At 45.0% G+C, this 70,113-nt stretch overlaps 3 protein-coding genes across 9 annotated transcripts; 2 read left to right on the forward strand and 1 right to left on the reverse strand.

Moving 5' to 3' along the window:
* The first annotated feature begins 8,659 nt into the window (after positions 1-8,659).
* On the forward strand, positions 8,660-19,993 carry THPO (thrombopoietin). 3 transcript variants are annotated; one of them, XM_088131963.1, is made up of 6 exons: positions 8,660-8,771; positions 10,808-11,068; positions 13,193-13,320; positions 15,275-15,361; positions 16,217-16,381; positions 17,825-19,993. In XM_088131963.1, the coding sequence occupies exons 2-6, from the start codon at positions 11,056-11,058 to the stop codon at positions 18,038-18,040; spliced, it is 609 nt and encodes a 202-aa protein (XP_087988089.1). In that variant the 5' UTR covers positions 8,660-8,771; positions 10,808-11,055; the 3' UTR covers positions 18,041-19,993. The 3 variants fall into 3 exon arrangements, with proteins under 3 accessions (XP_087988089.1, XP_087988090.1, XP_087988088.1); XM_088131964.1 differs by lacking the exon at positions 8,660-8,771 and adding an exon at positions 8,798-9,043 and having other exon boundaries at positions 10,808-11,033; XM_088131962.1 differs by lacking the exon at positions 8,660-8,771 and adding an exon at positions 8,803-9,043.
* Positions 19,994-20,044: 51 nt separating this feature from the next.
* Positions 20,045-25,292, reverse strand: POLR2H (RNA polymerase II, I and III subunit H). Of its 2 annotated transcripts, none has more exons than XM_015890590.3 (5): positions 25,228-25,251; positions 23,570-23,653; positions 22,939-23,032; positions 21,544-21,627; positions 20,045-20,661 (listed from the first exon to the last, which is right to left on the reverse strand). In XM_015890590.3, exons 2-5 carry the CDS (start codon positions 23,616-23,618, stop codon positions 20,544-20,546), a joined length of 345 nt encoding a protein of 114 aa, XP_015746076.1. In that variant the 5' UTR covers positions 23,619-23,653; positions 25,228-25,251; the 3' UTR covers positions 20,045-20,543. The 2 variants fall into 2 exon arrangements, with proteins under 2 accessions (XP_015746076.1, XP_007441985.1); XM_007441923.4 differs by having other exon boundaries at positions 20,046-20,661; positions 25,046-25,292.
* Positions 25,293-29,238: 3,946 nt separating this feature from the next.
* LOC103062741 (major facilitator superfamily domain-containing protein 8-like) lies at positions 29,239-58,983 on the forward strand. Of its 4 annotated transcripts, XM_088131911.1 has the most exons (13): positions 40,303-40,441; positions 40,521-40,701; positions 42,102-42,289; positions 42,617-42,679; positions 43,875-43,994; positions 45,042-45,121; positions 45,996-46,314; positions 47,697-47,770; positions 48,862-48,945; positions 50,364-50,493; positions 51,612-51,734; positions 56,736-56,866; positions 58,349-58,983. In XM_088131911.1, exons 4-13 carry the CDS (start codon positions 42,625-42,627, stop codon positions 58,436-58,438), a joined length of 1,206 nt encoding a protein of 401 aa, XP_087988037.1. In that variant the 5' UTR covers positions 40,303-40,441; positions 40,521-40,701; positions 42,102-42,289; positions 42,617-42,624; the 3' UTR covers positions 58,439-58,983. The 4 variants fall into 4 exon arrangements, with proteins under 4 accessions (XP_087988035.1, XP_087988037.1, XP_087988036.1 ...); XM_088131909.1 differs by lacking the exons at positions 40,521-40,701; positions 42,102-42,289 and adding an exon at positions 29,239-29,602 and having other exon boundaries at positions 40,256-40,441; XM_088131910.1 differs by lacking the exon at positions 42,102-42,289.
* Positions 58,984-70,113: the final 11,130 nt, after the last annotated feature.

Raw genomic sequence — 70,113 nt, forward strand, 5'->3', positions numbered from 1 at the left:
TATGGTCAGTGAAGAGAAACAATTTCGTTTACTAGGCCACAGGTTCTTGATTGAGCCTTCTCCCTGTTGCCAACTCAGGGTTACTTCAGCTTGTGTAGATGTTTTCTTACAATGGCACGTTCAGTGGTTCACATCTATGGGGTGGCATCTCTTAGGTTTGGTATGAATGTGGCTTACATGTGTATGCGGGGGTACCTTTTACCCCTACATTCCCCCATTTCTTTCCCACCCCCTTCAGACATGCAACATGGTGGAGGAGTTAAAGCAGTGTTTCTCAACCTTGTCAACTTTAAGAGGGGGGGACTTCAACTCCCAGAATCCCCCAGCCAGCCAGCCAGCCTCTGGGAGTTGAAGTCCACACGTCCTAAAGTTGCTAAGGTTGAGAAACCCTGAACTATATTGGTGAGAAACCCTGGACTATACTGTTGCCAAGAAAAATCCTGGGAGTTGAAGTCCAGACATGCAACTTGGTGGAGGAGATAAAGCAGTGTTTCTCAACCTTGGTAATAAGAATTGGGATATCACTGTCTACATTGAACAGAACAGAAAGAACAACACAATTTACACCAACATTACGCATAAACCGAAAGAGAAGCATAAGAAAACAAAGCAAAAAGAACAATTGGATATACATGACAACAACTGATGTTTCAAACTAGCATCTATACTTTGCACAAGAGCTCCTTGAGTTAACTACTGGGCTTGCGTGTACCCTAGAGCAACCTCAGTTTTAATGCAATGCATATACTCTTAGACGTGGCAATCGTATTCGCAAAGCAATGAATTCCTTTGCTGTAATCCAAGAAAAGGCTTTCGAAGGAGGGATGCTCCTGAGTACCACTTCCTTAGACATAAGCACACCATCAGTCTTGGCGATAACCTGGAAGCCTCTCTGAGGTTCTCAACAAACTGTCATCAAAATTAATAGCATTTCCTTTTATCCCATTTCTCTTACCTTGGGGGACATGGGTTTGAGGTGTTGACAAATAAAATCCAATAATCCTACAAACCCTCTATTTGGAAGCTAAAGCCAAAATAGTAACAATATTCCTTCGGTATGGATCTGATGCCGTTCTAAATCCCTTAGCTATTAATGACTCCAGCTAAGGTGATTTTTTCCCTTAGTCTTTGAGTAGCTTCTCCCCTTACAGTATCTTCTTCCCAGAGAAGTCCATCTGCTGGGAGACCAGTGGGCTTCCTAGGGTGGTTGGTTGGCCACTGGGAGAACAAACTGCCGAACTAGATGGGCCAGGGGTCTGATCCAGCAGGACATGGCTTATGCTCTTATGTTCAAGTGGGTTGGGTGCAGACCACATGGCGGGCCATCAGACAAACAAACAAAAACATTATTCAGGCTTATTTTTAGGTATTTCTTCACAAAAAATTTAAACAACCCCATTGTGAGACTCCATGTTGTATGTACCCACCTTGAATCTTCCCAAACTGGTTAATTGCATTGTGTGAACACAGCCACAGTATGCAGACAAGTGTTTTGCTTTTTTTAAGTTTCAACACGCATCCTTCCATGCATTCTAAAGTGATGCAGGATCTTAGGATTGTATTACCATTGCTGCATTCTGAATATTTGGACTTCAGCTGGGCTTGGAAGGTAAGCAGGGTCAGCCTTGGCTAGCACTTGGATGGGAGACCTCCAGGGAGTCCCAGGACGGTAGGCTAGGCTGAGCAGTCAGCAGACAGTCCAGAAGAAGGTCAAGGCAAGCCACTTCTGGAACGTACTCAAAAAACCTACATCCAAGTGTCCATGAAGTCACCAAAGGGGTCAAATCTGATGTGAGGGAGGTTTGCTTAAGTCTCTCTCCAGCTTATCCCAGAAGACTTCCATCGGGGCCTTGAGGCATCACAAGAGATGGCTATGATGCCAAAAAAGCCACGGAAGAGACTCTGTCATGATGCTTAGAATCAGAAGGAACCTGTAGCACCTTTTCAGACTAACGCTTTTTTTTAAAGGCCTAAACCTTTGTGAGCTTCAGTTCACTTCACCAAATGCAGGCAGTGGCTACTCTAAGACTAACGCCACTTTCCTACAAAGTTGACAATGCCCAGGAACCTGTTGGCATTCTGCTCAGTCTAGATTTGGAAAGCCCCCTCAAGCCTACAAATTCTCTTCTACTTACTTGCCCTTTTGCACCAATATGATCCATACTCTAATCTAGGTTGAAGGGGTTCCTCCTCCTCCTCTCACTTCCATCTCACATACTTGGCACCTGGCAGGATCTTTTAGCTCCCTGCAAACAGAGTGCAAAGTGGTGCCAGCCCATAAGCAGAACAATCCCATCAGCAGCTATTACCAGGCCCACCTCTTGGGCAGGACATTGCCCCCGGGGAGACCAATCAGCCAGAAAAGAGGACCCTGCAGATTTCCTTTGCTCTGCAGGGAAACCGGGTATGCTAATTTCTAGGTGGAGTTGCCAATTTCCATGTAGAGATGCAAATTTGGAAAGAGTGGTTTGGATGCAGGGACTTGAGTTATACCTTTGTAGTCTCTCTGAAATCAGAAAGGGAGGGAGTCAGCCTTAACAAACTCAGTTACCAGAATTTAAATAAATGAACAAGACCAACTCTCTTTAATGGGAAAGTGGGCTGGGGGTCAGCTGGGTGTCATATTCAGAATACCCCACTCCCTAATAGCTTGCAGCTGGACAATCCCTCAGTCAGAGAGGCCTTCTTCCCCAGCTAGTCTGGGAGGGAACGATGGGAACTGGTGATTGATTACATCTCATCAAGTCGGTGTTGACTCTTAGCAACCATGTAGATTTTCTCCAGGAGGATCTGTCCCAACCTGATCCTTCAGATCTTCCAACAGCGCACCCATCACCACGTATCAAGTCCATTCACCTTGACATTATGCTCAATTCTATTATGAACTTAATGGTTTCAAAATGTCATGTTTTGGACGGGAGGTTGCCTGCAGGCTGCCAGAGGTCCACCTTTACGGTAAAGGAACAAGCCATGCCAATCTACTGCCTTCTGAATACATTAAACTACATCGATCGAGTGATTGATTGACTATGTGCCATCAAGTTGGTGTTGACTCTTAGCAATCACATAGATCAGTGTTGTCCAAACTTGGCCACTTTAAGATGAGTGGACTTCAACTCCCAGAATTCTGGGACTGATATAGATAGATTTTCTTCAGGAGAATCAGTCTCCAGCCTGGCCCTTCAGGTGCCCCAACTGCCGCTATAATTGAGTCCATCCACCTTGCTGCTGGTTATCCTCTTCTTTTCTTTCCTGCGGTCCAAACATATCTGCATAAAGCCAGAATAGAAGATGTGCGGCCTTCAAAATGAGACTTGTCCTTCGGAAAGCAGAAGAGCGGGACAAAGCTGGCAAAAATGCCTATTTCTTAGGGCATAGTATGCTTTGCTAGCTCATTTTTTCCAACGTGTTGTGCACACAGAAGCACAGCAATTCCAGTTCAGGCTGTGGTCTTATACCCTGGGATGAAGTGCAGAACTTCATATCTACAAAGAAAACTGCAGAAAATTCTAGCATTTGCTGTGGGGTCCTGGGAAAATCATGCTGTACCAGACTGGAACTTATTGTTCATTTATGATTTTTGGGTTTCTTTCCACTTTCCCTTTCCTAGCCAACAGACTATCCAGGCAGTTCCTTGTGGCTAAATAATGCATGCTTTTCCTTTCTCCCAGAAGGAAGATACCCAGCTAAACTTTGGAAGCATTAAATACAGACACAGTGGAGGCACATAAGCCCTGCCAATATTTATGTGGAAGTGATGGAGCTAGTACCACCCAGATGGAGAACATGGGCTGCCAAAGACATGTTGCTATTTTTTTTAGTCTTTCTTCCCGCAAAAGTTCCACTGTTTGGGTTAGTGGTAATGCTGCAGACCAGGCTGTGAACTGAACAGAAAACTCTCTTGCCTGTCCAAATTTTGTCCCTAAAGTGAACAGAAGCTTGATCTGCCAAAAACAGGCCAGCACCGTGTTCAGAAAAAGGAAAGGAAAAGACCAGCTCAGGATCAGATGGACCTCTACATCAGTCTTTCTCAACCTCAGCAACTTTAAGTTGTGTGGAGTTCAACTCCCAGAATTCCCCAGCCAGCCATGCTGGCTGGGGAATACTGGGAGTTGAAGTCCACACATCTTCAAGTTGCTGGGGCTGAAAAACACTGACTTAATATTATGTATAAGCTTGCATCCCATCAAGAAAGATCAAGGGAACTAGATTCCTGGCACTATTTTTCTGTTCTAGATATGGGCTACTGACCTGAGTGGCCGTCAGGAGTCTGCTGAGGCTAAAAAAATCCCTCTCAGTTCATCATTAGCTGCTAAGAGCTGCAGGCCACGCTGTTGTTAAAGGATAGTGTTAGGAACCAATGGAAACTTGACCCTCTGGCTCCCAGGTTAATCTTTATTTGCTGCACTGAGGTCCTTTCTTGGGGGGCTGAAGGTGGGGTACCAAAGAAGGCCTCCCCTAATTTTCTCTCTCAAGCAGCACCTCTGGGAGAAAGGCTCAGCGGAGTGAAAGGAACTGACTCCGTTCTGGGAATGGGTGGGGGGCGTGAACCTGGGTGTGCCCAAGCCAAATTCAACCTCTGAGCCCCAACACCTCGCTGGTCCTTTGAAAGATGGCTTTTCTTCCCCTTGACGTTTCTTGCAATTGGGGCGGGGTAAAGCTATGGTCAAAATGCATTCAAGAAATGTACTCAAGCCCAATGCACCTCACAGGGTGGTTGTGGGGAAAATAGGAGGAGGAAGGACTGTTAGGAATGTTCGCCGCCTTGAGTTATTTATAAAAATCATAAAGGTGGGATTACAAAGAAAAAAATCCAAAAAAGAGTGTTGGGGATAGGAGAGTAGAGAAGATGCTGAGATGGGGTGAGCCATCCCCGGCTTCTGCAGCCTCCTATCTCGGCAGGAACGCCAGAGGAAAAATGGGTATTAATGCTCCAGTGCTGCTCTTCAGTTGTTTATTCTGATTGCTTTCAGCTCAGCCTCGTATTGTGCAATTGCTCTGCCTTATTCCCAAAGTTTCTTTGGGTGAGTGTGTTTGTAAGTGCGTAGATGACAGCTTCCATGTCTATCCCATTGTCCCTCTTTTTTCCTTTCCACAGGAAATCTACTCAGAGGAGACTGAATCCAAGCAATTTCTTTCTGCCTGAAGAAAGGGAAAGAAAAAAAAATCTTTCGAGGGCTCCTTGCAGGTGAGTCTCAATTTGGTTTGCATGCAGACCCAATGCAGACCTCCTGTGCTTATCTCTCCGTAGTTAGTAAAAGATGGAATTGCAGGGGGGGGGGGCAGAGGAGTAATTCGCTCCTATGCTTGCTACATGGTTATCACTAAATTAATGCAAAATTGTTGGAATGAATAGAACACATCAACCCCAATCTTTGCAATGTGGATTCGCTTTATCCCTCTGCCTGGGGCCTCTAAACTTTCAAGGACTTGAAACCAGATTTTGGCACCTCCACTTAAATTGAGCGTATAAATCACACCCAGATCATTAACAGCCCTCTTTGCCTTTCTCACCAGGAGCACTCCTGCCCATTAGTAGCCAATCAGGGCTGCCAACTTTGGGATCGGAGCTGGCATTAACAGGTGATAAAGCTTATCTCCATGGAAAAATGTAATTTATTTTCTGACATTTTGGGAGTGGGGGGGTGGATAAGAGGAAGGGATGTCCTTATTTTTTCAGGTTTTTAGTCTGAGAAAAAAACCATGAAGGGTGGGGGAATAGTGATATAAACTATATTAAACTTATTCTGGGCTTGTACTCGTTTGTAATTTCACAGGGGGAGGGGCAGATTTTATGTTTGCAGATTCTGTTTTGATTTTTGTTTTACTAGAACTCCCAGGTTGTAGCCTAATGCAACTGATACAGAGGTAAAATTCTCCCCCCACGCCCAAAATTCTCGGTCAAGTCAAAACTCATTGATGACCATTTAATTTTTCTTGGGAACAGTATAGTTCAGGGTTTCTCAGCCTTAGCAACTTTCAGACCGGTGGACTTCAACTCCCAGAATTCCCCAGCCAGCATGCTGGCTGGGGAATTCTGGGAGTTGAAGTCCACCGGTCTGAAAGTTGTTAAGATTGAGAAATCCTGATATAGTTTGTTGTTAGCTTCAGGAACTCTTTTTCCCAACTTCTCAGTCAGAGTCACAATCCTGGGATTTCTTGAGAATGCTCTAAGTCCTGTTTAGCTTTCCAAGATTAACCAAGGCTGGCAAGGCTCTTTGATTTTTCTGAATGCACTCAGAATTCCCCATTTTATTTTATTTTTTTTCTAATTTGAAAATTAGAGCTCAACACTGGCTAGGGAATTCTGGGGGCTGGAGTCTACACGTTTTATAGTTGCTGAGATTGAGAGAGACGGTCTTGGACGATGGACGTGCCAAGCTGCTTCTCTACTGCTGTCAAGAAACCTATCCAGATGTCCATGAAGTCACCAGGAGACCCTTTGCCTCCCCTCAAACATGACTCTGATTTAAAGCCGCTTAGGGATGAATGAGACTGGGAAACGTGATCGGAGAACGTTAAACTTTTCTAATTAGGCAGCTGTTGGCGCATAAAGAAGAGAATGAGCAAAGAATTAAAGGAAGGAACATGTGCATCAAATTTGCATGAATTTGCTGTGCACAAATTGGAGCTGAACTTAGTTAAGAGCCCAATTTGAAGGGGAATGTCCCCTCATTTAAACTCTGGTTCTGGTTTCTCCTAATCTGAAAGCAACATTCATTTGCTGCCCTCTGCTGCCGTGCTGCGATATTGCTGATCAGATTAAACATTGCTTTGCTCCCTTGTGATGTCAGAACGGCATTCTTCTCCAACCTAGAAACTCCAAATATAATGGACTGTTATCCCCATAATTCTTGCTCAAATTGGCCCATCCGGCACCGTGAAATGGGGTATTCTTAGTGGCAGGAATTGCAGCATTGATTTCCTTATCCGGATGATGTTCTGGATAGATCTGGGCGGAGAAATCTCCTGAATTTTCCCCAATCTTTTATTTTCATTGCAGAGAATCTGCTTCCAAAACGCTTTCAAAGCAGAAATGGATTTCAGTGCAATTTCCTTGGGTGGGATGGGGTTATTTTGCACTTCTAATGACAAGGTGGCCATGGGAGGAGGGCGGATGGGGGAGCATCCCATCTTTTAAGCACAGTCCTCTCTGCAGCACTCTGCAGCCAGCTACTTCTCTGCTGTGCACATGTCCATTCAGACCTGTGGCAAGAAACCACAGGTCTGAATGGACATGTGCACAGCAGAGAACTAGCTGGCTGCAGAGTGCCGCAGAGAGGACTGTATAGTCGACGGTGCTACACTCCCAGCTAAACATCCTGCCTTCGTTTGTGAAATACTTGGGGGACTCTTCTCAAAGTCAGGAAAATCATTGATCGCATTTCTCAGTTCACGGATTTGCTGGCTAATTCCAAAAGGCTGTTTAGGCCCAGATTTGATTACTGAATTCTTAAGGAGCCAGAGACATCCAGTGCTGTGTGAATAAGAGGGTATCCTGTAGATTCTGCAGTCTATAATATCCCCAACGTTGGCAAGGTGCAGAACTATTGTTACTGCTCAAATTATCCTACTTTGGACAAATTATGCAAAGACCTACTTTTCTGGAGAAGGCTGTTATGCTGGGAAAGGTGGAAGGAAAGAGAAGAAGAGGACGACCAGCAGCAAGGTGGGGGGGCTCAGTTATAGCAGCGACAGATGCACCGTTGGAAGACCTGAAGGACCATGTTAGGGACAGATCGTCATGGAGAATGTCTATGCGGTCACTAAGAGTCGAAAATGACTTGATGGCATGTAATCAATCAATCAATCAATCAATCATTACTCCAGGAGTAATACTGTTTGGAGGCCCCTTCACCGTTAACCAGGGAGTTGTACATGGTCTTTTACCGTTCTACAGTTCTGGAGTTCACAAAGTCTTCGGCTCCTTTTTGCCAGTTGGAGACACAGTAAGAGGAGAGCCATGTTCATTTACAGTAGCGTAGCTCAACATCGGAAAAAGACTAGTAGCAGCTTTTCTGATTAACAAATTGTATCAAAAGGCATCAGCTTGGGTGAACAGCAGATCCTTTCAACGGATGAAATGCACAAAGTACCCATGAAAGTTTATGTCTTTTGATACAATTTGTTAGTCGAAGCAGGGGCTGGCAGATGGACGACTCCTGGTTTTTCCCCGTTGGGTGACCCAACTGTGTTGTATGGATTGGATCAGATTGACTTGGGCTGTTTGGACTGGAGATGCTATTAAACTCCGCTGTATCTGCTGGACACAGACTGGGGAAAGCTGGCCATCCGCCATAATACATTTGCCAGTCTTCGAAGTGCCCGAGACTCTGCCATGCTTACGCAGTAGCAGACTCACAGAGTTATCTGTCTAGACACCATTGGGTCTTAAATCAGATTTCCAAAGGGATCCTTCCCTTCAACATGAAGCTTTTAGCCAGCTGGAACAAGCTGATTTCCTACCCCAACCCTTTGCTCGCTCGGAAATCCTGCTTCTAACTTAGTTTGCTCTGGGGACTCATCTCACATGATCCAGAGGGACGCTGGCAGGGGCCCAGCTGCAACACCACTGTATGCGTGGGCTACAGCAGCTTCAGGGTGCCAGGGCAGCGAGGTGGTTGACCCTTCTTACGATTCACTGTCCCTTCTTGCTCCCTTGCAGCGGCGTTTCCTCCCCGCTCCTCTCCTGGTCCTTAGATCATTCTGGAGCGTCACCGAGGCTTCCGGGTCTCCCCTGATTTTACCCCGGCTCTCATGGTGCGCAATCTGTAAGTCTCAGAGCAGGACTAAGGTCAATGTTGGCTCGGCAGAGTCAGCTGCAGAGAGGAGGCTGGGATATATTTGCATGGCTGGTCAACGGGCAGGAAAAGAAGAGGCTTGGCCTCTGCCGGAAGCACCCGCTGCATCTGCAAATGTGGGCCGCGGGGAGAGAGCAAATGGGTTGGTACTATACACAGAAGGAAGTGCAAGGGTGTCGGGGGTACAAGAGGGCAAATTTCAGGAGAACAACATGGACGAGGCATGCAGGGATCGGAGATATGTGAGTCAGATTTCACCTTTGCGTGGTTCCTTGATTCACTCTCCAGCAGCTTCAGATAAGGGTAGGGCACTGTCCTTGGTAAGCCACTGGTTTCGGCCACGGATCAAGGACATCAACCTGAGCTGGGGGCTTCCAATAGCTTTGCACAGGCTGGTGTGTTTAATGTCCCCCCTGCCCCAGCCCCACATTCCCAGCGACAAGAGGAGGGGTATCCCCGTGAGTGAACTGCAGCCTGTTCTTTCATTTACGCCAAATCATCGGAGCGCCCAATATTAGAACAGTGCAGGGCAGAATTTCATGACAATGATAAGTTCTTATCACCATCTCTAAAGCCACACGGAAGATAAGAAGCAGGAACCGTTATGGTATTCTCGGCTGCTCTTTTATGTCGTTTTTGTTGTTTTGAATTCTGGCTGTTTTTATCGTTTTGATTCTGTTTTAATGGTAAGCCCCCCCCACCCCCGAGTCATGCATATGAGATGGGCAGCTTATAAATTTAATAAAATAAAATAACTGAGAATAGAAGAAAACCAGAATAAACACCAACCTGGCCTTGATTGTAATTAGAATGATTGTTGAACTAAAAGTAAATAAGCTATGGCTTGTGGGGAAGAACATTCTAGCCGGTCTTCATGTTATTTAGGACCTATAGCTTGGTTATATTCAGACATTACACTTAAACCTAGTTAGTAAATGAAGCCATTTTCTGGATTGGCACAATACGTGGAATCATGAGCTACCTAAATAGACTACATTCAGGGACGTGCAAAAAAGTTGAGGTGGTGGCTACAACAGTGGGATTGAAACTCTTCCTGGTTTTTATGTGTGTCACATGTAAAAACTAGGCAAATTGATGATACTGTCACAGCTGCCATCTTGACTCTTTTGACCATATCCTATGGACATCCCTGACGACATTTGTATAGCATATTGTCCCATAAAGCGAACAAACAAGGTCTTTATAGATTGAACCCGATGAGCTCCCCCAAGGCTTTCTTAATTATCTCCCTGATTGTCCCCAGTTTATTTAAATAATTATCCCAATTTGTTCAGTTAATAAAAACCCTAGATGTTCATTTAAACCCCCACAAAGTTTCATTTGAGCCAGTTTGGTGTCATGGTTAAGGCAGTGTTTCTCAGTTCTGGGAGTTGAAGTCCACACGTCTTCAAGTTGCCAAGGTTGAGAAACATTGGGATAAGGCATCCAACTAGAAACCGGGAGACCCTGAGTTCTAGTCCTGCCTTGGCACAAAGCCAGCTGGGTGACCTTGGGCCAGTCACTCTCTCTCAGCCCTAGGAAGGAGGCAAGGGCAAACCCCTTCTGAAAAGGCTTGCCAAGAAAACTGCAGGGACTCGTCCAGGCAGTCTCCGAGTATTGGACACACTTGAATGGATTAAAAAAAAAAATCATTTAAGAGACTTCTGTCACTTTGTCCTGGACATTCTGGAGTGGGTAGATCCCAGAGACAGCCAGGGCAAGGGCCAGCTTTGGGGACATCTGTAAGTGGCACCAACGTCCCATATTATTACGGCGGCAGTGCTGGGCACCCCAAATTTCTCTGCGTTTCGCTAAGAAGCGGACCAGGCGCCGTGGGGCTGCCCTTGGGGTCTCATAGCCTGGGGCTGGAGCATGTCAGCAGGATCCTTGCGGAGGGCTGCTGGTGGCAGACACAGGCTCTGCTGGCCTCATCCATCAGCTGCGAGCCAAGACGGAAATAACTGGAAGCAGGAAGCCTTCCTGACCGCCCCGTGTTCCTTCTCTAGCGCCTTGGCCCAGAGGTCACCACCACCAGTAGCAGCAGCACAACAGGAAGCTGCGCAACCCTGACTTGGAAAGCTGGAACTACGCAGAGCGCTGGGCAGAGGAGCCAGCGACCTCCCGGGTCTCCCCTCCGCGCAGCAGCCTCCCTGGGCTGTGTGGCCAAACCGCCTTCAATGGACGCCAGGCAGGAGCTGGCGAGCAGCTGCTGTCCCCCAGCAGGACGAGGTGGTGACCAGATGGACAGGGTGGCATGGAGCTGAACCGTGAGTGCCAGGCTGGCTGGGCAGGACACCCCAAAGTGTTAGGGAGGGAGGCGGGCCAGGAGTCCCAGTGGAAGGGCTAGAAGTTGCCTCTTCCCTGGAAGCCTGGCGAGACATGGGTGTTCAGCAGTCCAGGGGAAAGGCACTCTGCACGTGAGCTGATGCCAGATGGCAACAACCCAGGAGGAGCCCCCAACTGAGAAGTACCACCCCTGCCCCCCGCCAAGACTGAATGTTAACCCTTTATATGAAGTTTCCAAGTGGAGAATGACTCCATCCAGAATCCAGAAAATTAGGTTTGGGGATAGAATTAGGAATCTGTAATTCCGCTTCACCAAAGATGGGATCTTCAAGATATGATGGGCTTCTTCTCCCATCATCCCCAGTTAACACAGCCACCTCCGCTGGGGATGATGGAAGTTTAAATCTAACGGCTTTGTAGGGGTTTCTGCAGTGTGGTCAAAAAAGTCAAGATGGCGTCCACAACAGTGCAATTGAAATGCTACCTGTTTCTTGCACATAAAAAATCCAGCCCAAGCTTGAATTGCATTGTCATGGCTGCCATTTTGACTTTTTTGACCGCTCCCTGCAGACACCCTTGTTGCCTTGCCTGCCAAACTACAGTACCCATCATCCCAGGCTGGGTGAGAGCCAGGATGATTATTTAAGTGGAAACCAAGCTGCCTTTTTGTTTTGAAACTAGGTGCACCTGATCCAGTAATGATCAAAAGAAGAGCCAGAAGTTTAAAGTGTGCAGTCTGAAGTTCTGCTCAATTAAGTAGGATTGATTCATTCCTACATAATTAAATATATATTTTAAAAAATGTAGGATTGTGACCTTATGTTGGCATCTGAGGCCCCTAATTTTTTGCATGTTAATATAGTTTTAACATTATGTCAATATCCATGCGACCTGGGCTGATCTCAAAAAGTTAAGCAGGGAGTAATTGGATGGGAGACCACCAGGACATCCTAGGGCTATAGGCTAGGCTGGGAAACTGAAAAACGTCTCAGACTAAAGGAATGTCAAACCTCTTCCATGTTGTTGGCCAAGAAAACTGCATGAATCTGTCCCGTCAATCATCAGGAGTTGAGCTTGACTCTAAGGAGAGTGGATCTTTACTATAGCATTTCTTTTACTAAGAGGAAAAGACTTCCTGATGTGAAGGATCAGAATCAGGTGGAAGCAAAACCATTCATCCTTGCCATCTGTACCATCCTGACCCAGTGACTCAGTTGTCCTCTGTCCTTACTTGGACCCCTAGTCCTTAGTCCAGTGTTTCTCAACCTTGGCCACTTTAAGAAGTGTGGACTTCAACTCCCAGGATTCCCCATGCTGGCTGGGGAATCCTGGGAGTTGAAGTCCACACGTCTCAAAGTGGCCAAGGTTGAGAAACACTGCTTTAGTCTAACTAGGCCCCAGTTGATCCCTCCAGGCACCTCCCCAGTCTTCTGATCCCTTATGTCTCCAGTGACCTGGAGGATGAGGATGGTGAGGTCTGGAAAGGAGATTCACTGGGCTAGCGGAGAGTTGATGGCCCTCAAGCCATCGTGGTGCCAACGGACATCAGGAATAGTTGATTAGATTTATATTCTGCTTTTTGTTCAGGAGCTCAAGACCATTTCTCTTGGCCCTCACCCTGCCCTATCTGAATTTCCTTCCAGGTTTTTTAGAATTAAACAAGGGGGAAGTTCGCCAGCACCATTTTTATTCCCCGAGGTCCCTTATAGAGTCATCCTTAGAAAAATCAACATGGATGGGGATTGACCCTGAGCTTGGTTGGGAAGTGTGCCTTCCTGCTCAGAAAACAAAATGCCACAAAAGAGCCAAAAAACAGTGCAAATAGACAAAGGTCAGTTGTGGTGGTATTGGGTTGAAGAGCACGTGTGGATGGAAAACCGCCATCAGTGTTTGCCTTCTGCTAAAGGTAGGCTTGGGACTGGTTGTACCTGTACATTTCAGCCATTTGCAGATCAGGCAAGCCAATGGACATCAGGAATGGTTGATTAGATTTATTTCCGTTTTGTGAGAGTGCCCACCATGTGAGAGCGTCCACCATCCAACCCCAGCAGAACATAGTTGGTGAGTCCTTCTCTGGTCTACCTGCTGTTCATTGTCTCCTCCAGGGCTGCTGGTCTTCGCTGTATTCCTGTTCCAGATGAGACTGTCCGGGATGTGGCCCACGCAGCTTGTATGTGACAGGCGACTGATCCAGAAATATGTGACTGAAGCTGTGGAAATGGAGGAAACGTTGGTGAGGAAACACCTGTTTGTCTGTCCTGAGGGCTGAGCTCCAAGGGACCCATTTCCTCCTCCTCAGCCTGCTTCAGATGCTTTGGAGGACTTCTCCAACCCTAAATGTCCTTCCCTTACAAAGGAACAATCATGGAGTTCTTGCAAGACCAATCTTCTACTCCCAGGGATGGTCTCCCTGAGTCTGTAGGATTGCAGGGATGATCCTTGGATAATCTTAGGACATTCATTGGTTGACTTTATTAAGACAACGGCAAGGGTGACGTGCTGTCTGTACCTGCTAAGCCAGTGTTTGTGTTTGCCCTACACAAATGCCCTAGTTAGATGGGGTAATTCCAGCTGCTGTGAAGGTGGATGGGTGGCTAATCCCTTTGGCTCAGGGAGATAAGCGTGTTCTTAGCCCCCAACAGGAGCGTGGGAAGTTCAAGAAGATGAGGCTGGCACCTCCCTAAGGAATCCACAGTGTTGTGGCTGGCTGGCTTGGGAACTAGGGTTCAGCCTGGGGAGATTTCTGTCCTGAGGTTGAAGCTAATAAATGCAACAGAACTATATTTGCATTGTCTCGTGGAGTTCGTTGGGCTGAACCTGACAGCGAGAGAGAATTCCTAGAGAGACTCTATTTTGCTCTAGGACAGTGCTTCTCAACCTTGGCGACTTTAAGATATGTGGACTTCAGCTCCCAGAATTCCCTAGCCAGCATGGTTAGGGTTAGGGTTAGGGTTAGGGAGTTGGCTGGCTAGGAAATTCTGGGAGTTGAAGTCCACATATCTTAAACTCGCCAAGGTTGAGAAACACTGCTCTAGAATCTTGGTTTTCCTGCTGGCAATAAGCAAAGGGGGTTAATTCTCTGTTATTTTTCTTGTTTTAGCAGTACTGGGATAGGCTAGTTTAGTCTGAAACAGCTATGGGCTGTTTGGGCTAAAACTAAGCACTTTAACCTGTACTCAAAGAATCAATGGTTTTTGCATGACACAATCTCACTCACAGCCAGTTAAATGTAATCATATGAACAGGGGCAGAGTCACCACTAGGACAGGTGATGGACAGTGTTATGTATGTATCTATTTATATATCACATTTATATCCCTTTGCAATTATATGCCAACTCTCGGCAGCTCTCAGCATGAAAAAAAACTATAAACAATCATAACAATTAAAAATACAAACCCAACAGAAATAGTTTTGAACTCAGAATTGTACCAGAGCAACTGTAAGGCCAACTTCCATGTTGCGCAAATGTTTTATACGATCTGAAGAGAAGCCGGAACCAGCACACATTCAAACCTGCAGTGAAACATAGGACAGTCATAGCGCCTAAGCTCATCCTATTAGACAAGGTAGAGCTGCAGAGCCACCGAAAATACAAGTTATTCTCTGTGCCTCCCAAATTCTTTTTGACCACTTGTGCATCACTGCCTTCTGACCAATGAGAAAGGACGGCCTTGATCTGGTTTATGTGATTTTGTGCTGCCAGATCCAGCAGTAATGAGTTGTAAGTAGGAAAGTATCTAGTTGGGGAATGAACCTATCAGCCTAACCTGTCTCTCAGGACTTTGGGGAGGATGAAGGACCTATGCAGGTTGCCTTGTTCCTTGAGGAAAAGAGATGATTTCTCTGGGACTCAAAAAGACCAAAAACAGAGCATAAAGTTGCCAGGATGCCCCAGGAAGCTTCATAAAGCACAGCCCACTGGAAATGAAGTGTTAATCACCAAATTTACACCCCCTCCCCCAGAAAAATAGACCCAAAGGGCAGGGGGAAATCTAACAGCCAAGTTTTATAAATCCTATTGTCCAGTGTTCTTGGAAACCTGGAAACTCACAGAGATTTTGTCTGCCTGAATGTTGGATTTATACTTCCATTTCAGTTTCCTGAAAAGTGTGTAGATAAAAGGCAGAAGTGGGATTTAGCCTGACCAGGGTCGATCTTCCTTTGCTTTTTTCCTGTCTCTGCAGAGCCAGTGCCAAGAGCTTCCTCTGCTCTTAGAACCTGTGCATTTACCCTTGGTGGGTTTTAACCTCGGAAAGTGGAAAACAAAGACAGTGAGTATGTAAAGTCTGTATAGATTGAGGAAGAACCAACACAACTCGCAGGGTGCTTTGGGCTTCACTTCCTAGGCCAGTTGGATCAATGTTTCCAACCTAAAACACTGGCTGGGGAACTCTGGGATTTGAAGTCCACACATCTTAAAGTTGCCAGGGTGGAGAAACCAAGTTAAATGTACACAACTGTAATGGGCAGAAGAAATAACCTTGAGGAACAGGAGGAAGAGCTGTATCCAAGACAACGTTTAGATAAAAGAAATTTGAGTCTGGGGCAGAACTGTAACCTGAGTAAGCGTCTTAGACAAGACCCTCCCTAGTTCTAATGTATATAAAGTGGCGGGGGGGGGGAGGCCCATTCAGACTTGCAAGATTCTGTTACTATAACTTATAATAAAAGTAGTATTAGCATGCATAACTTTGGTTTCCTAGTCTGGTCTACATTGGGGGGCGGATAACAACTAGGTGTTGCAGTTTTAAGCATGATGTGTGGGTACCGTTTCCATGGATTAATGATAATTTTGTTTCGGATGCTGAAATTCTTCTGCAATATAAAACAAAAAGGCTGATGGTACTGCAGCTAAAATAATCACATTCTTCCAGTCCTGCCCGTTAGGTTTTGAGAACATCCCCTGATCTGATCCCACCTTTTCCAGCAAATAGAGCAGTGTTTCTCAACCTTGGCCACTTGATGATGTGTGGATTTCAACTCCCAGAATTCCCCAGCCAGCATACTGGCTGGGGAATTCTGGGAGTTGAAGTCCACACATTGTCAAGTGGCCAAGATTGAGAAACACTGAAATAGAGAGTGCTAGAGATGAGAAAAAAATGGCCAAGTTGCTGATTCTATTTCAGAATGAAGTCAAAACACAGGAAGTCCTCCAGGTGTTGGTTAAACTGGTGGATGGCATAGCGGCTGCCCAGCGAGGGATAAATCAGGGCTGCATCCTTGTACGTCTTGAGCAGCTTTATGAGAAAGCCAGCTTCTTCCTTCTGCACTTAAGGAACTTCCAAGGGCAGGTGAGCCAGTCCCAGGATTTGGAGGGGTGTGTGTGTGTGTGTCTCTGAAGAAGCCATTGAGTCACGAGAAGTATCTGAACTCAGAAAGATAATTGGTTCTATATTTGTTGATTTAGAGAATGTATGAAGTTGAGTTATGGAAACTGAAAATATGGAGTTGATGGCTGGCTGCTGAATGCAGTGAGTGGTATCTGATGGAAATAAACCATGCCTGAAAGTAAATGAAATACTTAGCTAATAAGTCAACACTGAACAAGGAGTTAAGACGAGAATGTGTGACATCTCCTGGGTTGTTTAATGACAGAATGGGTGGAGATGAAGGGGAAGACCGAGAAAGTCACAGCCAGATGAAAGTGTGGAGATTCTGGAATAGGGAGAAGTGAGAAACTTTAGCAATGTATGAAGTGTGATATATAGTTGCGGTGTAGGCAAGGATGTTTGCTGAAAGATATGGAGAGATATGGTGAATGGTGTTGGTATAATCATAGGGCGTGATGAGAATTTGAGCAAATGTTGGGTGCTTCCCTCCTCATCAATGGCATCTTATTAATTCCATGCCAGCTGGCGTGTCTTAGAATATATTTTCTTTTCATAGGCTGCATTTACATTTACAGGTAGTCCTCGCTTAACAACCACAATTGGCACTGGCAACTGTCACTAAGTGTCATTAAGCGAGGCAATACATGACTGTGACTTATTTCACTGCCAGCTTCTCCATTGACTCTGCTTGTCAGAAGCTGGCTGTAAAGCATGTAAATGGGAATCATGTGACCATGGGAAACTGCGATCGTCATAAATGCCCACTGGTTGCAAAGCACCCAAATCTTGATCATGTGACCAGAGGATGCAGCGATGGTCATAAGTCCGAGGACTGGTTGTAGTTACTTTTTCAGAGCTGTTGTTAACTTTGAGCGGTCACTAAATAGGGCAGCCATTAAGCAAGGGCTACCTGTATTTATTGATCATGTTTATATATTGCTAGACTCAGAAACTGTTTCTGGGGACACTATAATGCATGACACTCTTAACCTGGTTATTGAATGTACTTACTTTTTTTAGTGTGTGCAGCCAACCAGCCATCACCAACTCAGGGTCTGCTTCATACAACATACTTGGTGAAAATGTAGTTGGCTGATTGTGGTTGCATTGGGTGTATATAACTGGCTTAACATTTATAAGCAATCAGGAAACCCCTTTTCTTCCCTTAGCTGCTAAAAGTGTTTTTCAAAGTTTAATATGTGTGGACTTCAACTCCCAGAATCCCCTAGCCAGCATGCTGGCTGGGGAATTCTGGGAGTTGAAGTCCACACATATTAAAGTTGCCATGTTTGAAAACCTGTGCTAGAGCAATGGAGCATTCCATCTGGCCCAGCCACCTTTCAGCTCCTGGCCACGCAAAGGTTGCTCAACAGGCAGCACGACTGTTTTCTTTTCTTGCCCTAGGAACAGAGCACAACTATGCAGCCAGAAAGTGTACCTGCCCTGATTTCAACGAGGAACCTTAGGACTGTCTTCTGGACCTACGTGCAGCTCTTGCGAGGGAAACTGAACTTCCTCTTCTATGACCTCTGGAAAGACTCCTGTGCTGAGGGCCATCAATATGGGGCTGCCATCCCTCCTCAGCACCTTCCCCATTTGGTCGCATCAAGTGGGCAGTGAGTAATCCTGCAGGTGGCTGGCTTGAGACATCCGTAGTTCAGCCATCGGAGGAAAAGGCCACCTGGAAGCCAGGGGTGGAAAAGCAGGGCTGACCAAATCCTCGGAGTGGGAAGCCTTGGGGCCAACATGTGAGGGAGAAAAAGGGGGTGTTGTGATGACCTGGAGGTCCCAGTCCTCTGCATTTAGTACCAGCTTGCTTTAGGTGCCTGCAAAACCCCAACCCAACCCAACCCAAGGCTTAGAGTTGAGCAAGTCTGATTCTACCCTTAAGGGAATCAAAGCCTCAGCGTCCTTCTCATCTGGTCTGGTTGGTGGCCGTTTGGAATAAGCAGCTCCAATGAACTCTATGGAAACGCGGTGGAGAAGATGAGTATATTCAGCCCATTTTGCTTGATTGATTCTGCGCCATCAAGTCAGAGTCAGCTTAGTGACCCCAATCTCTTGATAGCTTATCTTATACACCAACCTCGTCTTCATAATGAGAGATTATTATCTTATTAACTACTCATTCAGGGGGAAGAAGATATTTTGGGCCTTGGAACAGAACCTCTACAAGGTCCCCCTTATTTTTATAGCTGAACCCCAGGATTTTTAAAAAAATGCAAATATACACTGGGATTTTTTCAAAGACCAGAAGTGAAACCCAGAGCATCTCTTGGCAAGCTATCGATCCCGATTCCAGCTCTATCTTCCTGCCTGTGGACCCCATTTGAGTGAATTATGAAAACCACATCTAGGCAGTAACATTTGGAGGTGCCAATGAACTTGAGAGTTGGGTGGCAAAATTTTGCTTGGATGTCTTCACTTTATACCAAGAAGCTGCCTCAGGGGGCAGGAAAGGAGCAGTGGAGTGTTTCTGATTAAGGACCCATAGCTTATTTGGATAATTTGGGGCAAAGTATCCAAAACTTTGGGTTCTCCTTCTGCTCCACTTGTCCTCCCCTCCTGCAAAGCTGTGCTCAGAGCTGTGAGTAAAGCAGAATGGATGGCTTTTATCAGCAGACTCTGTGTGGGAGGAACCCCCCCCCCCATGTTGCAAAGTAAATACAATTCAGGTGCATGTGGTTCCAGCCCATAATTCTCCCCAGGAGTGACATCCCAACCAGGTATCGATCAGGGGGCCAGCGAGGAAGGAACGAAACCTGCTATTATTGCTGTTACATGAAGCAAGATCAGTAATGACCTTATTCAATTTTTAAAAAAATAAATATGATGGGATATATATTTAATCAGCATATCAAGACCTGGGAGGATAAACAGGGTACTGAACTCTTATTGCTGCTTCGGCAGTGACACATGTTGTAAAAAGCTTTGGGAGAATTATACACTTGTGAAGCTTACCCTTTTTCTTGCTTGTGTACCAAGATCATAAACCAGCTTTCTATAATATGACATCATCTCCATTGGCTGTATTATAATTCCTGCCATCCCCAACCAGCATAAAAGGAGACCTTTTCAGATACAGGTCCTTGAGACAACTTCATAAAAAAAAAAAAAATCATTGCCACACATTTCTATCTCACTTTTCCTTTGACATTTTAAAACGTGATAGGAACTTTCTCCATTGTATCTTTACTACCCTGTGAGAATAATTGACCTGAGAGACAAACTGTCTCCAAGTCTTTCTTGAACTCTTTGCTCAAGGACTTGAACCCAAGTCTCCTTGGTCCCACATTCAACAGCTTAACCACCATACCACCTTGGCTCCCACGATCCTTTCCTGTTGGCCATGGGAGCTGTGGCTGATGAGCACAGAAGTCCCAAGCATCTGAAGGGCACCCGAGCGGCTTTCTTAGTCAATCTGCACGATCAACAGAAAACTGGGGAAAGCTGTGAGAAGATTAAGGATTGGTTATTGTTAAGGATATGGTTATCCTGTTAATAAATAGGGGACTGTTAAGGATATGTTAAGGATATGGTTATCTATGTTAATAAAAGAGATACGGGAGCTGCTATCCTGTGTACAGGTAGATCTGACAACTTGTCTTATGCTGAAATCCAGACAACCATGAAAATCCAAAATGTTTATTTGAGGTTTAAAAAAAAAAAAAAGCAAAGATCGACCTGTAGGAGTCTGACTCAGAAGCGACCTCTCTTTATGGTTTCAATTAAAACATCAGAGAAAATGGCCTCAGCTCACCAGAAGTGGCAGTGTTGCATTTGTAGAAAAATGACCTTCCTGCATTGTGAACAGAGTGGCTCATCAGAGCCCTATAGTTTCCAGCACCAGGAAATGTTGCTCCTCCGCTTAAGGAGGAATGCTGCCATGCAGCTTGGGATCTACTTCCTAACTGCAAGGGGCACTAGGCAAATGTTATGGAGATAAAATGTCCTCCTTGTGGCTGCTCAGATGGTGGAGAACATTTGAAGGATGCTTCTGATTCACTGCCAAGCTTCAGTCCGTACGCTTCTGGGGGAGGCAGAGGAAGCAGCAGATCCATGTTATCTTCCATAACGTCTGAGCTGCTAAGACAGCCTCCAACCGTTTGGCAGTGGAAGCTGGTCAGAAGGCTAATTTCTTCATCAGGAGGTAGACCCTTGAATCTACTTCAAAGCCATGCAAGTTGTTGGCATCTCCCTGGAGTCTCATGAGCAGGCCACCGTAGGAGACATAGGCAGAGCTGGAGGAGGGGAGAGAAGGGTGAGATAGAGGAGGCAGCCTCCTCCCAGCTGCAAGGGCAGAAACAAAACTTCCTGCGTAGATCATGCTGCCATACGCTAGATCATGATACATGCCCCATCATCATACAGGCTGTCCTCTGCCATGCAGCCTTTTAGAGCACTGTTCTTCAATCTTGTGTCCTCCAGAGGTGTTGGGTATCACCTCTGTAAAATTTAGCCATCCCCTAGTCATACTACCTAGGAAATAAGGGAGCTGAAGACCCAGCAATGTGGCAAGTATCAGGTTAGGGATAGCATCTTCCACAGTCAGCCTTTCCCATTATCTGCAATCTGACCCTTTATTTAACTGAAGATGCAAAAAGTAGAATCTTCTTCATGGATGTTCTTACCCAACTGGATGGGTCACACATTACTCTAAGCCATAATGCAGATTGTTTGGTTCTAGCATGTCAAGCCATGGCTTATGGCTTTAGACTATGAGCAAAAGTACCATCTAAAAACAGACAGGACTCATAAGCTCAGAAAGGCTAATGCAGCTTGAGAAGTCCCTACTCCAGGCAACTGTACACGTCTGCTGCCTTGGCTGGTTACTTGCAGGCAAGACAATTTGTGGAAAATTCCTTCGGTGGAGGGAGTACAAGGGAGTGAAGTTGGCCAGCTATCTACTCCTGAAGCTTTTGCTTGATGGCCAAGTGATGAAGTAGTACCGGCTGGATTCACTCGCTGTGCTAAGCCGCTGTGCTTAACCATGATTGGCTTACTAAATATCGCTGGCAAGGTTCACACAACATCCTCAGCCAAAACCAAACCAATCAAATTATGGCTTTGTGTGATGTCAAAACACGATCACTCATCAACCTATTTCAGAAGAGGACACTTACAGGCGTGTGGCTGCTTCTGTTGACGTCTCATCACCCTCAATCCTGTACACCTTCCCATACATCACGTATTCAAACTGGTCCGCCCTGTAGGTAAGAAGAGCCAGCCAAGAGAAGGGACCGTACATTAAAATGGTTTTGTGCTGTGCTGTATAGCAGAAACACCGAAAACGAAGAATGAGCGTGTTTAGCAGCAAAACAAAATTCAAGCCTTCCATCTGTGACATACAGACATCTAAATATTTCTGCACTTTGTGAAACAGCAATTTTTTCCCCTTGGATTCTTACATATCATTCTACCGAACAGGTTGTACATAGTTAAGACTGCATTATCTCAAGTTCCATCCTCGTTCAGCCACGAAGATCACTGAATAACAGGACTCCAGCATGTTCTCTCAGCCAAACCTACCTCACAGGATTGGCATGAAAATTAGAGGTAGAGGAGGGGAAGGGAGACATTCATAGATTAGTTTGACCACATTAGAGTCAAGGTGGCAATACTTGTTCCTCTAGATCAGGGGTTCTCAACCTTTTTTGCTTAAGGTCCCCTTTTGAGCCTCACTGACTTCTGTGATTCCACTCATAGTTGCTGTTAGCTTGAAAAAAAAGGTCCTGATACCCCTGACAGTTACGTTTGGGTGGCTCCCTAGAAATATGGTGTGGCCCCCGCTGAGAATCACTTCTCTAGATATTGTTGGACTGCAATGTCCATCGTCCTTTACTACTGGCCATACTTGGTATGAGGTTAGTAGGTCAGACATTACCCATCCCAGCCTGGAGAAAAGAGGGGAACAGCACTGCAAACCTGGCAAGGCAAACAGCACCAGCATTTTTAGCTCCTGCTCTACAGTTCAGGAGAAGTTGATAACCAAGGAAATGCCAGAAGAATGTTACAAAATGCAAGGTTTGGGCAATGCCTTGTAGGCAAGGCACAAATGAACATTATAGCCAGTGAGGGTGGTGTGTTTACTCTTAAAATAATTATGGCTCATCCAGTTGCTCATGAAGCAATACCCTCCCCAAAAGCCAGTTTTCTAATCTCTGCTTGCAAGCCTAACCCCCCCACCCAAAAAAGCAATCACTCATTCAAAGCACTGATTATGCAATTTTTTTTTTTTTTTGCTGTTCTCTATTAAAAGCAGGGGAACCAACTCTCCTCATGTAGCTGAATTCCAATTTTTAGCACCCAGATTATGTGGCCTGTGGTAAGAAATGCTGATATGTACAGCTCTGCAGCTGGAGGAAAAACAGGTCCCTCGCTATTTCTCCACCAGCTCTGAAAACTCAACTCAAAACTTCGATGAGGAGACCGAACAATCAGATCTGTGACAAGAAAAATAGCTGCATTTTCTTTATATTGGCGCCCACCCTAGCTCTGCAGAAAAGCCTTTTTGTTACCTGGAGGGTCTATCATCTGTAGGATTATATTCGCCATCATCCAAGGTCCCATCTTCGTACAAAGTGCTGGCAATCACAAGGCGGAATTTGTCTCCTGAAATGCAAGGAAGAATGAACATTAGAAGTGAAATACAAAATGCAAAAGAAACAACAAAAATAGAAAGACTGTGAGTCCAACTTGCCAAAAGTAGCACAGTAGTGTGCAAATCTAGAACGGCAAGATCCATAATAAAATGTGGAGGAGGTCCAAGTGCAAGACTGCAAAAAACTGTACAGGAATGACCAGAACAAGGCTTGAAGTAAGCATACCAAGAAATATTGGGGGACAAACACTGGAATATATTAGTTTGCACAACACTTATTAAGTCAGTGAAAGACATGCTAAGTTTGATCAGGGTTTTCTGAGTGTGACTTAGCATGTTGTGTTGAGCCAAGCCTGTTTGATTTGTTCATGATTCAATGCATTGTGCAAACCCAGAAAATTCTAGATGGCTGCTATTAGAAACAGTTCTTTCAGTAATAAGCAAAATCTTTATGTGCAGATCTGAATTTTTTTGCAGGGAAAAACATCATCCAAACATGTTTTATAATGATATAGGAACTCAAGAAACACTGCCAGGTGCATGCTTACCAAGATCAACTGGATAGATCTGTACATTCACATCGAGGATCAGATCCATTTTGAAGGACTCACTCTCACAGTGCAGCCGGGAAACTAAAGACATGCCAGGATGTTTGTTATTAGAAGGTGAAATCTTCAAGAAAGATATTTACTCCTCAAATGTCACTCCAAAGGTATGTAAGGGTTAAAGAAAAGCACCAAAAGTTGTGTCTTTTCATAAGGAATATGTTGAAGCCTCGATTCAGAAATCAGGGATGGGAACCTGAAGCTGTATTTTTTTTTTTAAAGGAAGGAGTCAGCACAGACTTTCAAGCCTTAATCTCATCTACAAGGAATCAATCACAAGGCTTTGGGCTGGAAAATATAGTCTCCAAGTCATCCAAGGTTTATAGGGCTTGCTGAAAACAATTCAACATTGTTAAACTGAACACAATAAAATTCTTGGATTTCCATTTGTTTGGTTAACTGATATCACAAGTTGCAGGAGTACCTATGCACAGCCACATCTGAAGGCTGCAAAAATCACAGCCTCACTGAGGGAAGAGCACTCGAACCCTATTCTTAGAATGAGGATGATCAGTCGTATTTTCTTCTACAAGGATCAACTAGGGGATTGGGAGCACCTACATATACAGTACAGAGTAAAGTTGATATTAGTTGTTCTTACAATAAATTCTTCCTCCAAGAAACATAGTGTGACTAGATTGATTAAAATGGGGACTTATTTTATTTACAAGGCTCATAGGCTGCTCCAACCAACTAAAGTAAATACATGCTAATCAAAGAGTAAAACCAGGTTTATACTTCATAAAATGACCATATATATTGGGAACCAAACATTCCAAAAACACATTTAAAAGTAATTACTCATCCAGCACCCCTATCCCAAGGCATGATGGAATAGCCAAGTCTTCATAAATTATCTGATTTATATTGTACCTTGGTAAAAGTGTATAATCATTAATAATAATAATAATAATGATGATAATTCCTTTTTATCCCTACAACCACCCTGTGAGGCAGGCTACATAAGTAGAAAATATTCTGTCCCCTATACAGTATTGCCCAAATGAAATCAGTCGTTTTCAACCTGCTCCTTTCCAGAATTCAGTGGCCCAAAAGAGTCATGTTTCCAAACTGTGCTCCGTCCATGGGGTCTTCACGGTCACGTTTAGGTCGTTTGGTGGGCAACAACCCATAAACCGACTTCCCAATTTAAGGAATTCTCGGAACTGTATTCTCAAACTTTGGAATAGTAGTTTAGCAGTTCGCCTCAAATCAAAACATCCAGAGACACAAACCTCCTTCGGAGGTCCTCTGGCTGCTCAGCACCGCGAAGCCTGCCCTACCTCACAGGGCTGTTGTTGAGGATAAAGCAAGGAGGGGCAGAACCACCCAAGCCTCCTTGGGAGCAGAACAAGCAGGGCATGAGCAAACGGCGGGACAGCGGGGGGGAGGAGAAGGGAGACGGTCGCACAGCCCCACCCCGGTCGAATTTCTTGCCCTCGGGGTCGATGTCCTTCACATCAAAGATGTCCTCGAAGAGGATGCCCGCCATGGCGAGGAGGAAGAGCAGGCGAAATGCAAGATTTAAATAAGGAGGGGGCGAGCCGAAGGACACGCCGCCCCTCTGCTAGGCGCCAGAGCAGCTACACGACTCCACGCGCACGCATGCGACGCGTCCACACATCCAGAGACTGCACGCCCGGAAATTCGCTCCTCCGCTTCCGGCGCAGGCGCCTGCCGGTGACGTCAGAAGCTTGAAGCTGGTCCGGTCATATTGTTCCCGGGAGGAGGGCGCGAGATGGGAAAAGAGCGGCGCCTCCAGAGGGACTAGAGCTGCGCACGCGCAGACGTTGCCGTGACGCTCGTATCTAAAGGAATTGCCCCGCCCCTTTTAAGGCTCCAATGAAAATCTCGAATGTTTTATTCCTGTTGAAAAGCCTATTATCTTTACTGGGGGAACGTCTGCTAATTGCACCTGAAATGTGGATTAAATGAATGAGCTTTATTTTGCAAAGGTTCCTCCTGATAGGCAGCCTTGGCTGAGGATGATGGGAGTTGTAGTGCCACCCTGGTGCAAGACTGCCTCCAAGGAAGCTCGCTTTACAAGAGTGCCTAACCCAGCAGGTTGGCAGCGGCCCTCCTCCACAAAGCTCATGGAAGAATAGGCAGCAGGAGGAACCAACAGGAGGCTATGTATGGATCAGACATAATGTCCAGGGTTCATCCTCAGACTCCAAGGGCTATGCTGGAAGCTAAGCTTTGAAAAATGTTTAACTCTTTTCCAAAATATGAAATACTTTGAAAAGAAATTCAGGTGCCCTGATGTGTGTTACCTACAAAGATCAGAACTGTGCAAGCCAGCGTATTCCCTGTGATACTCTATGGAAGCGAAAGTTGGACTTTGAAGAAGCAAGATGGGAAGAGTATGGACACCCTCATCAATCTGGAGTTCTCACTTGAGGCACGAATGACCAGGCTCAAATGATTGCACTCTGGACATAGCATGCAAAGACCCTGGAGAAGACTCTGATGCTGGGAAAGGTGGAAGGAAAGAGAAGAAGAGGACAACCAGAAGAGGTGATGAGTTGGGAGTCCTGAAAGAACAGGCTAGGGATAGATCGTCATGGAGAAAATCTGCATGACTGCTAAGAGTTGATACTGGCTTGATAGCACATAATCCATCATATTAAAATTGACAATTTGGCAGTTTCTAGTCCTCCCCACCCCCTCAACCATGGGGTGGTTAACCAAATTCATTGTGGTTAATGGTTAACCAAATTCATTGTGTAACTTTGGGCCTTTCTCTCTCTCTCTCTCTCTCAGCTCAACCTACTCCACTGGATCATTGCTGTGGGGAGGAAATGGAGGAGGGAATGCTATGTATGCCACCCTGGGCTCCAGAGCAAAGGCAGGAATATAAATCTAACCACCAATAAATAGACTTCTGGGGAGTGGACCCATGGCTTATGCCTGTTCAGGGGAAGAAATGCCTCCAGCCCTTTGGTGTTCCTGTTCTGCATCTCATCTTAAGATACACTTGTAGTTCTTTACAACTGAATGAACTCAGTGCTGCTATGTGCAGTGGCTGGACAGGACCTTGGAAAAGCCTCCAACCATCCTGCATCCTACCTGAAACTACAGAATCGAGGGGTATCCAGAAAAAGGCGCGAAGCGTCACTGTGTGCCTGATGGACTTTTGGCGGAGCCCCAAATCAGTTATGACAGCTTGCCACGAGTCAACACTGAACTGCAACTCTTGAGTACTGAGTCAAGCCAATAATGTGTGTTTCTTCTCCAGGCTCCTTAGCACAGGGTTGGGCCAGGGGCAGCCCCTTTCTGTGGCCTTCAGAGGCCCCCAGCCATGATCGCTGAAAACCGACAGCACAGTCCTCACAAGGTGGGAAGCAAAGGAAAATGGTATGCCCCAACTAGAAAGCAAAGACAGTTGCCAAAATTCACACCTCAAGAGTAACCCTATCTGCACTGGGGACGTGGCCTCCGTCATTCTGTAGCCCTGACCTCCTCCAGATAGCTATTAAGAGATTGCCCAGCTGTGATTTAGCAACTGAAATCTGACAAGTAGTGTTTTCTCCACCTTCAAATGTTTACACCAGTGTTGTCCAAACTTGGCCACTTTAAGATGAGTGGACTTCAACTCCCAGAATTCTGGGAGTTGAAGTCCACTCATCTTAAAGTGGCCAAGTTTGGACAACACTGGTTTACACCAATACAGGCTTTACCTGTGGATTTATTTTTTTTTCATTTTGACAGTGCAGTTAGGGACTTTAGAGAAAGGCTAAAATTAAAAGTCTCCATCTGTTTTACGCTAGAGCTATTTGTTGGCTTCCTGCCTAGGACTTCTGCACAGGCAGAAATTTCTCAAGAAAGCCATCTCTTACCTTGCATCTATATGGGATAATACACAAATATTTCTCCCTATTGAATTTCCACCCTGAACACAATCCTCTGGGTGGGCATATTCAGCGCATTAACTACAATTTAATTAACCAGGGTGGATTACTAACCACACTGATACAAGTCCACATACCACCCCAAGCCATAAATCACGAATTACAAAGCAGGAGAGGTAGATTTGCGCATCATGATTTCCCAATATGGAATTTATATGGATTATGATGTAGTGTGTTGTGCGATCCCAAGCCAGGACTGATTTATTCTGTAATAAATGGAATAAGCCTGCTTTTTCAAAGTGTTTTTCCCCCAGGCATTGGCTGAGGATTTTTATGAGCCCATCTTGAATGCTTTTGGTTGTTAAATTGCCTTGGCACAATACTGTATGTTTTATTATACGGTATATACATTATTATATTTTTATTATTATAGTTTTCATCAAGCTTTTTGTAATATATATTTTTGGGCAACTCAAGTTGGTGAACATACCTAATATTCCTGCCTCCTATTTTCTCCACAACAACGTGAGGTGGGTTGGGCTGAGACAGAGTGACGGGGCACAGGCCACTACGGAATATGTGTCTACCGGTCTAGATTCCTTTTTGGGTTTGTGTGTGTATGGATAATATTTGTATATGTGTGTGTCGGTCTATACACCCCCCCCCATATCCATATATATTCACACACATACAAATGTATCCATATATATAAACACACACACACACAAATATCGATATATAGTATATACCTACACACACACAAATATGCACATATACAAACATATTCCATATATATACACATATACACACACACACAATAAACACAAACATACAACTGAGAGCCAGTTTGGTCTAGTGGTGAAGGCCCCAGGCTAGAAAGCAGGAGGTAGTGAGTTCTAGTCCCACCTTAGGCATGAAAGCCAGCTGGGTGATTTTGGGGCAGACACTCTCTCTCAGCCCACCTCACAGGGTGGTTGTTGTGGGGAAAATAGGAGGAGGGAGTATTAGGTATGTTCATTGCCTTGAGAATGAATGAATGAATGAATGAATGAATGAATGAATGAATGAATGAATGAATGAATATACAGAAATATATACAAATATACACAAATATATTCCATATATATATATATATATATATATATACACACACACACACACACACACATATATACAGTATACACACACACACACAAATATACACATATTCCATTTATATGTATATGTATATACACAAAAACATTCTACACACATACATATATATAAAATATTCACAAATATACACAAATAAATGCAATCTTATTTTATATATATATATATATACACACACACACACACACACACACACAATAAACACAAACATACTCCATATAAATATATAAATATATACACACATACAAATATACACTAACATTCCATATATATACACACACATACATACACAAAGATGCACAAATATATTACATACACACGCACATAATATACACAAATATACACAAACATATGCCACTATATATATATATATATATATATAAACACACACACACACAAATGTATACACACACACACACACACACACAGAAATATCCACATATACAAATATGTGTATATACATTGGGAATTACGCATTTGGGACCGATGCGCGCGGGTATCCCCTGGGCTCTTTCTGTCCTTCGCCTTCCGGCGGCCACGGAGGCCGAGCCTGCCAACCGGGGCCCAGGCCCGCCCGCCCGCGCCCCTCACTCCAAAGCCTGCGGGGCGGCAAAGGGCGCCGCTCGGGCCGAGGGTCTCCGCCTGGGCGCGGAGGGCGGGAAGTTTCCCCGGCCGCCCGCTCCGCTCCGTTCCGCGGGCGCTCCAGGGCCGCGAGGGCGCGCCGGGTCGGGGGGAGGTGCCGGGCCAGGTGCGCCGCGGGGCGGAGACGGAGGCGGCCGCCGACCTTTGAGCGCCCGGCCGAGGGCGGCCCAGCGGCGCCTAACCCGGGCCGCCCGGCCGCTGCCCCCTCCCGCTGCGCATCTCTTGCCGGGGAGCGCAGCACCGCCCGGCGCAGCGATGGATCCCCAACGGAAGAAGAAACGGACCGGGTTCACCATCGGGCTCCTCTTCCTCTCGGGAGGGATCGAGTACGGTAGGTTGCCCGGGGGAGACGGCGGCGGGAGGGGGCGCCTCGGCGCAGCTTTTCCTCGGGTTTAGCCTCGCTGTTCGCCAGCGGGACGGCCTCTCCCGGCCGCACGGACTCCGGGCCCCTCTGCAGAGCTCCGGGCAGGGGACGGCGGGCTGCAACTTTAACCCGGGAGGGGTCAGAGGCTCTTCAGTGGGGCACCTTCGCCCCTGCAGTGCAGGTGCCTCCGAGTATCCCCAGATTTAAGAGGGGGGCTGGAAGGAATCCTTCACGGCTTCCCTGGGTCTCCGCTCCCCCAAAGGCTTGGGGCAGTGTTTCTCAACCGTGGCGGCTTGAAGATGGGTGGACTTCAACTCCCAGAATTCCCCAGCCAGCACGGCTGGCTGGGGAATTCTGGGAGTTGAAGTCCACCCATCTTCAAGCCGCCACGGTTGAGAAACCCTGGCTTGGAGGATCAACTTTCTTAAAATTGTAGGTCTGTGGCCGCACACAACGTTTAATTTAATCCATTTCTGGATGGCCAAAATACTTGTATCTGTAAAGGAACTAATAAGGTTTCTCCCTTGCTTCCCCTAACTGAATACAGGCAGTCCCCAGTTTAAGAACGAGTTCCGTTCCCAGGGTCTGTCCTTAAGTCGAATTTGTACGTAAGCCAGAACGGTATCATTGCATAATACTGTAAGGGTAATATTATGTAACAAACTCGAATCATTGTGTATTCAACTTGGATTTTTCTACCTTAGGCTCCGTTCTTAACTAGGGGTCATCTGTAAACTGGGCGTTCTTAGTCTGGGGACTACCTGTATGCCCTAAGAGTTGCCCTAAGAGTTACCCACGATAGGGACACAAGTCACCCAACAGCTTAGCATTGCAAAATAAGGAGCTCGATTTACGGTGGCATACTTTTTAGGTACAAAGAAACATGTTTCTACTTGACCTTATTAAGGGTTATGTGGCTACAGGCAGAAATGTTGTCATTTCTGTTGGTTTGCAAGCTTCAGAATCTGTATTGTGACTTCCTTTCCACCCCTACGTTTCTGAAATGTTTAAGGGTCCCTAATTTGTTGTCTGAGAGCCTGTCCCTTACTCCAAAGATGAAGGTTCTCCATCCATCCTCGAGTTGACAGAAAATTAAATCAGTGTGAAGTGCCCTTCTTGATCATCTATTCTGCCTTTGCTACCTCTGTTCCCAAGTGTGAAAAGACACTTGATTTCTCTTGAAGATAATAGGAGATAAAGCTTAACTGATTTTATGCATTTTGAGGCTGACCTTGGACAGAGTTGGAATAAGGGAGAAAACACTAGTTTAATGCTGGTACCATTAGGGACAACTTAAGTCTGTCCCATGCCTGGGCTGGGGACAAGATGAAGCCAACATCACTGGGACACAGTAGAAAAACGATGTTAGGAAAGGAGATTGGAACAACTGTTGCAGGAAACCAAGTTAATTGGAAGTACTAAACCCACAACATCTTTAATAATCTGCCTGTTACCTCGAATTTAGCAATAATGAGGAAGTGGGTATAGAGTGGCTGTATCTCAATTTGAGGCCTTCTAGATGTCTTGGATTACAATTCCCGTCATGCCTCACACATCTAGATGGGACTGCTAGAACTGGTTTACAAGGACCATCTTCTTATTGACTCAGCCAGATCCTGACTCTCATCATTTCTGGTTGGATTTACATAGCATGCTAAGTCACCATGTAGATTTTTTTAGTTTTGGCTTAGTGTATGGTGTGAACCCTGAAGGAAAGATAAGAGGATGACCAGCAGCAAGGTGAGTTGACTCGGTTACAGTGGTGATGAGTGCACCATTGGAAGCTCCAAAGGACCAGGTTAGGGCCCAATTGTCATGGACAAAATCTACCTGTGTGGTTGGTAAGCGATGACAATGACTTGATGGCATGTAATCAATCATGGTGTTAACTCAGGGCATCATGGCTCATAAACCAAGAGTTATGGGATAGTGTACTGTGTGAACCCAACCAGTTGTGGTTTATTCAATAAACCATGATTTCAGCAACGTGGATGAACACACCATTTGAGTTTGTTGCCTGGCTTCCTGAGGTTTGATCTTCAGACAGCCAGTAAGTGTTAGATTTGGACCACGGATAGTCAGTTGCACCTCAACTAGGATTGTTATTGTAGGCATAGAATTAGGGAGGCACCCTATGTAGATTGCTTTTTGCTCTCAGAAATGGTGGGATATAAATAGAATAAATCAAAGCAGTGTCATTACTTTTCAGCTGACCTTGAGGTTTTTCCAGCCCATTTCTTAGTCTTTGGAAGCTTACTTGAATGGTGTTAACTAGGCCCACGTGCCGCCATAACCCGCAGTAAAAAGCTGAGTTTGATCCTGGAGTAGATCTTATTGGAATAGAAACAGTCTGGGTTAAGCGTAGCTTGGGTCAGTCTGGCTTAGTGGTCAGAGGGCTGTGTTGAACATGAGCAGGTGAGAAGTCTGAGTTGTGTCATCATCTGGGATCAAGATTGCCAGGAAAAACAAAGTATACCATGGTGGAAGGAAGGTAAGAGATACATGTGAGAAATAAATAATCTATGAAGATCACTCAGGGTAATAAGCTCAGAGGAAAGTAAACTGAAGTGGGAGAGGAAGGATCGGGGTTTCTGAAATTGCACGTGGTGCAGAGAGAATGGACAGAAAAAAAGGTTTTGTCTCTCTCTCTGATAATATTTGAACATACGATGATACCTGACCTTCAGTCAGAAATCAAGGAGTGCTTCGTATAATGCAATGTCTAATACACGGGCTTTGCTGCTGCGTAATAAAGGAAGGGGGCAGGGTTTTTAAAAATTATTATTATTTATGGCCAAAAGGTCCAAATAGCATCTTACAAATATAATCTAAAATTTGGCATTAGATAAGAGTTTAACAAATAAAATATTTAATAAATATTACATAAAACACTTCAAATCCCAACTTATCGATGTATTCATAAAGACCTTGTTTTTATAGCTGTAGTTAAAAATCTGGCTGTTGCCTCTGTAGTTTTAGGATTTTCATCTGCAAGTAAAATGCTAACGTACTCAGAAGTATCTCTTCCTGGTCTTGATTTTAAAATAGGCCATTTAGCATCCTGCTGAAGACTCTTATAAAATTCATGAAACAGTGAAATAGGATCCGCCGTTTGAAGATCAATATATTACAGGGGCAAAATCTGTGAGAGGTGGGGATTTTTTGAAATCTGCCTTCTAGCATATTTGATGGCGACGTGTTTGATCTGGCTAGGGGGCCAGTTTGCATCTGTGGCATTCTTAGGAGATCAGATTTGCTTGTGAGCTTCCAGGAAGCACCAGGCAGATCCTCTGTGAGAAAATGGATATTAAACCAGCTCTCTGATCTCTCAAGTTGCTCTCTTTTGCCTAAACCAGTGTTGTCCAAACTTGGCCACTTTAAAATGAGTGGACTTCAACTCCCAGAATTCCCCAGCCAGCCACTCATTTTAAAGTGGCCGAGTTTGGACAACACTGGCCTAAACTGTCTTGGGAAAAACTAAGAGATTACTTGGAGCACCTTAGATGGCAAGGATTGTCTTATAAATCTCAGTTTGCTAAAATGAACTGTGGCCTTATCTTCATGTCACAGATTTAACATCATATGGGCCTTAGACCCATTTTACTAATTCCACAGTACCTGGCCAGCTTTGACAGATTTTAAAAAAATAAGTAGGGTTGGACCTGGTTTGGACAAGACACCACCAGAAACTCCCAGGGCTTAAGCCAAACTGGGAAGTCCAAACAACTTCCTACCGAGAGCAATGGCAAATCATTTCCATAGTGATACTTAGAAAACTTGATGGATTTTTCCAGCAAATCTCCAGGAATCCAATTTCAGTGTAGAGAGACTTTCTTTATCACTACAAAGATTGGCTTGGTTTGGGCAACGCTTGGATAGACTTTGGAAGCCAAAGCGAAGTGGCTGAGGAGGAAAACAAAATGGGGTGAAATTAAGGCAATACTTTTTGGTATCCCCATAAAGCAGATGTATGCAAATCATAGAAGTTGGCAGAATTCCTTTTTCATTAGATTGCAACATATCCCAAGGCTTGTTTGCAAATCATCTTGTGTCCTGCCCTTTGGGGAAAGGTGGGAGAAGGATCAAAATGTCTTTAACGCTGCATTCTCACCCACCCTATTTAAAGCCACAGATTTCTCCATGCGTGTCTCTGTAAAGAGGAGGTAGGATTTCTCCAGTCCAGAGAGGCACTAACTATTCTTGAACCTCTGATCTTGTTCCCAGGAAGTAAATGGGGAAGTGCCAATTTTAATCTTACAGCTAGGCCATGAGAAGTGGATATCTGGTCCCCTGATTTGCTCACAGACCATAGTTCCCATAATATTCCTGGCATTGCGTTGCTTTCTAGGTCAGCATATAGAAAATGGATATCTGAAGAAGTACAGGTAGTCCACGGGTTAAGAATGCCCAGTTTATAGAATTCCCCATAGTTAAGAACAGAGCCTATTGTAGCAAAACTGGAGTTAAATACACAGTGATTTGAGTTAAATACACAATGGTTCATTACACAATAGTACTTATACCAATGTTTCTCAACCTTGGCAACTTTAACATGGGTGGACTTCAATTCCCAGGATTCCCCAGCCAGCATGGCTGGCTGGGGAATCCTGGGAGCTGAAGTCCACACATCTTAAAGTTGCCAAGGTTGAGAAACACTGACTAACACAGTATTATACAATAATACTGTTCTGGCTTACATACACATTCGACTTAAGAACAGACCTTGGGAACGGAACTTGTTCTTAAACTGGGAACTCCCTGTATCAGTAGAACGCCTCTTTTAAGTTCAGCCTTTAATCCATTAGCTATGTTGGTATGGCATGCTTAATCACGACAAGATAATGACCGAGCCCATTCAGTTACCTTCTGCAACCTCATTTGGTTTATTTACACTTCCGTGCGTCGTGCACATCCAGAAAATGGGTAAACTTCATAAATGCATTGGTTAAATGTGTTGGGACAACCCACCTTTCCCAAAACTGATGCTGTCCGGATATAGTCTCCTGGAATTCCCGACACTTGGGAATTAGCTAGATGATCCAACTTTCAGGTTAAGAAGAACGTTTATGCATTTGAGGCTCCTTCAGGTCACCCACTGGAGAATGCTCTGTTCCTTTTGGGGTGGAGAGGGGGGAAGCTCTGAATCAGATCCAAGGGGCAAAGCAGAGCCTAGCTTAGAATCTCCAGGGGAGGAGACAAATGACTTGCACACATTATTGGATGTAGAACTGCAAATATTGAATGGTCCTTGGTGAAGCACAATATGTGGTATCGTGTATTCCTGGTGATCTCCAGGCAGGAAAGCAGACTGCATTCTTCAGTTAATGTGCAGAGGCATTAAATGCTCTCTAGCAGGACACTGACAACCACTAAGAACCAGCCTTGTTCTTAGACTGACAGTCTGTCCTGTCCTGTAGTTGTTTTGCACAGGAGCTATAAATGAAGAAATGTTGCCATGGATTTCAGATGACATTTCTTTGTCTTTACACCAGATGTGTTGAGTAGCCTTTCAAACAGAGCCCAGGACTGTTCTGTGTAGGCCTGGGCACATGGTTACACTAATAAAAGATATGGCATTGTACTAAGCCATAGGTTGGTCAACAAGCCACCACTGGCTAGGTTTATACAATGCAGTAAGGCCAGGATGGGCAACCTGAGAGTCCTCATTTATGGCCAAGGAATGTCCTGAGATGGTGCTGTTGTTGCTAAATTAAGGGTAAAAATACCTTGGAGTCTTAATGGATCCATTCTGGATCTTAAAACCATCAAACTCTCCCCAAATATCCAAAGAGCTGAAAACGTTTGGCTCTGGTCACTCGAGCAAATCTGCATTGCTGGAAAATATCCTCTTAGGATTTTTAGAGCAATATGATAATAATGATGCAGCCCTCTGGCAATTATATGGTTTGCAGATCACAGTGGCTGGAGTCGCATAATCCAATGAACCATGTTACGGCTTAACGTATCATCATGTGTTGAAAATGGTGCTGTTAAATATTAGGGGATTTTTGCGTACAAACTGAGTGCCATCAGCACGCCACATGTAACAATTGAAAATAATCATTTCTGTAGATACGGCAACACCCAGAGATCGCAGACTCAGGGAAAAAGAACTGGAAGGAATGATAAAATATTGGGATCCAATGATCAATATGGACAAATTATAGAAGTGATCTTGCAAAATTCATCCCTATAGTTGTTGGAGTATTAGGCAGAATAACAACAATTTAGACAAATTTTTACAAGAATGAAAGATTATGGCTCTATTAACTGTGGATTTACAAAAAAACTCAGCTTGCTGGGCACATGTTATCTCTTAAGATGTTACTGGGATTATTCCTAACTTGCTGGATGGACCTTGAATTTCCAAAGAACACCAGTCAAAAGAATTGGTTTGTTCATTCTTTGTACTACATTATTCTCTGAGTAATAATAATAATAATAATGATGATGCTTTCTGGTAATAATATAACTTCCTAATCACAATGGCAGGTTCACCCAACAAGCCATGTTATGGCTTAATGCCATGTGTGAATCAGATCTTCTGTTTCCTTTGTCTAGGGATGATCAAAACTGTAAGTCACCCTATCAGGAGGGCAGCAGACTGGAAAAATGTAATGTTGGGTGAAAGCAGAAGTCCCATGGAGTGCTTCATAGGAACTTGAGCTGTATTCCATCACCACCCACTACCCTGTTGAGTTAAAAAGCCTGTTCGTTTAATTTCAGCAGCAAAATTAGGATTGTAGGCTAAGCCTCTGTAGTCCTGCTCCATGGAATGAGCAGGCTAGCCTCTCAGTTCAGTTAAATTGACGCGCTACCTTTTGTAGCAGATAAGAGGGAAGCTCTTAAGATGATTAAGACCAAAGTCTACATTTCTCTAACTGCCTCGCAATCAATACCCGCTTTTCCTTTAGGGAAACGTATTTGCTTAAGTCATGATATCGTTCTTTGTTAGAGTCCATCTTTTGGGGTCCTTGAATTCCTGAAAGTCTTATCATTCAGACCACGTGGGTGTTCTTTTTAGTCTAGGTCCAGAGTACCCGTATGGATATTTTGTAGATTGAGTTGGTGACTCATCTTTCAGGAAGGAAGGAAGAGAGCAGGCCAGGAGTTCTTAACAAGTAGACCTAAACTGAGATTCCTAATCAGTCACTTGGTTAGATGAGTAGAAATGCACATGAAGACTTGGCCAGGAATTTGTAGATAGTACCCAGAACTTTCAGATCAGGATTTATGTCTCCCAGATGTCAGTGTGGGCAGGGCGAAGGGAAAAACTCAGCATAAAATGCTTTGAAAAGCTGATCATTTAAATATTTGGTTGTTCCTCAAAACTGGGATGTCCATGGGTCAGTCTAACATCCAGTAGCTAGATGCACACAGTATGCTAACCTTGGTAAATATTTTCCTTGGTAAATTTGGTCAAGGCTTAGCTAACCCACCTTTGTCTTTTTTTTTTTTACTCTTCAGTAGATTGTATGCAATGTTTATTATGATGATCTGGATACCACTATGGTACAGACATAATCAAAAGCTGTGGCATAAGATAAAACAGCTTAGCAGATAAAAAACTCAATAGCTATTACATCAAACATTTAAAATCTCAGTGTATTAGTTTTGTTCTTATAGCCATAGTTAAACATTTGGCTGTCACCGCTATAGCTTTAAGATTTTTTTCTGTGAGTAGAATTTTAGCATACTCAGAAGTCTGTCTTCCTGACCTTGATTTTAAAATAGGCCAGATGATTGATTGATTGATTGATTGATTACATGCCATCCAGTTGGTATCTACCCTTAAACCACATAGATAGATTTTTTCCAGAAGGATCTGTCCACCTGGTCCTTCAGCTCTTCCAAAGGTGTACCCATTGCGACTATATAATTCAGTCCACCCACCTTGCTGCTGGTTGCCTCATCCTCTGTTTCCTTCCAAGGCCAGATTATATCCTGCTGAAAACTCTTCTAAAAATTACAGTGCACTAAAATATGTATGAACCACAGTTTCCAGATCGGTACCACTACAGGGCAACATCTTTGAGAGATGGGAATCTTTTGAAGTCTACCCTATAACATATTTGATTGCAGTCTCACAGTAGAAAAAGCTATTCTGTATTGACTTAAAGATAAACTGCTAAAATATATCAGGAGCTGAAACGTGTCATAGTTTATTCCAAAGTTCAGGGAAAGAAAAGCATAGAACTTTGCTTTTTGTCATTAATTCCTGTACTAAGTTATTCCGTAATCTTTGTTATTGGTATTGATCCCAATTGTTTGACTTCTGCTGGGGTGCTGTCCATGTTTTACTGTACTAAACCCCAACGTCACACCCCTAGAAGACAAACAATCAGGAACAATACCAGTCTGATCAATCTTTTGGGTGCCCTGTTTAAACCATGTATCTACATCAGAATAATTTGGAGTTTTGCCTGATCCTTCCTTGATTCTGAAAACCTGTATTTGGAACCAAAATTGCATTGTTCTTAGCCAAGCTTCTGTTTTCAGAAGGCATCAATGCAATTGATTGTGCAAACCTGGAAATGTATGAATTAAACCATCAGGGTAAGGGCGTTATGAAGAAAACTGGTTTGTGAAGATGTAATCCAGTTGTCAAGCCGATCAACCTGCATTCCTCCCAGGAATCTGCAGGCCTAGGGTTAAGGTCTTTGCAACCTCATACTTGGAAATCAGCCTTGTGAAGAGTAAATAATTGTGTATGTAACCATGGAAGGTGTGCATTGGGTTTGTCAACTGCTGTACCAGCTCAGATTGTTTCTAGAAGGTTGGAAGACCTTGGGAGCAAACTAATCCTACTCCGATGAAACTTCTTGACACTTCATTAATGGTTCAGAATTTGCAGGGACAAGGCACTCTGTAGTAGCAAATCATTACATGTTTCTTCCTGAGCTCTTGATAGAAGTAAACTGCAGGATCAGAAAGGAGAAGGATCAGAGATATGGTCTTGGGCCTTGACAGTTCTGGATTCAAATGACCATTAATGAGTTAATCAGAGTAGTGTGAAGTTGGGCTAGGAGAGAGTAGAACCACATTCTAGTTTCCCCTCAGCCATGAAAGCTCCCTGGGTGTAATGGTATGTGGGAATGACCTTGGGTGACAGGAGGAAAACCCGCAGACTGGACAACCAGCATATAAAAAATTTCTCAGCCCACAAAAGGAGAGGAGGCATGGGGAATGTTTCTGTCAGGCCCAGCCCAAGAATGACAACAAGGCAGTCCAGTCCAATATAGTTCCTTTATTAGCTTGCACCTAATGGACAGAGTCTCACCAGACTAAACTTATGCTAAAGCAACTAGTGGCTATACCCCGTGAGACTCTAGGGAGGGGCCAGTCTCAGCTTCTTCACCTTCTCACGGTCCTGCTGAGGCTGAGGAAGTGCTTGCTCTGAAACCTCTCCAGGAATGCTCCCCCTCCCTCCTGATAACCTTGATCCTCCATTCCAGTATCCTCCTCGCCTTCCATTACAGTTTCAGAAGGAACCCTCCCTAGTTCTCTGGAGAGTAAAAAGAAAGGAGGGGAGAAATACTTTCAGTCTTGCAAGATTCTGCTAATGCAACCTTACAATAAAGATAGAGTTAGGACTTATGGTTGTGCTTCTTGTCTGGACTACCTCAAAGGGTTAACACTGGGTAACTCTGGGCCAGTCCCTCTTTCTCAGCCCAAGAGCCATGATGGTGTACTGGGTGAAGGTGCTGGACTAGGATTGGAGAACCTAGGTTCAAGTCACTTTCAGGCATGGAAGCTCCTGGAGGACTTTGGGCCAGTCCCTCCCCCTCTACACAAGAGCCAGCATGATGTCGTAGTGAGGGTGCACGGAGACCTGGGTTCTAGTCCTCTCTCAGTCATAGAAGCTTGTTGGGTGACAATGGGCCAGTCATACTTTCTCAATCCAACCTAGCCCACAGGGTGGTCTTTGTGGGGAGAATATGTCTTGTACTGGACTTAGTTATAAGCACATACCAAATAAAAATACTTCTCAGGGAGATGTATAAAACCCTCAGTTTTGTTTCTAGCTCCCCCCCTCCCTTAGTTGTGGTTTCCCTAAGACGTTACTGGCAGTAGAAATGAAGTTTTTCTAGGGAAAGCAAACAAGATAAGACACTGCTTAAGATTTTGGCACTCAGCCGTAATGTGGGTTCGTTGTTTCTGGTTTTGGCTGAGCATTTTGTATAAACCCAGCCAATGTAGCTTCAAAGGAGTAACCCAGTCACTGGCTTCCTTACAAGGTAATTAAGAAAAGTGGCTAGACCGCAGCAGCTATATAGCTCAGATCAAAGGTTTTGGAATCTGAAACTTGAGTTTGGCAAAGCTGAACTTGCCATCCAGCCAGAAAAGGAAGCCAGGCATTTCAAAATGAGAAAGGAAACGGCTGGGGCAAAACAATAGAAACATATGCACCGTGGGTGTCTGCTGTTAGCCTTCGTTGAAGGTTATATCTGACTAGGTACAAGTGTGGCTTCTGTTGCAGGAGAAAAGAGGATGAAAAGCCACCAAGTTTGGAGAAGGCCCTAAATATCCTTGGCTCGTGGATGGCATTTTCCAATGGATGCTTCTTGTAACTTTTGCTCTTGTGTTTGTCTCTCTTCCTTCCCTTGTCTTCCTCCGTAGCGGTGATCCTGCCAACCGTTTGGGCTTATCTGCAAAAGCTTAATGCTGAACCATACTTCTTGGGATTGGCCCTCTCCGCGTTTAGCTTTGCTGGCTTAATCACAGGTCCTTTCTTTGGATATTGGTCAGATCGTACCCGTCGCACCAAGGGTAGCATCCTCTTTGCCAACTTGTTTCAGATAGCAGGTAAGCGAGCCCCCTGGGGAAGGGGGAAGCTTGGAACAGGTCCCACTGTCAAGATGACTGGCCGTCTTCTGCCCTTCAGGTGAGTCGAAGTGCTCTCCACCCATCCTGGTGCTGACAGAAATGATGACACGAATGCTGCTCTGCCCATTGCTGTTCCTTCTCTTCAGAGTCACTGCAGTTCGACATTTTTCCTCCAACCTGATGGAGCCTAACAAATGTCCCACGTTGTGGCTGTCTTTGGACCATGTTGGAAAAAGAGGGTGAAATATTCCCGGATTTGTAGACGAGCCTTTTTGAGAAAATTCAGCTTGCTCCAACCTTGATGGCTTTCCAAAAGCTGGTCAAAATGAAGCTTTTCTGGAGGGCTTTTGAAATATCAGTTAGTTAACATAGTGCCATTGGAATGGCAAATTGTTGTCAGGATCTAATTTTAAATTTAAATCAACTATATATATATATTTTAAATAGTTTTCCTATTTTACTGACATGGTTGTATTGTGGGGTGTTTTACTTCTGTAAACCACCAAGAGATGTAAGATAGTGGCATCTAAAAATCAAAGAAATAAAAATATGACTTGAGCAGCTGGGGATGGCTTAAGACTATCTCACTCGTGGGCTGGGGACAAGATGAAGACAACGTCACGGGAACACTGTAGAGCAGGGTTTCTCAACCGTGGTGACTTTAAGACGTGTGGACTTCAACTCCCAGAATTCCTCAGCCAGCTATGCTGGCTGGGGAATTCTGGGAGTTGAAGTCCACCTGTGTTAAAGCTATCAAGGTTGAGAAATTCCAGTGGCATTATGTTAATTAAGTTAACATAGTTAAGTTAATTAAGTGGTTGCCGGCACATGTTTGCAACAAGGTAGATGCAAGTAGGGAATTTTTTTCATGAAAGTGATGTGAAAAATGTGGGTATAGCTTAGAAACTGAGATGAAGATAGTAGGCCCTTTGCTTTAGCCAGCTGCATTTCTGTAAAGAACAGTTCCGATCTGGCGATTAAGAATGGATGAGAGGTGAGGAAGGGAAAAGATTCAGCATTTGTGTCTACTTGCTTAAGTTATTTATTGCCTTTGAACTTACAAGTATATTGCATTTTCATACCATTTTTGAAAGTGGTTCACCATCAAAACACATTTATAGAAGTCAAGCCATGATGAAAACAGTAGGAAAAGAATTCATAGCATGACAACCACCTAAGGGTTGGGCATAAAGTTGTTTTTTTTAATCCCAGTGTTCTTGTCGGATTCCTCATCATCAACATAGGAAGAACTTGTCCATTTCCTGCATGGGGTGGGAAATTTTTTATGGCCAGCCTCCCTGATTGTGGTCAAAGCATAGTTGTGATGACCTTCTCTCAGGAAAGAAGATAGTGATGGATATTTCAGCCTCCTTTCTGCCTTTTTTTGCAAGTTGGGAAGTAGAGGGATTAGCGAAATAGCTGTGTTAAACCTGCCTTACTTTCACCTGCCTGCATCATTTCCCCTACTCTCCCACCGATAGTGGCAGGACTGAGAAGATTTCAGGGACTCTGAAAAAAGGAGCTGGAAAAACCAAGTGTTATGTTTATTTTGTGTAATATTCATGATACAAATTTGTTGAACACGTTCTGTATGAGAAGGTAATCCATGGAACCACTTCTCCACGCATATATCTTTCAGGTACAGATACAGGCGCTCTCCTTTCTGACCAGACATCTAATCACAGAACCATAGAACTGTAGAGTTGCAAGGATCATCTAGTCCATCCTTCTGCAATGTGCAGGAAAACCAGCGAAACCATCCATGAGAGGTGGCTGTCCATCTCTTCTTGGAAGCCCCCAGAAGTGGAGAACCCACAATCTCCATAGGTAGATTGTTCCACTGTTGTACAGATCTTACCCTCAGGAAATTTATTCCAATAGTGAGATAGTCACTCCTTCCAGGTTTAGGAGCCTTGGCATCATCTTTCCTATAACCCATTTTTTCCTCTGATCACAGTGAGGGAGCTGTTCTGCTATGCACAAAACCTCACCCACCATCATGCTGTCCATGGACGATTTAGCACTGGGTGCCCACAAACCTATGTGGTGCCATGGATAGCCCCCTTCCAGCTGGGCTCTGGTCCTGTGATGTGTGGCTGAGCTCCACCAAGCCTCCTTGGTTCTAGTCTTTCTTATCATTATCCTTGGTTTCAGGAAACTTCATGTACTTTGTTGGTGGCTCCAAATGGATGCTTCTCAGTAGCCGACTAGTAGCAGGTAAGGGCTGGAGAGGACCACCTTTCTGAGTCTAACTCAACTCAACCCAACTCAATTGAGCTAGAGGTATAAATAAGAGAATTTTCTTCACTTTTTCCTTCATTTCTGCAAATCTGTCTGCCTTTCACTTCTCTTCTCTTCCCCCTTTTCCACACAACATACTTAATCTCTTAGGTAAAAGGCCTAGGAAAAACACTAATGCGCTATTCTAACCTTGTTTTGCATCTTAGCCTGTTGGGCCAAGCTAGGTCATTCAGTTAGTCTTTACTTCCATGTACTCTACAAATTTCAGAAAAATGGCTGAGAGTAGTAATTAAGTTAAGAGTATTGCAAGAGTACATCGATTATATTTTGGACTTGTGGCTTTTATCTTTTTGGCTGGATTTGTAATATTTGACATGTACAGTGGAACCTCGGATTACGAACGCCTCTGTTAACGAACTTTTCGGGTTACGACCAGCTCTGGCCGCAAAAATTTACCTCGGTTTGCGAACTCCGCCTCGGGGTACGAGCAGGATACGCGGCCATTTCCCCTCCTGTGACACGGTCCGCGGCCATTTTTCTGCCCCGACACGTGGTCTGCGGCCATTTTCCGCCCCTGACACATGGTCTGCAGCCATTTTTCCGCCCCTGACACATGGTCCGTGGCCATTTTCCACCCCTGACATGTGGTCCGCGGCCATTTTTCCGCCCCTGACACGTGGTCCGTGGCCATTTTTCCGCCCTTGACACGTGGTCTGCGGCCATTTTTCCGCCCTTGACACGGGGTCCGCAGCCATTTTCCGCCCCTGACATGTGGTCGTAGGGAGGGGGACTCTCCCTCCAAGCAATAGCCGCCTCCCTGTCTTCCACGCCAGAACGGATTAACGGTAATTACATTGAACCTTATGGGGAAATTTGCTTCGGGGTACGACCAATTCGGGGTGCGACCAGAGTCACAGAACGAATTAAGTTCGTAAACCGAGGTTCCACTGGTACCCTTGGCCTAGTTACTCTCATCCTAAATTTAACAAAGGGAGATGGATAGTAAGAGAATGTCTTGTCCAACCATCCAAAGATTAGCTGGACAAATCCCAAAGGTGTCAAACAGGGAAGGGTTATTGGCTAGCACGCTTTGGATGGGTGGACAAGAGAGGGTGTGTTTAATTTGTCATTCCTTCATTTTCTAATGGACTTTTCTGGACCTCATCTACAGGGGTGGGAACTGGAGCAGGTGCCTCCATCTTTGGCTATCTCACCCGTTCTACCACTACCCAGGAGAGGTCCACGGTCTTCGCGGCTGTCATGGCATGCCGCCAAGTTGGGCTACTTATTGGTAAGGACTCCCCTTTTGACAGAACCCCCCAAGAACTGAAATTCTGGGCCTACGTTGGAGGTTTGCACTGCAGTGTTTTGTCACTGGCCTTCTTTACATTATCTAGGAGGACTTCTGGGAGGAGAAAAACAAAGAAAAATGTAGAAGATCAGTAATGTAGGCCCTTTGCCAGCACTGGATTACTCTGTCGAGGGAGTCTGTAGATGAAATTAAAATTGGCATGAAGAAAGCCAGTTTTAGAAGATAAACTTCTAATACTGGAACATCAGAACAGTTTTTGAACAAGCCTATGTGTGTAGCTGCTGCTCTTTCAATAAAAGCCCCTTTTTTTTTATTTTGAAGAGAGCAGCATAAGTAGCCACTAGAATTCATTATTTATATATTCTAAATTGCTTGGAAGTTCTAGGGCAAGTTGAGGAACCTGTGGCTGCCCAGGGGTTGAGTAAACCCCTAGCAGTTGCAGCCATCAGCACTAATAGTATTAGCATCATCAGGAGTAACCTAAGTTTCCCGGTCTTCCTAGATAATTTTTTGTGGCTTAGGGTCTTTTGTCATAGCTGAGTTATGGTGTTCACCCATCTGTAAGTCAGTAGAAAATGATGCAAACATGAAATTCACTGTCCCCATTGCCAGTTCCTGTCTTGATCACCTCTGTCCTGCAGTTCCCTGACTTTGCTTCATGGTAATGGTTGACAAAGGCTAACAGAGTTTACACATCTGTGGGCTGTTCTTAGGCAGTGTTGGAGTAGGGAGGAAAATGTTTTAATGCTGGCAGAAATAAGACAGAGTTAATTTTGTCTGCCTCCTGGATTGGGGACAATGAGGACAACCTCATGAGGACACAGCAGGAAATAGATGTTGCCAGGTTCCAGTGGGAACATGGCTTTTAGTGCATCTCCAAATAAATATAATTTTGTTGGAGTTGATGGGCCTATGCCCTTTTCCAAAGTTATAATTCTAGGACTAGTTAACTTTTGTACCTGTAATGTCCTGGCAGGTAAACAATGTGCCTTCTTCATATACTTGATCTGTCCTATTTGTTTCCAGGGCCAGCCTGTAACCTTTTCCTGCGCCTCTGCAACTTCCATCTGGGACCCTTTGTGGTCAATAAGTTTACATCCCCTGGGGTAAGTAACAGGAATTTTTTTTGAAGCACGGTGTAATCCAACATTTTTTAAATCCTCCATCGATGCTTGGGGCAGACAAATTGAGTGGGCAACTTCACCTTCCTCAGAGGAAAAAAAAATTCTCTCCCAATTTTGCTAGGGCAGGGCACTTTCTTAAGAAGGACCTTAGCATCGCTGCTGAAAAGCCTATGGGGAGAGATAACTCTTGATGTCTTTCCTTGGGGTTGAGTGGAAGGGTGGGAAGCCAGGGAGCTAACAGACCACTGGAGAGACGATTGTACAATGAAAGACAGAATGTTCCCCAACCCCCTGACCACCTCATCAGTATAGAGGGACAATAAGACTATCTTCTGCTCCTGAGAAGTTCACATTCTTTCAAGAACATTTCTTCTCACACTCCCCCCCCATGTTGTCATTGTTTAGACTTAAAACCATAAAAACAGTTAAAACAAGAATGTTAAAAATGAATTCAAATCCAAATTTTAAGTGGTCAACATTAAAAACCTGTTTAAAAAGATGCGCTTTAAAAGCCTTTTTTAAAAGCAAGATTTTAGATTCCTATCATAATTCTGTGCAAATCTACTCAGAAACAAGACCCCTTGGGTTCATGGAGATTCATCAAATAGTTACTTAATGTCTTTTGTGGGGTTTCTGCTATCAAATGCTGCTGCTGAATGTCTTAAATGCTGAATGCTGCTTCAGTGCGGTCTTAAAATTTCAGCAAGAGATACCTTGTTTACTTTGATGAAATGGAATAAAAAGACCTCTGGTTATTCATGGGCTTCCTTTCATTCCCTGCACTCAATTCTGTGCTATGCAAAAGTGCTGAGCGTCTTTTCATTCCTCTGTCCTCTGCTCTGACTCCTGTCCACAGCTCTTCATGTGCCTGGTGTGGATTCTGCTTCAGATTATTGTGATGACAATGTACTATGACATACAGCCACCGACTCACGCTGCAAGGACTGTCCCAACGGTGCAGCGGGATGTCTTGGAAGAGGAGGAGAAGCCACTTATATGGCATGAGGCTGGCCAAGAAGAAGCCACAGAAGGAAACTGCTATGGCAGCACCCCCGTGGGACCTCCCCAATCTTCCCTCGGTGACGAATGCCGATATGTGCCCAATGGACACTTGGCAGATGAAGAATCAGCTGAAGAAGAGAAGAACCCCTTTCATCATTTTAGCTCCATGAGAGGTGAGATGACCCTCATTTATGGCAGGCACTAGTGATGTCCTAGATGCCCAGGCTGTGGGCTGCCTCTGATCCCTTTTTGTAACCCCAAGAGTAGGAGGGGGGGAATTTTGACCTGTTTTTGTTTTTAAATGTTTAAAAGGCAAAATGGATCCATAAGCCTTGCAGAGATGTAAGCCACCTATTCTAGAAAGTTTCTGAAAATTCCCACCTGCACAATTGGGCTGATTTGTCTCATTTTGAGGATAAAGGATAAGGCATCCATATTATTCCTTAAATCAACCACTAGCCCACCAAAAAGGGCATACATTTTAGTCCTGTGCATTCCCTGTGTCATTAGTGACACCTCCAGTATTCCTTAGAGCAGTGTTCCTCAACCTTTGCAACTTTAAGATATGTGGACTTCAACTCCCAGAATTCCCCAGCCAGCCATGTGGAGTTCAAGTCCACATATCTTAAAGTTGCAAAGGTTGAGGAACACTGCCTTAGAGTCGGTCCTTCCTTCCACCCACCCAACCATGATGGCCTCTTGCAGATACCTGTAGATAACATAATCACCCAAATCTTACCCTGTACAAAGGCACAGACCAAAGAACTAAGGAGACCTGAAATTTGCTCTATCTCTGCCTTAAATACAGAATAATTCTAACACTTAGCATCGCATAAAAAAATACTTTCAAATGTCCAGGTGGGGCAGGATTAGATTTTAGATAGAGGCTGGTTCATTCCAATAGCGTGATCTGGTTACTGAATTACCCATTTTCTGTTTTCATATTAATATATTGAACCAGACAAGTTGGATTCAGTAAAATACAAAAACATAAATAGTATAGCTAACCAAGATTAAAACTACAGTAATGAAGCTTAGCACGTAAAGCAATGTAATTACTGAAAGTCAGTAGGAGTCTGGAAGTATGTTTTCCAACTAACAAATTTTATTAAAAGGCATAAGCTGTAGTTCAAGAAAGCTTATGCCTATTATTAAAATTTTTTAGGTGGAAAAGGCACTACCAGATTCCTGGTTTTTTGCTAACATGGCTTTCCTCTTACAATGTCTTTAATTACTGAATCAACCTATTTGGCATCCACATAATAAATTGAACTATAAACTAACCAGGTGAGCTGAGTTTGCACATGACACTAAATTTTAGAACAATTTCACAAAGTTTATACAAGGTCTTTAGCTAGGCTGGCTCAGAGGGTTGTGTGAATCCAGCCAGAGAGAACCTTGGATCTTTTCAAGAGGAGCTCTCAAAGAAAGACCAAGAGGGACAGCTTTAAGATTAACCCTTCATTTCTTTTTCCCCAGAGTAAAAGGGACCTCCTGCCTCCTCAGCCTCAGTGAGGCTCTTCCAGACCTGATGGTGGTTGTGTTTTCATTTCAGAATACTTGCGGGAGGAAGTGGTGGTTCTTCTCACCGCCCAGTTCATTACTCTCTTCAATCAAACGGCGCTGGAGGTAGGCCTTGTTGTGGACGTCGTCCCTGGGCTCATTTGGGAGATCTAAAGCAGAAAGTTGGAAGACTAACTTGAGCTTTTCTGCTTGTACTTTCCTTCCTTTGCTTCCAACGCCACATTCCCGAAGCAGGAATGTGGAAAGTTAGCGCTGTTCCCTCTTGCTTAAATCTGGAGGGTCCATGCAAGAGAGCATGGCCACAAATGGGATTGTCTTCCAGAAGGAAGGGGAGCAAGCTAGGGGAACTGTGAGGGGCCCAGCTAGATACCTTGGCTGGCTTCACCCAACACACTAAGTCCTATAGCTATGTTGACTAAAACATAATTTCTGTGTTCACAGAACATGGATTTAAGTATTCCTGCATTGAACAGGGGGTTGGACTAGATCAGTGTTTTTTCAAGCTTGGCAACTTGGCAGCATGCTGGCTGGGGAATTCTGGGAGTTGAAGTCCACACATCTTAAAGTTGCCAAGCTTGAAAAACACTGACTAGATGATCTAGAATCTTCTTTCCGGTCTTTCCAATCCATCCCTTCTCCTTTTTTCCCCACAACAGTAACTCTGTGAGGTGGGTTGGACTGAGAGCAATTGGCCCAAAGTCACCCAGCCAATTCTAGCTTAATGTGATGGCCCAGTTCAACCCACCCTGTGAAGACAGTAGCTACTTCTCACAGCACACTGAACCACCACAAACGATCCAATCCCATTTTAACCTAGCCTAGCTTGTTGCGTGAACCCAGGGAATCTTTCCCTCTCATGCTTCAAAGCCACCCACAACTTTCAGTGATAAAATCCCCTTTTAAAACAATAAGACCCAGGGATGTCTAGGAGTAGGGGTGGGGCTTGTTTCAAAAAAAGTCGCGATGGTGGTTGTGACTGTGTGATCGAAGCCTGTCCTATTTTTATGGGTGTCACGTGTGTGACTCACATAGACCATCCTTCTCTATCTTGGGGCCCACTAGACCAACATCCCCCATCCTCAGTTGGAAGAAACAGTGTTGAAATGTTGAGAATTGAGACCAGGAGTTTAGTGTTCTGAAAGTTGCTGCTTGTGGTGTTTGAACAGACCAGTACTTGGATTGATTTTTCTCTTTAGACCATGGTGACGCCAATTACACAGAGATATTTCGGTTTTGGAGAACTGGAGAACAGCATCATGTATTTCCTGTGTGGTGTGGAGGTAAGGGTGAAAGTGGTGACACAGCCACTATGGTGTAACTGAGCAGTGTGTGTGTTATAGGAGATTTTCTCACTGTGCCACTTTAACAAGGTGCGGTGTCGGCCTCGCCAGGTAAACCAGGTAGGGATCACAACCAGATGAGCTCATTCCACTTTATTGTAAAGCTCAAGTAACGGAATGTTGCAAGTCTGAAAGTACCTTTCTCCCCCAGTCTCCTTTACAGCCCGAGAACCTGGGGAAAGTGTCTTCTGAGCTTCTTGCCCTGCCCACTGTCCATCTGCGGGCTGTGCTGTCTCTTATCTGACCATTTCCTTGGCAGCGTCTCTTCGCCCCACCTCCCAAGGTCTTTCCCACATTCTGTTACATGCAGACAGGAGCTGAGTCTCTGCTGCCACGTCTTCTGATGCGCTTCTTCCATATCAAATCCAAAGCAATGCGTCATCCTTCCGTTTACCTCTCCCTCTTAACATCTGATCTTGGCTGATGATAGACAGCAGTTGTTAAGAACTGAAAATGATTTGTGAGAGACATTTTAAATATAGTTTACATGTGACGCTCATTTTGCTCTGCCTCGCCTCTGGTAAACAGGTTTGGCAGGTTTTTAAATATGGTGAAAACCTGGCAAACATTTTGAGAAAATGGGGTTGTGAGTGTGTAGTATAAATAGTGATCTTTTTAGGATCTCTCTCTCTCTCACTCTCTCACTCTCTCTCTCATTGTTGCTCGTACTCTAGGGATAAAAGGGAGTCTTCTAAAAGATGACAATTGATGGTTCTGTGAGTCACAGTGAAGGCCATGGTCACCATTTACATATCAGTATCCATCTCATGATTTCACATGATATAGTTAAGCTGGTTACTGAATTAATCTAATTTTTCTGGGTTTGCTTAATACATTGAAACATAAATTAAACTCGTGGGTTTTCATGACAAGCTGTGTCATACATGCAAAACCCCTAAGCAATTAGAGATGCCAGTTTAGCATAAGCTATAGCCCTGCTTTCTGGAGCAGATTATGATCTATTATTATGAGGGTGCTATTCTTTATTTGGGGGGGGGGTTGACCTAGTCATGGTGAGACCACAGAGGGCATGACTCTGCCATGGTTTTCCTTCTTTGGTTCTTGTTTAGTGGGGAAGGATCCCCATTCAGAGGCAGGCCCCTCCTTTTGAATGCAGAAAGATTCCGGAGTAATTCTTGATCTCTTTGATTAATAATCTGGAAGCATGCAGTGAGAGTCATTGCACCTAGATGGTCTGATTACACCAGAGTTTCTCAGCTTTGGCAACTTTAAGATGGGTGGACTTCAACTCCCAGAATTCCCCAGCCAGAATTCTGGGAGTTGAAGTCCACCCATCTTAAAGTTGCCAAGGTTGAGAAACACCAGATTACCCTGTCAGTGTGCCTCTTCTTTTTCAGGTCATTGGTGGCTTCTTCCTGGTGCGCTTCCTCAGTGTTCGGCTATCGGATCGGATCATCTTGCTCCTAGGTCTGGTCATCTGCAACATAGCCTGTATCTGGTGCCTGCTGTTCCTGACCCACCCCCAAGGTACTGATGTTGGACTACTGGAGAACAGCATGAAGGTGTCTTTACTCCATCTCCTCCATTCCTGACCTACTGATTTCATAGAGACATAGAGTTATAAGGACTGGTTGAAGTCTTGTAGTCCAACCCTCTGTTCATTGTAGGATCCTCTAACATCTCTGACAGATGGCTGTCCAGAGTCTGCTTGAAGCCTCTAGAGGAAAACTTGCTATGTCATGAGGCAGCCTTTCTGCTTAATAGCTCATACCATTAGGAGGTTTCTCCTGATGTCTAGCCTGAACCTCCTTCCTTGTAATTTTAACCCACTGTTCTAGCCTTGCCCTCTGGGGCAATAAAAAATAAGTCCACTCTTTTGTCTCTGTGACCACCTTTCAAATATTTGAAGACTGCTATCATATCTCTGTGGAGTTGCCTCTCCTAGTGGGTAAACATACCCAGATTCTTTAACTATTCTCTGTGGGGCTTGGTTTCCAGACCACTCACTGTCTTTGTAGCCCTCCTCTGAACGTGCTCCAATTTATTACTGTTCTTTTGAATTGTGGTGCCCAGAACCTGATCCAGAATTCCACAAAAGGTTTGATCAGGGCAGAATAGACAATTTCTCAGTTCTCGATTACTCTATCTTCCTGTTAATATCTCCCAAGATAACGTTTATACCTCTAACAGCTGCATCACATCTCACTACTGGCTGGTGATTTACTTCTTCCATCTTGGATGCAGCCACCTCATGTTTTATAATCTCTTCAACAAGAGCAGCTCTCATAAAATCCTTGTCCTGCAGTAGAGGAATTCGGCAGGTGGTATAAACTGGGTGATGGTCAGATCTTGCTGGGCCAAGGGAAGGGACCTGGAATGTTTTCACATCTGTAATCCACCTTTAGCCCAAATAGGCTTTGGAAGGTTTGCTTATCCTTTTCTCCTCTCCATATATTTGCATGGATCATGATGAGGACCAGGAGCAGATCCTGGGCTACCAGTGATCTAGCTTAGCTTTCCCCGGATGGCCAAGTTGGAGGTGTCCAGTTGAGGAAGCTGGTTTTAAGCCAGGTATAATTATTCTGGGGAAGACTGCTATGATCTTTCTTCATACCTTGTTTTGCATGTCTCTGTCCCCCACACAGGTACCATTGCTGTCCTCCTCATGGAGCTGGTAGTAGGGGTCTTCTTGCAGGTCTTGGGTCTGCCCTTTGTCGCTGTTTCCCAAGTGTCGCTCTTTTCTAAGGTCACAGCTGAGAGAACACAAGGTAAACCTACCCTGCTCCTGATTCCAGCTTTCCCCAATCTGCCATTCCTCTGGGAAATGTTGGGATTGCTATTCCCAACCTGGCTCCAGATTTCGGAAAGTTGCCTTGATCCGTTTCTTGGAGTGTTTTGTTGCCACAAAGCCAGAATAGACTATAGAATTGCAGGGCTCAAAATGTTTTGAACTCAAGCGCTTGTTGAGTTTGAAATGCTCCATTGGGAATGTCAAGCAATTGTTTGAAACGTGTCTGCCTTATTTTAGGCTGTTTTTGTCATTTTGGAGGTCTTTCAAACTCAAAACAGACTTCCCAAATGATTAAAATAGCCTCTTTCACACTCAGAGCAGGGTGTTCTGAACTTGAGGTGGCCCGTGTTCAAACATTTTGTACATCTGTAATATAAAGTGTTGGACTGAAATTGGGGTGAGTTTGAATATCTTGACCAGTTGCTGCTTTCTAGAATTTGTATATACAGAGCCAACTTGCAGTTGTGAGAGCCAGTTTGGTGTAGTGGTTAAGGCACCAGTCTAGAAAGTGGGAAACTGTAGGTTCTAGCCCTGCCTTAGGCACCAAGCCAGCTGGGTGACCTTGGGCCAGTCACTCTCTCTCAGCCCTAGGAAGGAGGCAATGGGAAGCCACTTCTGAAAAATCTTGCCAAGAAAACTGCAGAGACTAGTCCAGGCAGTTGCCAGGAGTCAAGACTGACTTGAAAGCACGCTTGCATGTACACGCACGCACACACACACACACAAAACTTGAAGATGTGCAGAGCAAATGTATATGAAGTATCTGCTCTCCCACTGAATCTCAGAAAAAGGGCCATCTTTCCTTCTTTTATTTATTTTAAAAAATAAATACATTTTAAAAATTGTATAGCCACCCATCTTATGCAACATAAGCCCAGGAGACTCCCAAACAACATTAAAACAATAAAAAACAGTAAAACAACAACACAGAAACTTCCGGTGCTCCCAGCCACAACACAGCCCCACACAACCCCAAGGAACTTTTCTGGGCTCCAGCCTCACACTGTCCCAATGGTTGTGGGAAAAACAGGTTATTAAAGCTTTCCGGAAGGGTAGGGGCGTAGGGGCTGGCCGGATCTCAGGGTGAAGGGTGTTCCCTTGCATTCACATCCGTGCAGGAGACACTTCTTGCATTCCATCTGTTGAGGAAATGCATTAGGTATGTACTAAAGCTAGAGACTTTAGTGGTGGTGCCTCTCCTATAAAGGAAGAGCATTTGGCAGCAACACTGTGCTTCTTTCATGCTGGCTGGGGAATTCTGGGAGTTGAAGTCCACATACCTTAAAGTTGCCAAGGTTGAGAAACACTGCTGTAACCTTACAATAAAAGTAGTGTTAGAACTCATGGTTGGTGCTTCTTGGCTGGACTACCTTGAAAGGGTGACATCAGTTTTGCAAGTCTGAAAGCATTTCTCCCCTCCTTTCCTTTTTCTCTCCAGAAAACTAGGGAGGGTCCCTTCTGAGATGCTTCCCGTGCCTCTTTTCCTTCTGGGGGCTAAGACACCTTTTGCATGACAGTTGTCTAGCCTGCAGCTCTTCTTCCTGTCTCCCAGGGTCATTCCCACCTTACCATTACACCCATTGACACAGCCCACTGAACCAGATCATTTTAAGATCCGAACAGCTGTATTCAGACAACGTGCTAACTTTATTTAGGGCTAATCTTTTTAGATGTTTTGTGGGTTTGATAAGGTGTGTGAACTCAGGCCATTCCATTTGTTTATGGTTCAGTATATTATGTGAATGTATAAAATGGGATTATATTCCCCAACCAGCTCCAGTGTATTGTGCAAACACGGCCACTGGGGATACATTTTTGTGTCTCTCTCTTGAAATTATTGTTCGAAGCTTTATTTTTTTAATGGCGTAGCCTTATATTTTTCATATCATCCCTTGAAACCAATTGTGTTTTTTATCCCTACCGATTCTCATTCAATCTGACAACTGAAAATTTCTTTCAGAGGACAAGAGAACGTGAGTGAAGCTCTCTTGGGTGGGGGGTGATATTCTTAGACTTGCAATGTGGCCAAGGGGTGTGTGTGATCATCCTGTCTTTCAGGGTGCAATACTCTCTCTCCAGAGGTCTGCAATTCCCATGCTTTTATTATATCCCAAGGAAAGGCCTTGGAAAGGAACTCTTTCTATGGGGTTCTTGATGATGGGAAAGTCAGGCAGCCAGCGATCAATTCAGTCACCACCAAGAGAAGTTCAGTTGACACTTTCCTGTATCCCAAAAGATAAGGCAGAAAAACAGATACCTCTTTCACAGGAAAAGAAAACTTCTGAGAAATGGCAAGGCACATCTCAGCACAGTTTTAGTTTACACTCATATTATTCCATTCCCCTCCTTGAAAGGATTCTTGAGTGCTTTTAGATGGAGACTCCTAGCCTTACCAGTCAAAAGATAGCAACACGATTCCCACATTGCACCAAGACATCGTTTGATTTATTTAGTTTTAGCATGTTGTGTGAACCTACCTGGTACGATATGGTTCAGTTTTATATGCAAACCTAGTCTTATATGTATTCTTTAAAAAAATAGAATTCCTCTCCTGGAGTGGCTATTGCAGGACAAAGTGTCTTGTTTCCAATTTGATTTCAGTTTCCCTGTGCCCGGCTTCTTTTTCTGACCTGGTAGTATCTACCCAGATCATATTACTGCCAGGCGGTGCCCTCCTGAACTTCTGTTTGAAGAGCTGAGCTTTTGGTAATGTTTCCTTGCCAGATTTAATGCTCTCGCAGCGAAACACAGTTCTGCAAAATCACTTCCAAGGCAGATATTTCTGGCCTGCCCTCCATCTAACCGTGTAGCTGAACAGAAATGGTAGGGCTGGTTTTGCAAGCGCTGTGGGAAGTGAGTAAGTAGGCTTGCTCATAGTACAGTGGACTTGAAGATGTAGGAAGGTTTCGATCAAAAACAACCCATTGAGTTCCAAATTGTAGCTCTTATTAAAGCTGAAGATCAGTGGGAGGTGGGTGCAATTATCCGTGCACGGAAAGAAACAAAAAAAATGTTCAAAACACAGAAATAAGCAACTAGCCAACTCAGATTGTTTTGGATTATTCAGAGAAGATCCTTTTGCTGTTGTTGCAGCAATGAATCATGCAGAATTCTATTCTCAGTTTAATTTTTTCCCCCAACTACTGGAGAATCCTTCTGCTTGTACTGCAACGGGATTTCTTTTAAAACTTCTATCAGCTTGTGACTGCAGTCTGAAATGGCATAAGCCACGTTTTCCCAAGGTTTGGCTGAGGATTATGGGCACCTACAGCCCAACCCACCTGGAAAGAAAAGCTGGTAAGGACTGTGTCCAAATTGACCACTTCAGGAAGAGATCATCCCCTTAACATGTAGGTAATATTTATGGGAACTGTTCAGTCCTAAGATTTCCCTGACTTGTATTTTGAAATGGCACCATCCTTGATGCAAATAAATAAATAAATGGAGGAGGGAGAAACAATACGCCATGCCGAATGTGTAAAAATTGCCTAGGGCAATTCACTGATCCCTACAGAGGAAAGCTTAGAACTGCTACCGTAATTTAAATAGGAATGCAACAGGCATCTCTGGATAGATTCTGACATGGCTGGCTGGGGAATTCTGGGAGTTGAAGTCCACCCATCTTAAAGTTGCCAAGGTTGAGAAACCCTGCCCTAGCGGGTCTTCTTATCTCTTGGGCCCAGTGATTCACTCATGCTGTGGTCCATTCACTGCTGCTGTGGTTCGGTTTATTGCATCAGCAGCGATAAACTGGACTAGATAGCTTTCAAATAAATGGCTAGCTGTTCTCTCTAAGGACATGTGGCCATTTGACAGAGCCAGAATTACTGCTTCCTTGATGGGCCAAACAATGTTAGCTAGGCTACCAGAAATGTTCATTCTTGATCAAGGAAGCTGTATTTTCCCACCTGCCCACTACTTTCTTCCTGCTGAGCTCTTTTAAGGCAACCTTCCTCATTTTTTTTCAAGGAGGGCCAACCTTGCATGGAACACACCCATGCAGTGGAGCATTTTAGGCTCACTTTCTATATCACTGGCCTCCTTCCAAACGGGTTGGATGTCAACCCTGCTTGGGAATTGTAGAAACTGGCATCCAATCTCCTTGGAGGGCAACAGATAGGGGAGGAAGGCTCTAGGTTAGTGTTTTTCAAACTTGGCAACTTTAAGATGGGTGGACTTCAATTCTGGCTGGGGAATTCTGGGAGTTGAAGTCCACCTATCTTAAAGTTGCCAAGGTTGAGAAACACTGCTCTATGCTAACTTTAGGCTACACTGTTGTAAGGTAGGGTTTCAGTGGAAGATGTTTCATGGATGAAGAAGTAATGGATGACACTTGCTGGTGCTTTCATGAAAAGTCCAGTTGCAGACAGCCTCCAGATTGGTGTAAGAGTCTTAATATGCTTAGTTTGCTTCCGGGTCCAATTCAAGGTGTTGGTTATCACCTTTAAAGCCCTACATGGCATGGGGCCAGGCTACCTGAAGGACCGCCTCGCCCCCATGATCTCAACCCGTCCCACCCGATCTCACAGAGAGGGCATGCTTCGGATCCCCGTGGTAAAAGAACTTCGTTTAGTGGGATCCAGAAGGTGGGCCTTCTCTGCTGTGGCCCCCGCCCTCTGGAACATCTTGCCCCCGGAGGTGAGACAGGCCCCCTCACTCCAGGCCTTTCAGAGGGATTTGAAGACCTGGCTCTGCCATCTGGCCTGGGACGGGGAGGGAGGATATCAGAAATGGGGTTGGCTGGCCCCTTAGCAGCCTGGTGTGGCCCCCATCGGCCTCTTGGATTTTTTAGCTTTTTTATTTTTTAATGCTTGGTTTTTATAACTTTTAATTGTATTTATGTTTTTAGCGTGTTGTAAGCTGCCCAGAGTCCCCCATTGTGGGGAGATGGGCGGGGACAAATTAAATAAATAAAATAAAAATAAATAAAATAAATATAACAGGACTGATTTCTCCCTCATCCTTTCTTCTTTGGCAGGGTTCAGCCAGGGGCTCCGTCGCTCTGTCGGGGGAATTGCCACCATCCTTGGGCCTTTGTGGGCTGGAGGGTTGACGGATAATCTGTACATCATGCTAGGTGTGATGATGGGCCTCCTGAGTCTATTGATGGTGAGTGTGCAAAGGCCAGTTTTCTTCCTCTTTCTCCAGCCATAACTTCCTATGTTGAAGTGAAACTCCAAGGTCCCAGATTTCTTGTGCCTGTAAGCTTCTGTGTTCTGAGAAGGGGATCTTTCTGGGTTTCCCCAAGTCTTGAGAAGCAGCTGTGGAAAAAAAATAGGGAAGTGAAATCTGAGAAATACAGGATACAGGCAAATATGTTCACGATCATACTACAATTTAAAAAGCTATTTACAGATAATCGTTGGGACTAGGCAATGCTTAAGAGGCAAAGGCAAAAAGGTGCTTTGGAGTGTGTATGGACACGCATAGAGTACCTCTGTTTATTTCAAATGGGGTAGCCATGCAATCCAAGGGAAAGATGCAGATCTTCTAAGGAGTTGCAGACAAGTGCTACCTGAGTTTCCCCTGAAACTCCTGAGCACCTTTCTGTCTTCAAATCCAAAGTGCTACAGAGCCCTGATAGTGGTACCATGTAATGATATATGGGAATGACCTTGGGAGACAGGAGGAAGAGCTGCAGACCAGGCAACAGCCAGATAAGAGGCAGCTGAGCCCGCAGAAGGAATGGGGGCGTGGCAAATGTCTCAGAAGGGACCCTCCCTAGTTTCTTGGACTGTAAAGGCCAGTGGGGAGAGATGTACTTTCAGACTTACAAGATTCTTTTAATGTAACTTTACAGTAAAATCATAGCTAGTACTCTTGGGTGTGCTTCTTGTCTGGACTACCTCACAATGCTGACAGACTGGAATGTGGATTGCAAGGCATAATCAATGGGCAAAACTAGAGAGTGCACCCCTATTTCCATGCATGGTGGATTTCCACCCCAGGTCTAAACCGTGGGCTCTTCCCATTTTTTATTTTTTTGCATTACAGCTCCCAGAAGGTGCAGCAAGCATGGTGGTCAACTAGCGGGGAGGGTATTAGAGAATGCCCCATTACTTACCCTTAGCCCAGTCCACCACAGATGTTCCTTGTGACTTATCCTAGAGCTGGAGTTGAGCTGGCCACTTCCAGAGCAGGGCCTCCTAAATTCCATCTCCCAGACTTGTTTCTCTTTGAACTGACTGGATCGGTGTGCCCAAGGGAAGGCAGAGAATGGCTGCCAAAATGATCTTTCACCTGGCAGCTGTGTCCTAACTTGTGTATCTTAACCACCGATGACCCTCATAGACACCTTTCACTCAAGAAACTCCAGGGGCAAACGCAGCTGTGATGGCTTCATCTGATTTGGCTAAGTGCATTGTGAGAACACTGCCTAGATCTTGCTAGATGACAGCCTCTTCCAGCCCCAGCCAGTCTGGCCGATGGGGACCAGTCGTGAGCGGTGCCCATGCCCTCTGGTCCCGGCTCTAGTGAGATAAATCGTTACTGGAGACAAATTCGGATCTGCTCTCCTTCCGTCTTTCTGTAGCTAAATCTCTCCCTTGCTACACCTCCCCGGTGTGATCCCTATTCTTCTTTTCCCTACAGATTATGGTGGGGCTGTCCTACAGGTACCTGGTGGAGACTCCAAGCGAACGCTTTTCTCCAGGAACATCCCAGGGGGAATCCAATTCATGAGGAGCTGATGCCGTGACCTCGGAGGCGTGGAGAAGCTCACACAAGCTGGGTGAAAGGGCTACCAGCCCTCTGGCCATGTCAGGGGGACAACTTTGGCTTTCAACTTCCAGACTCCAAGAACATCAGGAGAAGCTGGTGACGGCATTGTCCACCTTAGAGACAGAGGAGTTGTTCTGGTCTCTTCTTTCCATCAGGATGTTTTTTTTGATATGAACCCGGCAGAACGTAGATTTTTTTTTTCCTTTTCTTTTCTTTGGGATGCTTTGCAGGGTAGCAGAAAAGGTGGTATCTTAGTTGGGGCACAGATCCATGTAATTCTTGTGTTCCATTTTGCAGAAGAGAGCAGATGAGCTAATTGATGAATTTGAAATCCTTCCACAAAAAGACAAGAAACGTCTGCCTTGAATCTTTATTTTCTTGTAATTTATTACGATTTCGGTCATTACCAGTTATTTTGTTGCTGCTGATGTTTTCACAGTTCTGTCCTTGACAGTTGTTAAAATGCATTGATAGTGCTGGATGTTTTATTTATTAAAGTATTTCCACCCTGTCTTTACTTTCCACGTTTGGGCTGAGGGCTGGAGTAACCCCTGAGGGCTTTTTTGAAAAAGTTGGTCTGGAGAAAAAGAATGGGATGGGAGAAATTACACAATTCAGATGCGTCTGGAAGGGGGTTCTGGGCATGGGGGTGTTTGTTGAGGCAGCAAGAGACCTCCAGGGGTTTGATGGATGGTGGAGCTGCAAGAAGAAGAATTACTGGCATGGAATGACCTTTCGGACAAGAGGTGTTTCTATGGCAGAAATGCTTATTCTTTGATGCTGGAACTCAGGTCTAACCAGGACAAATGCTGGCTGCATTCCACCATTCAATAAGCCACTAGTCTAACCATGGTTTGCTAAAACTTAAGTGGCCTGCTTTGCACAGCCACCTCAGCCATGAACCACAAAGGTGAGCACGTATCAAGTGCTGCTAAATAAACTGACCCACGTTGGCTTGGGTCAATTTGGCCGCTGGGTTGACTCAGCGTGGGTTCACGCTTTCAGACAGATGCAGGCCAGGTTCACCTGTGCACTTGCTTAGCTCCTATTTAGCTATCATGGGACACATGGTGGTTCTTACTGGAGCAAATGCTGCCTCTGCCTCTGCTTGAAAATCCTGCTTCGCCACTGCGGCGGCTGCTTTCAACCTCAAAGGGGTGCCATTGTGGCTGAAGCTGTGTCCTCCCCTCCTGCCCCTGCTGGATCCTGGTTCCACACTGCAATTCTGCAGCATCTGTGAGTGGGCGATCACGGACTTTCTCCTCCAGATCAGGTTTCACCGGCATGGATTCAGTTCAAAGCTGCTTCCTAGAACCAGAGAGTGAGACCTGCTTTTTCCCACCCTCCTTTTGTCCCAATGCGGCCCGGCCAGATGATACTCTGGAAAGAAGCTGGATTATTCCTTATGCATTGCTGCCTCCCATCTCAGTTAACCTTGCTCTGTTGCAGCTTTCTCCAACCTGGTGCCCTCCAGATCCATTGGGCTTCGGTTTGCATCACAGCCCAGCAGTATGGTCGATGGCCTTGACTTACAGTATCAAGATGAGCAAATTGATCTAGTGGCAATCGTGTTATCTGTAGCACTGAAAAAAAGCTGTAATTTGCTTGTTGGAGAAAACCTATTCTCCTCGTGGCATTTATAACAGAAAGCAAAAGCTGCTTAAGAGTGGGAGACTCTCCCACCGTTGTCTCGATGGCTGTGCTTGTCATCCAGTTCCAAAACTCAGAATGAGCCATTGGGTGGAATGAAATGAGCTTGGGCAGGAAAGGCAGCGGGGAAAACAAGGCCCAAATCAGATATGTGTACATCTGTTTATGGCAGTGTTCTTCAACCTTGGCAACTTTAAGATGACTGGACTTCAACTCCCAGAATTCCCCAGCCAGCATTGCTGGCTGGGGAATTCTGGGAGTTGAAGTCCAGACATCTTAAAGTTGCCAAGGTTGAGAAACACTGGTTTGTGGGATTCCCAATTGAACCTGTTCCTTATTTGCCACTGGTGATTGCCCGATTTTTACCAGCTAGGTCAATTTGGCTGATATCTAGTTCAGGAGTTGAGAAGCCCCAAGCTGACTACTGTCCCCCTCCCCACCCAGTCTGCTAAGTGTGCTCTGGAATCCCCTAAAATGCCCTGTAGCCATTCATCAGCAAACTCCTAACAGTGGTGGGAAACCAAGCTAGTAAGTGTGGGAAAGCTTCAGATAGGCTCAGGGTATCCCAAGGAATGACCCCCGTCTCCAGAAATATCTCCAAAGTGTGCAAAGCAAGAAGAGGAGGCTCCCACTTGCTTGTGCAAGTGTGTTACCTTAGCTTATCCTAGCTTTACCCCCTGTAATGGCATGTGGGAATGACCTTGGGAGATGGGGAAGAGTCACAGCCAGGGGGATGGTGGGATAAGAGGCAGCTTAGCCTGCAGCAGGAATAGAGGCATGGGAAATGTCTCTGAAGGGACCCTCCCTAGTTTCTTGGGCTGTAAAAGTGACCGGGGGGGGGGACGTACTGTGGAGTCCTTGGTGCTCTCTGAGCTTAGTTGTTTGCTTAACGACATTTTACTACAGCTAAGGTAACGTCTGCAAGCAAACAACCAAGTTCAGAGAGCGCCAAGGACTCCACAGTTCAACCCTGATATTCTCTTCTATTAGAAATGTACTTCAGGCTTGTTGTTAATGTAACCTTACAATAAAGTAGAATTAGCTTGTCTGGGCGTGCTTCCTATCTGGACTATCTTCCACGGCTGACACCCCCCATGCCTACAAAGTTTTCCTCCAGGAGTTCAAGGCAGCTTACATGGGGTCTTCATTTTAACCCCACAACCACCATCCTGTGAGGTAGGCTGGGTTGAGAGACAGAGCGAGTCGCCCAAAGTCTCTAAGGAGCTTCCATGATTGAGCTGAGACTAGAATCTGGGTCTTCCCAGTCCTAGTCCATTACATTCATCCCTATTTCATCCTGATGAACCTGCTCTGGTTGTATATCCACCATAGTGTTTCACAACCTTGGGAACTTTAAGATGTTTGGACTCCAACCCCCAGAATTCCCCAGCCAGCATGGCTGGCTGGGGAATTCTGGGAGTTGAAGTCCAGACATCTTAACGTTCCCAAGGTTGAGAAACCCTGATCTAGCAGATGGTCATCGTGCAAATGCCGATTCTACTCCTGTAACTTAGTCAGGTGGAGAATTCAAATACGAGTGAGGAATATCTGGTCTGCATGAAAAGAATGGAGGAATTGTAGCTGATCATAAGGTCACAAAGTGACATGCCAAATAATGAGTGGTGGCTGCAAGCAATAAGAGTGCAATTTTTGACTATTCCCAGGGAAGTGTTGTTTCCAAATCTTCAGAAGCAATAACTCCATTTCATTCTGCAGGGGTCAGATCTCACCCTGAGGTCCGCATCCAGTGGTGGGCACAGACCAGAAGGATTCAGTGAAATGTGAACCATTTCAGAGAAGATGACCAGGGATCTAGCAACTTAGCCTTATGAAGAGAGAGGGCAGGAACTGGGAAAGTTTAGCCGTGAGAAAGTAGGACAGCCACTCAGAGGGGTGAAGGAATCTCCTTTTCTGGACAAGCAGGGAGGAGGCAGCTGTGAACTTCTTGAACCTGAATTTCTCATGGAGTGGGATGTTTGGACTTGATGCCTTCAAACCCCTCCCCTCCCAACTAGGATTCTGTTCTATGAATATACTTCTGCTTATTAAAAATGTGGCTGGTTTTTATTGATTCCCCAAACCAAGAGGAGATTAAGAGGGTGCCTGTTCTAGCAAGGAACATTATGGCTCCATCAACATCAGGTTGGTGCAGAGGACTAATACCAGTTCAAGGGAGAAGAAGGGACCAAGATGAGTGTTTCCTTTTCTGGGGAAACAAAACAAAATGGGGGTGGGGATGGGGACAAGAGATGGGTGGGGGAAAAGAAAAGTGAATATTGGAATTCAAAAGTATTCAGTGGAGGAAGAAAGGGCAGCTGGAATGCCAACAGACAGGGCTGTCCCCCCCCCCCCCCCAATTCTGGGGAATCCACCACCATCTTCCTTGGCCCTTGCTAGGCTGTATGTCACTGGATCATAGCATCGAATCATAGGTTTGGGAGGAATTTTGGAGGACTTCTACTGCAACCCTCTGCCCAGTGCAGGAATCTTCACATCATCCCAGGCAAATGGCCATCCCATCTTGTCTTGAAAACCTCCAGTGATGGAGCACCCATGGCTCCAGGAGGGAGGCTGTTCCACTGCTTAATAGCTCTCATGGACAGGAAATTCCTCCTTATTCTGAGTTTGGATTTCTCTCTGTAAAGCTTCCACCTGTTGGTTCTTGACCTAACCTTGGGCACTATGGAGAATAAGTCCACCTTCTTTTCCCTGTGACAGCCCTTCAGGTATTGGAAGATTGCTATCATGTTTACCCTCAGCTTTCTCTTCTTTGGGCTAAATCAGTGTTTCTCAGCCTTCGCAGCTTGAAGATGTGTGGACTCCAACTCCCAGAATTCCCCAGCCAGCCAAGCTGGCTGGAGAACAAAGTTACTAAGGTTGAGAAACACTGGTCTAGTGTGTTATGTGAACTCAGCCATCAGGCCATCAAAAGGACACAGGTGTGGGAAGAGTTAGCAGGCTTTACCTAAACTGATCTTGTCAGAATGAGAGTACTCCATTCCTCCCCATGCCCTGTGTAATAATAAGGTGAAGATGATAAGATAAGATAACAAGATAGATGATAAAATGATAAGAGGATAGGATAGTGGCTGGATAATTTATGGTTCTCCTGCATCACCAGGAGATCCATAAACACAGAAACACTGTGCTAGATGCTTCTCGGAAGCCACCCCCCACCCCCCCAAAATAAGCCAAGCGTGCAGGTGACCTGCATGGCAAAAGGTCCATCACTCTGACATGTCATTAGGGATTTAATAAGCTGCTTGTTTCCCTTGCTTATCAAGGATTATAATAATCCACAATGCTGGTGGGGGATTTTTAATTAAAAGAAGAAAGAAAGCTGGCATGCTGTAACTCCTGCCATGCCCCAGGGGTTGCCCACACTGGCGGGAAATTCTCAGAGCAGCTCCTCCATCTATCAGACATGAGCCAGCTTGGAGAAGGTGAGTGCAAGGTTTCTCCCTAGGTGGACCAACCAACAAAAATTGAACAGTAGCTCCTGTTCTGTTTGGCGAGGGTTGGGTGCATGGTTAGGGCAAGAAAGGAACAGCTCGGCCAGGTGGGTCCCCTTGTGGTCCTAGGTGGTGCCTCTGGCGATGCTGAAGGCTATGGGGTGCTGCAGTAATTCCCTAGCCTGCTCTGCCAGTCTCTACCCCACCCCCATCTTCCCATCTTCTGCCTGGCAGGGCTTCCCCCAGATCATTCTGGTTCATTTGCAGGCCACGGAATGAGCTGCCTGGGAATGCCCTCCATCTCTCTCCCTCCTCCATTCATCACTCTCAGGGTTATACTTAGCAAGCATCCAAACTCCATGCTGGGTCAGTGGAGAGAGGGATGGAAGAATGATCAAAAGGCCTGGGCAGGGGTCAACCCCCTGACCCTCTTCCTTGCTTGGTTGCCTTGGATCATGATCTCCTAAATAGCCCATGGCTGCTGTTCTGGATCTTTCCATAGGGAGTAGGGAAGGTTTGCATTCACACAACCCATTTAACCAATCAGAGACCTAGTAGGAGTGCCCAAATTCGATGGTCCACAGCAGGATTTGCATGGTGGAGTTGCATGGGTTCAGAGAGTGAAGAGGCTGTTGGAAGCCTTCAACAGTCTCCCTCCCTCCCTAAAAGAGCCCAAACAATTTGTCCTCTTCCAGTTTGTGAGTGCTCTGGGGGCACCACAGGAAGGCTGAGAGGGGCATATGGAACCTGAACCTTTTGCATTCCTGACCAAGGGGTAGCTAAGCTTAACATGGTCAAGTCATTCATGCTTACATCCTGGGTGACTTTTTGCAGCTTAGTGTGCTGTCTGAACCCACTCTACAGTATTTACCTATTTTATGGATTGAGGCAGGGAGGTTTTGGGGGTGCCTGGCATGAGCGTGTCCTTCAAGGAATTTGGTGACTTTGGTGAATTCAGGAATAATTTCATTATTCCATCTCTGGGGTGCTTGTATGAACACAGGTGAAGTTTACCCACTTCCAGACTTGGATTCTTTTCCCAAGACCCCAAACAGGACCAGAATCCAGAGATTGCTCTCTCTATTATGGTGACTCAACTAGGAAGCCAGTCTCAGTGCTGAAATCCTGCAGTGCATGTTATGTGAACTCAGATCAAGCATTTATTAAGACCAAGACTGATCCTTGTCTTGTCTTTGGGCACAGCCAGATGGATGTCAGCCTGCAGAAAAGAACATTGGGGTAAAATTGTGCTGCTCCCCCTGTGAATCCTTCTTCTGACATAGTGACAGTATTGTGGGCCAACTTAAGGAAATGACCAGTGGATTTCCTTGATTTCATTTCCCCTCCTCCTGAGTGCCATCTACCAGAAAAAATAGCCATCCGTTGCTCTCCTTAATGTGTGTTAAGAGCAGGGCAAGTGCAGGCAAATGTTTAGAGTGGCTAGTTTAGCCAACTTCTCTGCCATGCACACAGTGGGGCATTACACCTGTTACCTGTCAGTCGGGCTATTTCTGAACATGGCTCTAGCTGGAAGAGCACTAAAGCTTCTGGAAGAGCCCTAAACCTGTGTCAAGAAATAGCTCAGCCAACAGGTCAGAGGCCCAGAGGAGGGCATGCAATGAAGCAGGAAGGAATGACTGACCACTGATTGTATTTATTTCACTAGGCTTCTATGTCATTCCAGTTATAACTGATTCTAAGCAGCAAATAGTAAGAAATCTTTAGCTTGAGCCACTAGTGCAAGGGAATGGCAGTGCTGGCAGGAAGTGAGTGAGGCCAGCAACCTCTAAAAGCAATCCTTTGAGTTGGCAGGATTGCAGAGCAAAATAGCACTGCCTCTCCTTCAGCCATAAACACAATTTAAAATGGCCTCACGAGCTCCACTTGTCTCCAGAGGCAAGAGTAACACGCTCGTTGGCAACAGAAGTAGCAAGAAACTGGTTCCCTTTTGGGGTTTAAATTTGCCTTCTGGGCAGCACAGGCCCAGCATTTTCAGAACAGCTCTAAACCTGTGCTCAGGGAAACTGGTGTAGCGCTCTTTCAAAAAAGCGTTAAACCTGCGCAAACCTGCGTAAGATGTGACAAGCCCTTTGGCCAGCAATAGATGGGCAGGTGCTCCTGCAAGAGTCTGATCTCTTTTGAAGTTCAAGCCAACATGGGCATGGAGGTAATTTCCTAATGACCAGAGGGGAGGGGTCGTGCCTGGAAAAGACTTCTCCAAAACAGGCTCACCTGAACAACTTTAAAGTGCCCCAGCTAGAGGTTGAAGATGAGACAAAAGCATCATGAGAACCTGGCAGAGAAAATGATTACTAGGGCATGTTCATGACATGAAGATGAGCCCCTTCTTCTTCTTTTATTGCCATCTTTTTCACCACCCTCTGCTCACTTTTTCTCCTTCCTTCCTTCCTTCCTTCCTTCCTTCCTTCCTTCCTTCCTTCCTTCCTTCCTTCCTTCCTCCAACCAACCAACCAACCAACCAACCAACCAACCACCAGCCAACCAACCAACCAACCAACCAACCAACCAACCAACCAACCAACCAACCAACCATTTTTCTGGGCAACATACAAGATCAAATGAAAAGCTGTAATTTCTGTAGAACAGGAAATCATTAAAGCAGCAAATGTAATAGCTATAAAAGCAACGCAGATGCTTTCTGAGCAGAGGGTAGAAAGTTATAATCTTCCAGCAATAATCAATAACACAGAGAGCCCAAAGAGCATATTCTGCACACAGAAAATGCTAAACCACAGCAGTGTGTGGAGATTAAAAATGTAATCCTTTATTTTGCGGCTGCTTCTCATCTTTAAACAACTTAAACAAGTGGAAGAAATCCCAAACAAGGCTGCCTGACAACTTTGCGGTAGGAGAAGGAGCGGCGAAGAGCTAAAACAGCTTTTCCCCAAACTGGTGCTCCCCAAATGGGTTGGACTACAATTCCTAAAATTCTAGCCATGCTGACTCTGAGTTAAAGATACTGGAGGATGCCCAGTTGGGGACAGTGGGACTAAACAGAGAAGATGGAGTGATTGCAGTAATCCATTCTTGATGTCACCATCAACTTCCTGCCACACCAACATGGCAGGAAGAGCCAAGGCATACTTATGGAGGAAAACCTTGGCAGGGAAGAGATATACTACATTTAGGTTATACTTCCCTACATCTCTTTCTGATTTCCTTATTCTTGGTGCAGAGAAGACATTTACAGCTGTCTGTAATGGCAGTAATTCCTTGCTTCCAGTCCCCTCCCTGCAAAGAGGTTATTTTCACAAAACAGAGTATCCTACCCCATCCCGTTTAAATTTTCCTGCTTTGAAGCTTAAAGGTCCATCACACTCTGTTGTAGTTCTGGGGAAGACACTTCTGGGATTATATAAGCTTTGTTTGCAGCTACCTATCCATAGAGGAAATAGGGAATGGCCTTGAAGGACAGGAGGAAGAGCTGCTACCAAGACAATGGCCAGATAAGAAGAACGTGTGCCCAGCCTAAAAAAATAACACGAGAAAATGTCTCAGTTGAGCCTCTTCCTAGTTCACATGGAGATACACGGAGGGACAGGGAAGGACATTCAGACTTGCAAGATTCTGTTCCTATAGCTGTTACAATAAAAGTAGTCCTGACCTATATGTCACTGGCTATTTAGTCTGGTCTACCTTGTTGATCTGACACCATCAGACCATGATCTTGCTGTGATCCTGTAAATGCATCTTTCGCCTTGACTGTGTGCTTCCCAGTCACCTAGGGATTATCACCTCAGAGTCAGCATGACTGGGTCAACTTGCAATGATATTCCTTCTAGATTAATTCAAAGTGAAGCGGGAAGTGAGCAGTGCTTCTGGATGGGAAACTGCATGGATTCATCTTGGGTGACCAATGTTCATGTCCTATTTTGTCACAGGTGGTGGGAGAGCTCCCTGGTTTGCAAAAAGACCCAGAAGCCTAATCTGATGCTTGATATATCTGATGCTTGATATATCTGAAGCATATATCTGATGAGAATATATTATTTTCTAGAATCATTGATTCATGGAATATATGAATCAGAAAGGACCTCAGGGGTCATGTTCCTGCACTCTGAAGATGCCGGTCACAGGTGCTGGCGAAACGTTAGGAAACAAAACTTCAAGAACACGGCCACACAGCCCGGAAGACCCACACCAGCCTTCATATGCCGGCCGTGAAAGCCTTCGACAATACACTTTCTAAATCAGTGTTTTTCAAACTTATCAACTTTAAGATGTGTGGACTTCAGCTCCCAGCATTTCCCAGCCAGCATGCTGGCTGGGAAATTCTAGGAGTTGAAGTCCAAGCACATCTTGGACTAGTTTCACTCCCTGTTCCACTTCTGAACACTCACCCTGTCAGGAAATTCCTCCTAAAATTCAGCCTGAATCTCCTTTCTTTGAATTTCAACTTGTTAGTCCTTGTCTTTCTACTGGTTTCAACAGAGAATGACTCTACCTTCTCTTACCCATAACAGCTTTTTCAAAATGTGTTGGCTGTTATTATAGCTCTCCTCAGTTTTCTTTTTTGCAAGCTAAACATGCCCAGCTCCTTTCATGTCAGGAAGTGCCAAGGGAGGGTGTTCATTTGAAATGATGCTTGACAGCCTTCCTAGAAAGATGAAGTTTCCTTGGCCATAGCTGTCACACTTCTCAATTTAGTCTGTTTTTCAAAATTATGGAGCTTTTATAGGGAGAGATTTGGCACAGAAAACTTTACAATACAGTTCTGGCCATGTTTTACTCAGTCATAAGTCCTGAATTTGATGATTATACTTATACTGGAGTTTCCCTTCCTACCAGTTTTTCCCTTTCATGTCATATAGGGTATTAGATCCAGGTAGTCCTTGACTTACGACCATAATAGGGACCAGAAAATTTGTTGTTAAGCAGTGCAGTCATTAAGTGAGGTATCATGTTAACCACACCTGATTTTACAACATTTTTTGTGTCGGTCATTAAGCAAATCACTGCAGTTGTTAAGTGAATCATGTGGTTCCCCATTGACTTTGCTTGTCAGAAGCTGGCTGGGAAGGTTGCAAATGGCAATCATGTGACCCTGGGATGCTGCAAGCATTGTAAATACTTGCCAGTTGCCAAGCACCTGAATTTTGATCACATGACCACAGGGACACAGTGATGGTTGCAAGTGCAAGGACTGGTTGTAAGTCACTTTTTTCAGCGCCATCGTAACTTTGAATGATCGCTAAATGAATGATCGTAAGTCGAGGACTACCTGTAGTTGGTTTCCTATGGAGTTAAAATGTCTAATATCCAAAGACGTCTTTAAACTGGAGCAAATGAATTTCTGCATTGGGCAGCAGGGAGGTGTGCTAGATGTTCGCAAAGACTCTTCCTGACCCTTCTATTCTATGATTCTATGGAAGCTCCTTACAGTGCTTTCCTCTGAACCAACTTCTGCTTCTCCATGTCCCTTGGTCCCCCAAACTGAGCACAGTACTCCAAGTGTGTTCTAACCAGTGAGATTTTAAAGGACTTACAGGTGGAACTTGTGTCAGGCCTAGCCCAAGGAACTCCAAGAGACAATGCAAATTCAGTTCAGCTATGTTTATTAGCTACAACCTCTAGCAAGAATCTTCCCAGACTGAAACCCCAGTTCCCAAGTCCTCCAGCCACAACATTGTGAATTCCTCAGGGAGGTGCCAGTCTCATCCTCTTGTATCTCCCACGCTCCTCCGGTGAGCTAAGAAAATGTTTTTCTCCCTGAGCCTGGCCTTCATAATTCCATTCCATCACACTTGTGAATCACAGGGATTATGTTCCAGCATACAACTGCAGAAGTGCTGCTGTGAGAAATATGCTTGGCATCTGTCAAATAAAGCACTCAGCTTCGCTCCGAGTTGGACTTTCCCTGGGCAAATCCTTTGGAAGTGACTGAGGCACGTCTGAGTCCTGTTACTTATTTGAGCCAGTTGATCCAGAGGAAGTGAACAGGGTCCTCGTGGCTGTGCGTTTGGCCACTTGGGTTCTGGGCCCATGTCTTTCCTTTGGCCAAGGCCTCCTGGCAGGTGGCATGTGGCTGGGTCCAAGTGGTGGTTAATGCCTCTTTGCAGGAGGGGGTGGTACCACTTACCTTGAAGAAGGTGGTGGTGCGCCCCCTTCTCAAGAGGCCATCCTTGGACGCAGACGTGCTAGACAACTTTGGTCCTTTCTGGAGAAGATTGTTGAGAGGGTGGTTGGCACTCAGCTTCAGAGGCCCCTGGATGAAGCAAATTATCTGGACCCTTTTCAGTCTGGGTTCAGGCCAGGGTCCAGCATTGAGGCAGCATTGGTCGTGCTTGCTGATGACCTTTGGAGGGCTCAGGATGGGGGTGGTGCAGCTGTTCTGGCTCTCCTGGATCTCTCAGTGACTTTCAGTACCATTGACCATGGTATCCTTCTGGGCCGGCTTCAGGGGTTGGGAGTGGGAGGTAGTGTTTTGTGGTGGTTCTCCTCCTTTCCCCATGGCTGATTTCAGTTGGTGCTGTGGTAGTGGGGGAGAAGTTGAGCCCTGGGTCCCTGCAGTGT

Source organism: Python bivittatus, unplaced genomic scaffold (assembly GCF_059951505.1).
Source record: "Python bivittatus isolate LINGU-HERP-01145 unplaced genomic scaffold, Pbiv_v1 ctg000980_np1212, whole genome shotgun sequence".
In the NCBI taxonomy this organism is placed as follows: Eukaryota; Metazoa; Chordata; class Lepidosauria; order Squamata; family Pythonidae; genus Python; species Python bivittatus.

What these genes read in the sequence shown, in the direction of transcription:
- POLR2H (XM_007441923.4), bottom strand. Translation starts at nt 25,118, where the DNA reads ATGGCGGGCATCCTCTTCGAGGACATCTTTGATGTGAAGGACATCGAC. An exon ending in ACAGATGATAGACCCTCCAG is followed by an intron (nt 21,628 to 22,938) that starts GTAACAAAAAGG and finishes TCTTACCTACAG; the next exon opens with GGCGGACCAGTTTGAATACG. An exon ending in ACAGAAGCAGCCACACGCCT is followed by an intron (nt 20,662 to 21,543) that starts GTAAGTGTCCTC and finishes CCCCTCCTCCAG; the next exon opens with CTCTGCCTATGTCTCCTACG.
- LOC103062741 (XM_088131909.1), top strand. Translation starts at nt 29,527, where the DNA reads ATGGATCCCCAACGGAAGAAGAAACGGACCGGGTTCACCATCGGGCTC. An exon ending in CCAAGTTGGGCTACTTATTG is followed by an intron (nt 43,995 to 45,041) that starts GTAAGGACTCCC and finishes ATTTGTTTCCAG; the next exon opens with GGCCAGCCTGTAACCTTTTC. An exon ending in TCATTTTAGCTCCATGAGAG is followed by an intron (nt 46,315 to 47,696) that starts GTGAGATGACCC and finishes TTTTCATTTCAG; the next exon opens with AATACTTGCGGGAGGAAGTG.
- THPO (XM_088131964.1), top strand. Translation starts at nt 8,849, where the DNA reads ATGGCTGGTCAACGGGCAGGAAAAGAAGAGGCTTGGCCTCTGCCGGAA. An exon ending in TGGAAATGGAGGAAACGTTG is followed by an intron (nt 13,321 to 15,274) that starts GTGAGGAAACAC and finishes CTGTCTCTGCAG; the next exon opens with AGCCAGTGCCAAGAGCTTCC. An exon ending in TAAGGAACTTCCAAGGGCAG is followed by an intron (nt 16,382 to 17,824) that starts GTGAGCCAGTCC and finishes TTCTTGCCCTAG; the next exon opens with GAACAGAGCACAACTATGCA.